Source organism: Ochlerotatus camptorhynchus, unplaced genomic scaffold (genome assembly GCF_037179485.1).
Source record: "Ochlerotatus camptorhynchus isolate MF236.1 unplaced genomic scaffold, CSIRO-AGI_Acam_v1.1 ptg000012l, whole genome shotgun sequence".
NCBI lineage: Eukaryota > Metazoa > Arthropoda > Insecta > Diptera > Culicidae > Ochlerotatus > Ochlerotatus camptorhynchus.
Genome location: NW_027040504.1, coordinates 201,465 through 273,553, shown reverse-complemented (window position 1 = coordinate 273,553; position 72,089 = coordinate 201,465).

Below are 72,089 nucleotides of genomic sequence, written 5' to 3'. Positions count from 1 at the left end.
AAGACCAATTGCAACCAAATCATCCAAGCCAGGATGGTGGATCTCAGAAATATCGATTTTGCAAACAAGATTCGCTCTCTCCCAGATTGTGCTAAGCCATTCTGGAAAATGGCAAAGATTTTGAAAAATAAATAGGCCGAGGCCCATTCCTCCCCTTTCCTCTCCTAACCAAAATTCGGACCCATCTTTACTAATAACCCCATTTGAAAAGGCCAATGCTCTTGGACAACACTTTGTAAATTCACATAACCTTGGCCACGCCATGGTGAGTCCCCACGAGCCTGCAGTATCACAGGCAATGGCTAGAGTCGCTGCCACCCCCGTAGTTGTCCCTCACGAAAGTAGAATATCGGCTGATGAGGTGATAGCAGCGATTAAATCAACAAAGAACATGAAGGCCGCTGGTGTCGATGGAGTGGTCAACCTCGAGCTGAAAAACTTGAGTGTTGACTTCTTCAAGCACCTTGCAGTGATCTTCAACAAGTGTTTAATGCTTGGCTACTTCCCTGCATGCTGGAAGTTAGCCAAAGTTATTCCAATTCACAAACCTGGCAAAGACCCTACCAGTGCCAAAAGCTATCGCCCCATCAGCCTATTGTCCTCCATCTCGAAGCTATTCGAAAAATTGATACTCAGCCGTCTGCTGGTGTTTTCAAATGATAATAACATCTTTCTCAAAGAGCAATTCGGGTTTAGGAAAGGCCACTCTATCATCAACCAACTCGCACGGGTTACTAACATCATCAAGCGGAACAAGTCCGTTTCCAATACATCTGCCATGGCATTGTTGGACGTCGAGAAGGCGTTCGACAATGTCTGGCATGATGGTCTAGTGTACAAGCTGCATCGATACAACTTTCCGATTTACCTCGTGAAGATCATCAAAAACTACTTGTCGGGCAGATCATTCCAGGTCTACTTGAACAATGTCTCCTCTGATACGTTCAACGTTGATGCAGGAGTCCCTCAGGGTAGCCTGCTTGGGCCTATCCTATTCAAAATTTTCACGTCAGACGTTCCTCCCCTGCCGGGTGGTGGTATCCTGTCAATGTTCGCAGATGACACCTCTATCATCTATAAGGGTCGAGTGATCCGTGCTCTGGCGAGTAAACTACAATCAGGCCTGGATGTTTTGTCCGACTATTTTAAGAGCTGGAAGATTTGTATCAATGCAGCTAAAACACAAACCATTCTATTTCCACATTCGTATTCACCTCGGCTTGTTCCGCCTGCTAACGTCAAGATCCATCTTGATAGCACTCCCATTGAATGGTCGAGTGAAGTAGTATACCTTGGTCTCACCCTCGATAGCAAATTGCTATTCCGATCCCATGTGGACAAGACATCCACCAAGTGTAACATCTTGATCAGGTCGCTCTACCCTCTGATAAACAGGAAGTCCACCCTGTCCCTCAAAAACAAGCTTGCTGTCCACAAGCAAATCATTCTGCCGGCTATTGAGTATGGTATGCCAATCTGGGAAAGTTGTGCTAAGTGCCACCACTTAAAGCTTCAGAGGCTCCAAAACAAGATCCTCAGAATAATCCTTAATTCCAACCGCGAACTCGTAATTCTGAGATTCACCACCTGGCCGGTCTTCAAACACTCGAGGAGCGAAAGACTTCCACGCTGGAAAGGTTCAGAGTCGCCTGTCTGCGATCAAACCACCAGATCATTCGTGATTTGGCAACCTAGTTTAAGTAGTTAGGTGCTCAAGTAGGTAGGTTATCAAATTTTTAAATTCAAACCAAAACAATCCCACAAAGGGTATCCTGTAAATTAGCGCTAAACGCAATCATCACATTAGAATAACCAATTAACTAGAACAAAGATGAAGAGCCAAAGGCTAACCAATTGAAATGTTAAATCAAATGTTGAAACATAAAAACCCAGAAAATAAACGTAAATTTTACTACTACTACTTTTACTTGTTGAAGACATTTTGTAACGAACTTTGAAGGGACGGATAGCAGCAGCAGCAGCAGCAGTAACAACAACAGCAGAAGCAGCAGTAACAACAGCAGCAGCAGTAACAACAATAGTAGCAGCAGCAGTAATGGAAGCGGAGCGGCCGTAGCAGCCGAGATTCGTGTAGCCGTGACCGAGGCTGGATACCTCGATCCGGTCACGACAAATTGCAGAGCAGATGTTCCGAGGTTTCACGTTTCAAATTACAGAAACAACAGATATCACTCTGAACCCGATTATTTCAGTCATAAACAAGTTGCTGTAACTTATTTTGATGAAAGCGTGCTACTCGAGTTTTTGGTGTATGTTATATTAGGAGTTATAAATATATTCTACTGGTTGCAGTTTGTGACAGCCATCCAATTAGCCATCACCCTTTGCTCTTCCCAGCATTTGAGTACCATTTTTACCATACAGTATGATATTCCACAGTATGGTTCTGGGCCAAAAAACTGTAAATTGAAACCTAACTTTGCTAGGTCGTCTGCCGTTTCATTCCCTTCAATGCCACAGTGTCCTGGTACCCAATATAAGTTTACTGAGTTCCGTTGCCACAGTTGCCGAAGCGAGATAATACATTCCCAGGAGAGATCTTTGATGTACATTTGTAAGCACTCTGTGCTTTCAGCGCAGAAAAAATACAAATATTTGCACATCTGTTTTTACTCCTCAGACAAACATGTACACTAGGATGATGCAAAATTTGACTTTTTCGCTCCACAGTGCTTAAATGGTTTCAAATCGGGTCCTGATTAGCCTCCCAAAGTTTCAACTCATTTGGTTAGAAACATACTTCGCACAAATCATTTGAAGTTTACATGTAAATAACTATGGGAAATCTCAACTTTTTGTTCATTGCCTTCCAGTATTTTTCCATATTGAGCTGAGAAACAGTTTGATAGCCATTCTTATAGAAAATTTTCTCAGCTACAACTTTGCTCAGATCGTTTCTATGTAAAATTAGAAAGGAAAAAGTTATTAATTATTTAAGAGATTGGTAAACTTATGACAAGATCAAGCAGCTGCTCTGTTGGCAACACTGTATTTTGCAGTGTAACATAATAGACATGATTTTTGTGTCCTATTCAACGCCCCAGAAACACCAATGTTGCCTGCTGAGCAGTTGATTGAGCATAATCATAAGACAATAGTGACACATCCAAGAATGGATACAATTTCCGCTTGAAACACTGTTGGTAAATGTCCCATCGCAACTGAAATATTTGTCCCGGGGCCAAAGATTCCTGCACCTGTTCGTATTCCAATTTTTGAGCCATCTGTGAAAAATATGACTGAGCCTTGACGAACGTTAGGACCACTAGTTTCTCAATCCAAACGTGCCGTTTCACATACGTTGAAGGGAATTTCCTCTTTGGAAGTATTGTAAGATGCTTAGATGACCAACAAGATCACTTGGCATGACTTTTTTTTTTTAGATCTTTTGAGCCTTAGAGAATTTTTTTCCGCTTCTAGTTGCACATTTTCATGCAAGGGCAGCAGATTGAGGATTGCTTATAATGCTTTTGATGGGGTGCTACGCACCGCACCCGTTATTGCAATGCATGCTAGACGTTGAAGTTTTGCTATTTTCGTCTGTTAAGTAGCCTCTTTTGATGTTGGCCACCACACTAACGAAGCATACACATTGTCATTCTTGGTTTCAAACCCCACTTTCTTCCAATAGTTTTGTAGCACATGGGGCACTGGTTGCTTTGTTAATCACAGAGCTGAGCATTCCAATTCAACTTGGCGTCCAAAATAACTCCTTGGTTTTTGACCTGTTCACTAAGAAGGATCTGCTCTCCTCCAAGATTGAATTCTTTTAGGTTAATCTTCCTCTTTCTTCAAAAGGGGATGATTACGACTTTTGATGGATTAATTCTTAGGCCCTCTTTAATGCACCAAAACTGGGTAAACTTTAGGGTCTCTGACATTTTTTCAGAAATGATAACGTCAAACTTTCCTCTTACTATAATGACTATGTCATCCGCAAAACCCAGAACTTCGGAACCTTTTGCTTCCAGGCTTCTTACAAAGATGATCTACAACTAAAGACCACGAAGTTGTGAGAGAACTCCTCTTTGAGGACAACCTTTCGTTGCCTTTACTGTTATAGATGAGCTACCCAGCCCAGAAGTGATTTCCCTTTTTGCAAGCTCCTTGCATTCATGGCGTAAACCATAGAGGAATAGGATGCGTTATCAGTGCAATTTCTTTAACGGAAAGAGATTTTTATTTTTTTGTTATTAAGGTATGGAAAGCAGTAATTGTTGACGTTCCGGATTGATACGCAAACTGAAAATTAGATAATGGATGCGTGAACATGTAAGTTGAATTGATGAAATCATTCAACACCTTTTTTATAGTCTTTAACAAAGTTGATGAAAGACTGATGGGCCTGAATGATTTTGGATGCGTTTTGTCGCGCCTCCCATTTTTTGGTATGAATATAACTCTTACCAATCTCCATTTTGATGGAATATTGCAACCTTAAACTTGCCTTAAAAATCTTAGTTAGAGGCAGAATTAGCACTGCTTCACCTTTTTGAAGTAGCGGCGGGAATATTCCATCTACACCTCCAGATTGAAAGGGCTGAAAAGATCTCACTGCATTTTCTACTCTGACCTCAGTGAAGATTTCATCTGCTATATCTTGTGTGATGTCTCCTGTTCTTTGAGACTCCGAAGAGGTCTCCGTAGAACATCTTTCATCAACAAAATAAGAGTTAACCGATTCCTCACACAAGACTGATCCTGGAAAATGTGTTTCCATCATTAGATCTAAAGTTTCAGAAGGAGATCTGGTGAAACCTCCATCAAGACATTTAAGATAATCAAGTTCTGTCGTATGATCTTTCGAAAGAGTTTTTTTTTTAACCTTGCCACTTCCGGCGTACTGTTTATGCTTTCACACATTCGGATCCAAGACCGCCTCTAAAATTTCGTTATTTCGTTATTATATTCAGATAGAGATTTATTGTACTGTGTTCAATCAGAAGTGATTTTCGCCTCATCTTACGAGAAGTTTTCCGACGGCGTTCCAAATTCGAATTCCACCACGGTACATCCTTGCTAGAGGAAGACTGCTTGGTAGAACAACTATTTTTGAAAGAACTGGTAATCCTTTCGTTTACCTTTTGGGAAAATGATTCCAACTGTTGAATCGATTCAATGTTAATATCATTTGTAAATATGTCAGAATTCAAGCACTGTGCATAATGATCCCACTCAAGTAACAATTTAACAGCTACTTGGCATCCACTCTGATTTATGATGGTTTTATAAAGGAAATTAACGGTGCATTTAGTTTAAATACAGCATTTCAAAGTGAAAAACATTCCTGGTTTATAATTCAGCTTATTGCTGTTTTAAAAACCTTATATAGTCTTTCGAAAAAGTCAAAATATTTCTTGTTTTAAAAATAAACTTAAAGCAGCTCTCAATCCCTCCATAAAACTGTTCTGTAAATCAATCATTAACTTCATTAGTAATTGTTTATTAATGCCTTGATAAAATACTCTTTAAAGTTTTTATGTCATTATAATAGCAAACGTAAAACCATCCGATTTTAAATGAGAGTAAAAGCATATATTGTTGATGTTTAGACTTGTTAAAGTGTATCATAAAATCCTCAGTTACTCTGACTTTCCAAACTGAACTTAAAAGTTAGATTATCATAGTGAATAAAAGCAAAATTTATGACAAGGAAATCTCGAAGAGTAGACGAAGTAGGATGGAAAATTCATGCGATGTTAACTACCCAAGGGAAGTCAATTTCAGCAATGACTGAGCTGCTGGCGTTTGCATCACATTCTGACCGGTGTTGATCCTTTATAAAAAAGGGTAAAAACAGAACAGCATTCTCCTGATCGGACGAACGAAATAATTTGCATTTGTACCTACAGCAAACCACTGAAACTGTCAGTGAGTGGACATTGGTTGGTTTCCAATTCATAGCAGTAATTTTACTCAGCGAATGGTTCGAAATTTCATTCAAGCGTACTTAATTTAAACTGCATCGTTTGATAGTGCAATTCGGGAACCATCCAGAAGAAGGGGATCTTTTACGGGAACAGTTGAGCTTCCAGCTATTCTTTTATATATGCGAAATATTTCGAAATGCTCGAAACAGTTCCGCACACTTCCTTAGTAACTGCTTCCATCCATCCATCCATTGATGGCAATCGAATGTGCAGGAAGGCAGCTTTCACATCTGCGTAGGATATCGCACCCATTCAACAACACTCATGGGCCAAGACCAACGGCTTTACTTCCTTTCCGAAGGAAGACCCCAAGTAACATTGCGGGATTTATCGCAGTTTTATAGCATTCTACAAGGCTAAATCATGGTCTACAGAACCCTCATAAAACCAAAATTGTTACTTGGGACGTGACCAGAGATTGTTGTGCCTCAGAAAATTCCCACCGACCTCGGCTGGGATTGAACCCAGACCCATTGGGGTGAGAAAGCAGTCACACTTACTACTACGTCACCGGCGCCGGCTGGAAAGCAAAGCAAATTGACGCTCAGCATCAAATAAGGTTGATTCAATAGCGGTACTAAATCTGATGGAAGGTGTGAAACGTAAAGTCCATCAGTTCGCATTTGGAAAATCGGAAGCCTAATCAAATAATTTTTCCGTATTTTTTTATTTATTGAACTAATAAAGTTTGATCATTTATACAATAATATGATCAGTGTGCACTTAATCATGATTGACCAATTTTTGACCGTTCCATTCTTTAGCAGGCTTGTTTTTTTTTTTTTTTTTCTTCTTGATTTTTTTTCCGTCGATCTTGTTTTCCGTGCTGAGCACCAATGCTACCGACGCCAGGGAGGCAGCTCCAACACCTGGACCCTACCTATCGACCCATCAACTCATGAACCGGGGACCAACGGCTTTACTTCCCTTCCGAAGGAAGGCGTGATCAGAGATGTTATGCCTCAGAACATCCCGGCGGCGCCGACTGGGATTGAACCCAGGCCTGCTGGGGTGAGAGGTAATCACGCTTACCACTACACCACCGGCGCCACTATTTAGCAGGCTTGTTGAAACTCGTCAAACTCACTGGAGGTTTTAAAACACTCTTGTCCTGCGAGTTTAGCTAGTTTGAATTCAACTGACTTGATCAATTGACTTCCCTGTCTAAACCCAGCTTAAAGCTTTGTTTAGACAGGGCAAGTCAATTGATCAAGTCAGTTGAATTCAACTGACTTGAAAGCGAATTGAACGTGTAAACCATGCCATTCAACTGACTTGATCATCTCACTTGAATTGAAAAAAGTTGAACCAGGCTCAACTTTTCAAGTCAATTGAATTCAACTGAGTTGATCATTTGACTTGCCTAGTCTAAACCCAGCTTAAGAGCGTGTGATAGAAAACATGAACAAACCTCACTCTCATTTTATCCCCCTTCGGTCACAAGCTCTGAAACTCAGTGGAATGCTTTGGCAGTAGACATTCTACTCCTCAGAAAAATGCTACGCTAGACTCATATCAAACTCGCGAGTGAGGCTCCATCAAGCCTGCCCTTTAGTAACAAAATGATTTTGATACCGAAAAATATTTGCGTGCAGGATTCAAATTTGAAAATGTCCACAAAACCACACATTCCCGGATTGCATGAGAAGTGACCATCAATGCCGTTTGCACAAATCGTACTCTTCAGCGCTGTCGTCCATTCTCTGTCCTTCACAGCCATATGCTGTTCCTCTCGCTAATGCTACTGCTCCGTGGGTCTCGCCATGTCCCGATGATGTTTTTAGACTGATTGGACGTAATATAAATTTTAACAAATCAATTGTCGTTTGTTTTAATTTATTGTCAAATTGCACAAACCGGAGTGGAAATAGACACGCACGCTTGGCACATGTGGACAATTCGGTGAATGCAGCAGTACCGATACCAGGCGACGACGACGGCGACAAGGACGACCGCTGATAGATAAAGGCATTTGTTTTAATTTTAGGTTATGGATTCGTGACACTTTTTCCCGGTTTACAACATGCCATCGGCCAACAGCAGCGCTGCGAAGGGGTATTGTAGTGTGGTATAGTTGTTGGACATGCCATCAACTGGGCTGAAGTCTCATATCCGCCTATCAGTTAGTGCTTATTCGCGCGAAAATGTTAATTTATTGGCCTGGTGGCGACCCGGACTGTATGTTATCTAACCGGTCACATAGAAATGTGCGGTGTGTGATCACGTTGCTGATGGCCTGTTCACTTTTGTTACGGGACGGAGAGACGTGTGCGCATACATTTGTGAGTCGGATCAAATTGGAAATAGTAAATTTTGGGCAATCGGTTGCTGTGGATTTTTTTTTTTGCGTCAATTCGATTCAAGTGGACACGTTTTGATGTGTCAAATGTAAACTGCAATTTCGGTTGATTGAAGCCATTTGCGTTCAAATTTCCGGCTGGATTAATGAAATCGATAGAACTCATTTCCATATCGGTCCAAAGTGGTCTTTGGAGTAATTTTACGATTGTTCCGAGTTGAAAACATCTATGAGAAACCAAATGTTCTATTCAAGCTCTCCAGAACCCTCCAGCGTCATTGGAAAAGCTCGAGAAACTCAGAGCTGGCACTGGCTGTCCATTTATGGTGCATGGGAATTTTTCATTTTTCCTTCAACTGTCCTTCTGGCTGTCTTCTCATCAGGAACAATCCTTTTGTCTCTCCGGCGATGGAATGCCCTTGTTTTTACTGTCCACACCCAGTCCCACCTCGGCCGGGCCGGCATCTCCTTGAATGATCTATTAGCAAACACGTCTTCTTTCTGATTTCCTTTTCAGTCGAGGTTTTTTCCCCACCGCTGCTTCTTATCTCTGTGCATGAAATACTGTTCCTTTACCCTGGCTTGGATGCAGAAAATGAGAGAAAGAGTGAGAGAGATAGAGAGTGAAGGGGACTTTTCCAACATCCGTCCACATGCATTAGACTCACCCAGGTTCGGACAGCTGTGGAAGAGATCCGGAGCAACCAGTGATTGTGTGTACCGACCACCTCCCCCCCCACACTCTCTATTTATTTCCTTTTGTTTTGAGTTCGAAAAGTAGGATGAGATGGCAGGATGCGCTCTTCTTGGTCTTGGCCGGCTGATGGATGCTAATGAAACTCAGGATGGCCCCAGGGTACTATAGCCTGTCTTAAATAGTCTTGACAGTTGTAGAAATACACAGAGAGCCTGGGAAGCGCATCCACGTCTACGTCCGGTTTCCTGAGAGGCGGCCTCCCCCCGAGGGTGTACGGGAGAGATTTGTGTGTACTACTACCCTTTCAGCATCGAGAGTCCTTGGGAAAACTGTCCTTCCTTTTCTGAATGTCTCCTCCGTTGTGGCAGGCCCGGAATGCGTCCTTTCATGCATGCAGTTGATTTTCAGAAAACTAACATATTCCTCCGGCTCTAGCTGTCCGTCTTGTGTCGCTTTCATTTCTCATCTCTTGCTGCGATGCGTCAGTTCGCTGGAGTGGCAGAAGGCATAAAAAACAAACTTAAAAGGAGTGCTTAAAATAAAATGCGATATAATATCAACTACCGGTATGAAATGCGAAATTGAATGCAGAGTTCCTGAGTCATGAAATATACTAGCTGCTGATTATTGTTCTTATCCACAAGTATTGGAACTTTTTCAAATGTTAGATTTATTTGAAATAGTGTTGATTTCAATAACGATAATGATTAATATGTTTTGGTTCTTTTCTATTTGAATGAAATTTGAAATGAATATCTTCTGACTTATTTAAATGTTCTATATTAACCTATTACATCGTAGGTGATTAACAATAAGGATGTATCTGCGATTAAGATATGATTTTAGTTGAAGCAAAAGAAATTAAATTTCGAGAATATTTTGATATCGTTTTTTCTGACTGAACTCTGCAAGTGCTCTTATTTTTTTTCATAAACTGTGCCTTCAACATTTACAATTTTTTTATTGCTGTATATAATTTATTGGTTATTATTGTGTGAGATAATCTCAATAATGTTCTGAGACAATCACGAAATCAATTATTTTTGCTAGCCTTAAATCACGTATTTAAGAAGCCTTCTTCCTCTATCCTGATTTTAGCGTTAGTCCACAGTAAAATTGAATCACCCTTCTTTTGATATTACACGCTTACTGTTATAACACATTAGCGAACAACCATAAATGACGTAGCATATGTTTGACCAATTTTATAGCCCACCTTCCCCCTTCGTAGCGCAATTTGTTAAACCTTATACATGGCTGGTCACAACTTCTGAAATAACGGCACCGGTGCTGTAGTGGTAAGCGTGATTGCTTTTCATCCCAAAAGGCCTGTGTTCAATCCCAGTCGGGATTTTCTGAGGCATAAAATCTCTGATCACGCCTTCTTTTGGAAAAGAAGTAAAGCCGTTGGTCCCCGGTTCATGAGTTGATGGGTCGATACCCGAGCAAAGTCGGTTAACAAAATGAAAGCAAATCGATATTAAAGTGTGCAGTTCCTATCATAATGAAAACTCATTTTGATTTCAAATGTTGCGACATAAGTCTGATATCATATTGTGCTTTCATTATGCAGTCAAGACGTTTTAAATGAAAGCAACTTAACTTGAAGTTCTGCTGTTTACGTCTTGTTTAAAATTTAATTGAAATTCATCTGCCGTTGAACTAATGATTATCGTTTATCTGATTTGTTTAACACATTTTAAGTCATTCGTGACTTGCCCGCGGTGAGATTGGAGCCTAAGTCTTTCAGCTTGAGAAACATAAATGGTAACCATTTACTCTAGGCCCGTATTCAGTTAAATATTATGAATGCAAAATCAGTAATCAAATTGATTTCATTGAAAGCAGTATTAGTTTTCCATTTGCTTCAACAGTGTAAAATTTTGCTCTCATTTTTGCTGTGTTAACCGTTAATTCAACCAAAATGAGATCAACTGGAGTATTCAAAATAAGTTACATCATAACAGCAAATTTTGATTTCAATTTGATCTTCAGCTTTGCTCGGGTAGGTAGGGTCCAGGTATGGGAGCTGCCTTCCTGGCATCGGTAGCATTGGCGCTCAGCACAGAAAACAAGATCGACGAAAAACAAATCATGAAAAAAAAAGATGGAAGATGGGCAGGAAAGTTAGTGTGACCATTATTGTTATGGGGACCATGTTTACCTCTGCGTCCCCACAAAGGTTAAAGGAGGGAGGTTTTGTTAGTAAGATGGGGTTTGCTGGATCAGGATTCACCTTGATAACGAATCCTTAGCTATGAGAAAACGAACTTATCGACAAAATCGGTTGGACTAGACAATCAAACCCTTTACCGACAATCGTTTTTGAATAAGAATGACATGAAATAACAAAAACGGGAGAAGTCAACTGCTTTTCGAGAGCTCAGGAATAGATCCAATGCGATAGACATTTAAACATATGCATAGCTGCATTGCATATAGAATGGCACAGCCCAGTAACGTTTTATGTTTTATGAAATACAAAAAGGCTGTTATAAAACAACATTCATAAAACCCTGGTCAAGACAGTTTTGCCTTTATTACATCCACCATAACCTCATTAAGGCAAGAATACGCCTAGTTGACCCACCCCGAAGAAGGTTTTGAAGGGCGTATTTTCGTCTATTGATTTTCTGCAAAAAAAGTTGTACTACGAAAGGATTGGGAACCATTTGAACTCCTTATTAAAACTAAAATAAAAGCAATTTGGCATCATTACATGTTCCATTTTCCTTTGATACTTGCGCACCAAAAATAAAACATCAATCAAGATAACAAGGGATACATAAATATCATCCGACCTTGCTAAATTAATTTTTCATAAATTCCTCATAATCAAAGTGAAGAATTTCCAAAATTATCAACACAGTTCTCATTTTGTGGCATATTTTTAGGTGAACGATTAAATCTAATGTGAAATGTGCTTAAGAAGATCGAAAAAAATGAGTCCGCCTTCGGAAATCGTTGATTTTACTTATTATTTTTAGTTTAGGAAACATAGTATAGCTATGTTTTATATTCATCATTGCGTCCAGTAGAGATATTTTGATAATTTTTGTAATCTCCATTACTGCTCATTGATTAATTGATGAGATTGAAGTTATTTTCAAGGAAAACCAACTTGAATCACGAAGATAGTAAAGAAAAACAAATGGAATAAAAGCAATATGGCAGCGGCATAAAAATTAATTTTCCATTGACTAATTGTGAAAAGGCTATTTTGCTTCCATGAAATCGCTTACAAATACAAAACGTTTTAATTGGGCTTTAGTGAAGATAAAGTGCAGACTGAATTGTTTTTATCTGAGCCCATTTTGCTTGATCCTTTTAAGTTTTATGATGGTTTTAATGGTGGCAAAGTAGCCTGGAAAATGTTAATCGTCAAAATTTGTTTATCTTTCGATAGTTTTGTTGTGTGATCATTTCACCGAGCTTCTACTCAAGCGATGGATCAACAAGTTGCGTGGCATCCTTGATAAGGGCGATTATCATCCATTGTAAGCAGTTAATCAGGAAGTGTATCTACATAACTTGGAACAGGTGGAAGCTCAATCGTTCCCAAAACGTTTTCCTTCTCCCGGATGATGCGAGGAAGTTAATGTGCGCTTGCTTGGATTTTTTGGAACAGTTGACCCTTTCGCCAAATGAAACCGCTGCTATGGTTCGGAAGGCAGCCAATGTTCAGCTGACTGACAACTTCTGAAGTTTCCTGTCGACAGTTTTTCGCAGTCCCAGTCTAACATTTATGCATTTTATTCAGAACGCAAATGCCATAGACCATATTTTGGGTATTTCCAGCAATTTTAAGCGTCTAATTTGATGGTTTCCAGTGCTTCGTGAACCAAATTCACTTCACTCTTCTCAGTCGGCAGCTCAGTTGCTGGGTCTCCCAAGAAGTTCTGGAATTGCATTACTTTTTCCCTCCGTCGACAGCATCACTGGAATCATTCTTCCTACTATCGCTATAGCTATAGTATTATTACTACCCGAAGGATAGGCTTTTGCTTGCTCTAGGCGGATCCATATTTTAAGATTAATTTGTAAACAGTAGGGAATTTTGTGATACATTTTATTGACACCAAAAAACAGCGATATATGCTTTTTGTTCCTGTTTGAAACCGAACGGGTTTATATTTACTTTTATAATGATAAAACACCTTTATGGAGTATTTTGTCGTGACATCAATAAAAAAATGCCGAGCAGGTTTATGATTGACTAACTGAACAATTTTATACAGGGATAGAGTGCTACATTAAATTCATTTTTAAGACCAGACCCGTTTTGACTTTATATTTAAACTTTAAAATGTTTTTTAAACAGCCAAATGCTGAACTATTAATGTGTTGCCCTATTAAATGCTGTATTTAAACTAAAAGAATTGTTTATTGTCGTTATAAAACGACAATAAATTAGCGTGAAAGCCAAAAGGCTGAAAAATTGTTACTTGGGAGTAATACCAGCAAAACTGATTTTGGTAAAACCGGCCTTACAAGTTTAGTTTTGGGCACTCATTGTAGCTTTGATTTCATGTATTGCATGATGGGTTTTAGCCAATGTCAGAAATTTGCTATTTTGCAGGATGTGTTAAATGTGCTTCTGGACTCTTAATATGACCATCGTTTTTGTTTGACGTAGAACTACGTATTTGTGGACTATACTGGGTTGTGTTAGGTTTTGAACGCTTGTAACTTTGTCATTTATGGATGAAATTTTAATAAAATTATACAATTCGATACGAAATAACTCTACGAATCTGCTGAAATAAATTCTTTTCCAATCTTCCATAAAATAAACTTTTGAAAAATGTGCGAATCATAATTTAATCACTGTTTCCATGAAACAAAACCCGTATTGATCCACCGGCAGGTGAATAGAACCTTCGTTACACAGTATAATCTCGTTTTTGATATTATCCATAGTTAGACGAGGCCTTAATGGATATTTTTATTTTTATTGGTCTCAGTTTCTGCACTGCTCAATTGAACGGCAATTGCTAGTTTGAATTGGAGTCCAAATCATAATTCAATAATCAATTGATTTATGTCTTCACTTTTATTTCCTAACATGACAATAATTTTAATATATAATTGTGACCAGGGTTGCTTCCACTCACTTGCTTGCAATGTTTTTTTTTTAATTATGAAATCATTAGATAATATAATAAAATGTTGAACGTGTGAGTAACAAGAAGAGGGTGTAAAGTATGTGTTTGACTCATAAAATTTGTCAATTTTGCTTTCAGAGCGTCATAATCATCGATCTTATGATTCGTGAGCGTTCACTCAGAGTGAGCGCTAACGAATCGTAAAATCGCTGATTGGGACGCACTGAAAGCAATATTGACAGATTTTATGAGTCAAACACATGCTTCACAATCTCTTCTTGTAACTTACAAGTAATAATTATCATTATAACATCTAATGATTTAATAATTCTGAAGAACATTTTTTTATAGCAAGTGAGTGGAAGTAGCCCTGGTGACTTATCTATGCGGAGCTGATATAAAATTTACGTAGTGCGAAGTGTATATAAATCACTTTCTTCTTCTTGGCTAACAACTGGAGCTTTATGAATTTATACTTAATCTGCTTTATTGTGCTCTATATACTTTAAGCACAATCTTATTGTATACAATCTTATTATATTGCAATAATATTTGCCGAAATAGTGATGTTAAATAATCAATCAGCCCGATTCTGTTCATCGATTTTCTCTTTCGCGAATAACCCGACTGCAAATGAATTTCATCAACATCTGACTGGTCTTATAGAGCTTTTTGACGTCTAATCGGTGCACACTACTGTACAATTTAAATCCAGCGTGTGCGAGCAAAATTTGATTCTACGATGTCGTCATCAAACTGATTGGGAATGTTTTATACAGGTGAGATAGCTTGTGTAGATGGCTATCGGTCACAGACGGCAAGACGTGTGAAAATCGATTCTAATACCTATGTTACGCTAGTAGCAAAGGTAAAACGTTTCCCCAAACCCAGTCGCCACATTCGAGTACCACTTGCTTGCACATCATTTGGCTTGAACCTGAAAAATTATAAAACAGCGCTGATGTCGTGCCTCTGCTCATTTTCGCTTCGGACGACGTGGCAACTCAAAACTACGTTTGAAAAGCTCGAGGAAAGCATATTAACAAGACAAGAAGTCTTGCTTTTGCAATGTCGTGGATGTCGAACAATCGGTCTTTCTCAGGACCACACCTTTCTACATAATGAGCTATATTCCTGGGATGAATCGGCGGTATTGAGTGAGACTGCATTATTATTTTTACTCATGGGTTATTGGGGAAATTTTTACAAACCACGTGGTTTGTACGTGCACGTGCTCGCTTCCTATGACTATCGATACTCAATGTCATTTTAAATTTGCTTTTTTTCTATTCATTGACCTACATCATCAAAATTCAGATAAAAAGTTGAGCTTAGAATGCTAATCTAACTGCTTAAGTAAGGGAAAGGTAGAAAATTTGACTGCAGTCATCGTTTGACTGCCGAGTGCTGTAAAGAGATGTTCGTTGCATTGTACTCTGAAATCGAAACTTACCCAAAGAGTGAATAACCTACGCTTTTAGAAATTTCTCCATACGAATGAGTAAAAGTGACTCACTCTCAGAGTAAGATTAGTTTTCAGTGTAGTTTGGCATCTTAGCTAGTGTTTCAGAATGCATCGATCATATTGGATGATTAAGCTCAGTGTGCAATACGCTTAAAATTCTATGTTTTAACATTTGACAGCACGACCAGAAAGCAGGTTTCTGTATTCAGTGAAATTATCCAGATGGACAAGACCTATTACATGATTGGCCTCTTAGTTATGATTTCACTCACCACGCAGTGGTAGTGTTATTTGATTCAAAAGGCTTGTTTAAGCAGTCTACATTCACTGAAAACGAATTTTTTTCAAAGAGTGCGTCACTTTTACTCATTAGTATGGAGAAATTTCTGAAAGCTTAGGTTACGCATGAGCTGAGTGACCTACGATTTTAGAAATTTCTCCATATGAATCAGTAAAAGTGACTCACCCTCTGAGTTAGTTTCGTTTTCAGTGTTTCAACTAGGTAGGAGGTTGCTGTTTTTAGTAAAGTTATTCAAATGGTCTTCAACTTCCATTTTATTTGCCGTGACTTGGGAAATGGTGACTACACAAAGCACAATTATTATTTTTTTTTGTTAATCACCCATATTCTTCTGTTGGTTTGAACAGTAACAAACAAATTTCATTACTTCATTATGATGGCTACCAAGCCTTTGGGAATTTTCCTTATTAATGATTTGTATAGATTTTTCTTCTTTAGTTTACTTAAACCTTTGATTTTTTTTGGTTAGGTAGGTTCTTGGGACGAGTACTTAAGCCCGATCAGAAGGGCATTACAAAAATATAACACAATGTTATTAAAGGTTGATATTTATATCAACATGTGTTATATTTTGATATATTAGTGAAAAGTGGTCTGTGCGAAGTTTTTCCGCATATCAGAATTATAACAAAGCCAGTTATAATTACTATCAATACATACAATATGTATTAATTATTCCAAAATACAAGTTTATCTACTAATTTTCTGTGTCTGAGTGACGATCATTGAAATAATAAGATTTTCGAATGATTGTAAAAGTATAAAATAAACGAATCGTCATACGAAAATCCGGCACATGTCAACTTTGTGCAAATTTTAATACCGTTACAATACCATTTTCCGATATCGTTGAATTCTTTTCGGGTTACGTCCTCATCGCAGCCTACGTCATGTGTTGATATTAAGGGTTTTGTCGTGACGATGACCAAAGTCTTTCAATCCATATTTTCGTAGGATTGTTGTTTGTTATGTTTGTATGATGACAAATGCGGTTCAAAATAAACTACTAATAAGCTACTTGTAGAACTGGGTTGTTGTTTGATGTGTGGAGCTCAATTAGCATGCCATTTCTATTTTCATAGGGGAAGAGAGAAGAATTCAACAGAGCCCCAAGATTCTTTACCGATTCTACCAAATGCGTAGCAAGATGAATGTTATAAACAACATTTTCTGCTCCAAATGTTTTCTGAAATTCTTTGACGAATTTAATCAGACTTTTCTAGCAACTGTTGACGTGCGCTAAGAAATTTGGAATTGTAGGGGTTCATGAATACTTGTTGAAAATAGCATAATCATATCAAGGTGTTGTTTTGAAATATTTAAGGTCGTGAAAGCATGGGTAAATGTAATGAAACAGTAATGTTTCCCATTCGCTAGCTTTAAACTTTAGAAACTCATCGATCTCTCTAATATTCTGTGGGAAGCAGCCTGTTCTGTATGAATTGTTTTAGATTTCCTACATAAAAGATCCGCTCTTTATTCGATCCTTCACTTGTCATAAGAAACTCCCATATGATTCTTGTAACACCTATAAGGGCCATGTGCATATAGTCAGGCTGTAAACCGATGATTATATCCAAATCTGGCACTTCAGCCATCTCTTTGGAGTATTTCATAAAAGATTCTCTGATCTGCTGCTCTAAGGGAAAAGTAACAAAAAAGTCCTTTTTAACTGTCCCACAATTTTCCACAGGGCATACAACTTCAGGTTGTGGAATAGTTTCATATCTTAAAATAAAATAAGTTGTTAGTGTGTTGTCATTATTGAACAAGAAGGCGACATACCCATACTGACAATTCACACAAAAATAAGCCCTTTTGGTGTCATAAGGAGCTGGGAAAGCATTAGTAAAAGTGGTAAAACTTTCGGGAAAAGTTTTGCCTATGGTCAAAACATTCAACATTCTCATAAAGCCTTCCAACCCTCCTTGGGTAGGCTTGTGCTAGGCTAGGCAGTGCCATAAACATTATATCTTTGACGCGAATGTTGTCATGAAATTTTGCCGAAAGATCGTAGCTACCCGGAGGCTCCTGAAAAAAGACAGGATGTTCTCAGTATTGTCTACCTTGAATAAATAAAAAAATAAATGCTGATCCGGAACATCGTTCAGCGTTTCCTTCTGCATGTATAAAATCTTCCGATTTTATTGATTCGTCATCGGACAACTCTACCGACCGCGATGAACTATCCAAAATAGATTGGCTACCTACTACTTCTGAACCAGATGAGGAATGAAATTCCATCGCCATAGGAATCTCATGATTTGTATTTAAGTTCTGAGAATGACTCTGAATGTTTATATCCGGATGTAGTTCAACGTCACTATCATTTTGTAGGCTCCCACTGGAGTTTTGAAGGTCATCTGATGAATCTGAATCACTCATTTCATTTTGAAACTCTGTAGGAGACCTACAATGTCTTGGCTTAATAAAATAAAGCTAATTGAAATCAACCAACATGAATTCATAATATAGCTTACTTTTTTGATATATTTACGATTGTACCACGGTGTTTTTAAATGATAATGTCGTGGTCTACGATTCATTTTTTACACAAATTACTGAAGCAACTTAAGTAATCGAAAATAGAATATAAAATTCGATTATATCAAGATGCGGAGACAGGTTAATGGTTATTTTTTTACGAGAAGCTTTAAGACCCACGCAGAATGGATACGTTTGCGTTCCGTTGACATTCGTTTGACAAAAAGTTCAAAGGGTTTCTGTCAAAGTTACGTCAACGGAACGCAATCGTATCCATTGTGCGTGGCTCTCTAGAATGTGACGCGCGGAAGCGGTTATTTAAGTCGAGGCGCCCACCATATAATGTCACCATACGGCATGTTTAAACATCATCTCGAAATCGGGTGGTGTGTAGCGAACGTCGACCTGATGTTTTGACATGATAGAAGATGCCACACCTCCGCCACCTCAGTGGGTGTTCGCCCTAATGATCCACGGTCAATGAAATCAATCCAAATTTGAGTTCAGTTTACTCATAAATCGCAAAAAGTGCACGGCCAATGAGATCAACCCAAATTTGAGTTCAGTTTCAGTGCAAAAAAGATGAGTATACACTCAGGTCTTTTTTTACACGGGGGATACGTACCGTGTTTAAAAAATCCGTGAAAAAAAAAACTTCGGATTTTGATTTTTCACATGCTTAAATGTTTTTAAAAAATAGGGTTTTGATGCCATTTGTAATTAAAGCATGCTATGGTCCATATAGACATATTTTAAAAATTTCTGTATTTACACCAAAAACTGTGATTTTTTCTGCCTTTTTTCGCATCTGAGAGGTATTAGTAATTTAGTAAATTAGTTGCTGCAAAATCTTTGGCTGATGAAGCACCACACCTTATGAGGCGAATCCTTACATATCATAGGAAAAGAAGCCAGGAAAATGACCCACAGTTGATGAATTCCGGAAATGAATATGATAAAAACCGAAGAGAAAGTAAAATAAAATAATAAGCTTTCTTTGCAATTAGTTATTTAACTTTTCGAAAAATGTAGCCAGAAATAAAACAATTTTCATATCTATATTTATAACAACGGTTGTTACAGATGTATATTTTTGAACGCGATAGATTACATATAATTTTGAAATAATTTTGATATAATCATAACAACGTCTGCTATAATTTTGTTATCACTAGACCAATTTGTGTTATGATTTTTGTTTTTTTAACAACAAACCAGCCAATGTTTATAACATGTTCTGTTACAATTTGTTTTTTTTTAAAATAAATAACTCCAGTTGTTACAATTTTGTTATGCCCTTCTGATCGGAAGGGGGTTTGATTTTGAAAGTTCTTTTGTGGGAATGACGCTGATGAAGACTGCACATTGTAGATGAAATACGTATCTGTCATGGATACCTAATTGAATTAAGAGGAATTCAATGGAAGATAACCTTTTTTGCTACTTTATTTAAAGCAGTGTTTTGAAAAATATCAAAACATCAAATCTCATCAATGCCCAAGATGACGCTTGATTTTCGTAGACAAAAAATCAACAAGCAAACAAGCTGTGATATCGCAGCTCGGAATATCAAGCTAACAAAACTCACCAACTGCAAATCTCACCAAACTGTGGTGAGATTGAGTTTAATGTTTTTGGATTTACACCCGAATACAAAAGAAACTTGAAGAGTAAAAAGAGATAACAAACTATGCTTTCTCTTTCCAACATAACGATGTGGAACGGAATCATTTTTGTGCCGAGTCAGCGCTCAGCTTGATTTTTGCACGTTGTGAATAGTCTCGCAATATCAAATGAGCTTGTAAAATCAATATCAAACTTTTATGATCACCGACACTGGGTGAAACCAAACTGCATAGAGGTATAACGGTAGAATGACGGTGACACAGGGAGATAAAATGTTAGTTCAACTGCTCTATTTCAGGTCTCGAATTCGACTCACTCGATCCGTTTATTCGTATGTGGCTTGAAGCCTATCGTGTAGAAAACATCGTACAAAGAGATGACAGATCTCATTTACTCATCGAATGCGCACGCTTACAATTTCATTTCGTATATCAAATGCGCCGGTTACTAATACACATCAATTCTTCCCCTTTTGAAAAGAAAGTTCTGATCTTGACCTTGTCAATGTAACTATAAAAATTCACAAATATACAATATCTTCAATTCAAAACATCAACCTCAAAAACGATAAATATCAATCCGAAATGATTTAGCTATCCAAACCTAATCGTAGTAGAATTCGGCAAGTCTATTCATCTTCTTAACACGTTTCAATCTTCTTGGTTCGAAAACCGAGTCTTCTTTGTCCCCTTGGACATCGTTATGTCTTCTTTTTCTACTTGTTGTAACAAATTCACTTGATGGATCCTCGATTGCTATCATCTCTGCGCGATCATTCGACCTATTCGAAGTTCCTTGGATCGCAGTTGCGATCTATGCGCCATCGCGCTTGCGTTTCCAATCAGTACCTGGAAAACATTTTTAGAAAACCTTTTTAAGTAGGTAGCTCTTAACCAGCGTGCTTGGAGGTGAGGGTTATGGTTCCTATACCACACTTCATCACCAGCCATCAGATTATCTAGCGTTTCAATTTCCTGCTTGCTAGGGGTTTTCTCCACTGCACCCAGTGCTTTCTGGTCTTCATTAGCTGGTAATTCCATCAATTGATGTTTGTAATTTTTTTGGGTTGATCAAATCTAGTAAAGTTTTTGGTTCGTAGGAAAATATCCTTTCTGACGGAAAATGGCCGTCTACTGTCATATTATTATTTCTAAAATTAAATAAGAACAAATTTATTTGGTCTTCCAGATCCAACTCTGCCATGTCTGGTTCCATTAGGAAACTCTTCAAAACTTCCTCGACTGTTCTGACTAATCTTTCAGCTTGTCCATTGCTAGATGGATTGTATGGTGGACTTTTAAGTACCTTAATACCTTGCCTCTCAAGAAAGTTTACAACTGGTAAGAGTTGAAAGGAGGACCATTGTCCGACACTAAAACATCTGGTAAACCAAAACGTGCAAAAAATTCTACCAACTTTTTGAGAACCTTAGTTGCGTCCGTTGCTTGTTTCATCCATTCCACTTCAATCCATTTGGAGAAACTGTCCACTATTATCAAAAAGGTGCGATGCTCAAAGAAGAAAAAATCGATGTGGATTCTACTAAACGGTCTAACTGTTGGCGTCCATTTGGATGACTCTTTTGGTTTATGAGGAATCATCATACTATTACAAGCTTGACAAAAAGTCACATATTTTTCTATATCCGTGTTTATCCCAAACCAGTATACCGTGTGTCTAGCAAATTGTTTAATTTTTACTATTCCTGCATGATTACCATGCAAAAGCTTCAAAACCTCCTTTTTTAATGAACTTGGGATCACCACTCTATTTTTATATAATAGACAATCGTCTACAATTTCTAGGTCCTGCTGGTTTGCGTAAACATCAACAAAGTCTTTACTCACTCTTTCCGGCCAACCACTGCGCATGAAAGCTATGATTTTCTGCAAAAAATCATCAACCTTCGTATCTTTAGCAATTCTATTCGAGTCGATTGGTAAATCTTTGCTAAAATTTATACTCTTTATGGATTCATCGCCTAAATCTTCAGGCACCTCCTGTTGCAGTGGAAATCTTGAACAAAAATCCGCATTCGCGAGTTTAGTTGACGGTCTATAAATGATATCAAACTCATAAATAGTTAAATCTAAAATAAACCGTTGCAGTCTCGTCACAAATATTGAGTTTTTGCCCACTAAAGGCTTATGATCCGTATAAATTGTAAAATGTTGCCCATAAAGGTATTTATGAATTTTCTTGATTGTACACACCAGTGCTAAAGCTTCTAAATGTAAAATTGGATACTTCCTCTGTGCTGAATTCAATGAAAAAGATGTAAAACTTATCGGTTTCTCCACATTATCTACCACATGCGCTATTAAACCACCAAGACCATAACTTGAAGCGTCTGAAATAACAACTATCGGCTTCTTTGGATCATAAAATTCTAAAAAATTTGTGTTTATTAGCAAACGTTTGCTCTCTTCAAATGCTCTTTGGCAATTATTGTCCCAAACATATTTCACATTGTTCTTGAGCAAATTATTCAAATGAAATAATTTTGAGGATAAACGTGGTATAAATTTATGATAATAATTTATCAACCCTAAAAATGATTTCAATTCCGACTCATTTTTCGGAGCATTTGCTCTCTCAATAGTCGAAATTTTATCTGGGCAAGGCATCAGCCCCTTCTCATTAATTATATGCCCCAAATAAGTCAGCTCTGTTACTTGCATTTCTCGAAATTAACTTTAATGTTAGCGTTGGCTAACCTTTCTAATACCAATAAAAGCTTATTCTTGCACTCTTCTAGGGTTTTCCCAGCAATCAAAACATCATCCAAATAACATGAAACATTAGCAATTCCCTCCAACACCTTATCCATTACCTGCTGAAAAATAGCAGCACTTGAGGAAGCACCTTGCGGAAGTCTGTTGTAAGTGTATAACCCTTTCATGGTATTAATAACCACAAACTCTTTAGACCTTTCTGTTAGTTCTAACTGAGTGTACGCGCCTTCCAAATCAAGGACGCAGAAAACCTTACAATCCGCTAAATTTGCAAAAATGTCATTTGCCGTAGGTAAAGGGTAAGTATTGGGTATGATTGATTTGTTTATCGAAACTTTGCAATCAATAACAAGCCTTATTTCATTGTTTTTCTTTATCACAATTATTATTGGTGATGCCCATTCACTCGTGTCAATTGGTGTTATAACCTTTTCCTTTTCCAATTTATCTAAATAGTTAAAAACTTTATCCTTTAACCTATACGGAACATCATAAGCCTTTTTAAATATTGGCGTCTCATCTTTCAGAACTAATTCTGCTTTAAAACCATAAATTGGTTGGCTGAAATCTTTTTTAAAAACATTGCTGTAGCATTTTTTTTTAATTTTCCACAGCATTTTCGCTGGACTCATTTTTCAAATTGTTCACTATTAAGGAATTTGTAAAAAATTGTCTCCAATCAGGATAAAATACGTCTAGCCAAGTACGGCCCACTAAAGGATAAAATTCATTATCACAGTCAAGCACTAAAAGTTGCATCAGTTCCGTCTTGCCATTAAATTTTACTAGGACCGTTGCCTCACCTTCAATTTTTAATTTTGCCCCATTTACCACAATCAATTGTTTACTGTATTTTCGCAAAGGGTTGTCAAAATTAGACAAATATTTATTTTTACTAATGACAGAGACGGACGAACCACAGTCTATCTCTATTTCCAACATTTTTTTTTTTTTCGATATTTACGTGAATCAAACAGGGATTACTTATATTATTAATGGACGCAACTAACATACATTCCAAATCACCTGAGTCACTATCTTCCTCCTCCGAATCATTGGTACGCATCCTTTCCATCAACTCATTTATGTGTCTGTCGGCCGAAGGACCTGGTCTGTAAGAATCAACCAAGTTTACTGTATCCCGATGCATATTTTTAAGCTTAAAGCATTTCTTTTTAATATGTCCCTTCATACCACAGAAGTTGCAGAACATGCGCGAGTAATCTGGTTTATGACGCTCCATCCTGCCACCATTTTCTTGTCTAAAGTTGACCGATCTTGTTCCGTAGCTCCTTTGTCCGTCCCTGCTAGCATACTCTCTATCGTAGGGCCTAAAACCTAGCCTGGTCTTGACCGGACCGCGACTGCTTCCTGCTTCCGTGTTGACCTCATCCGCTCGAGCATCCGCTTGGTAACGCGCAGCTAGTTTATATGTGTTGATCAACTTCCCCAATGCTGAACCCGGGCCATTTCCAATTGCGGCTACTAGTCCTGAATTACTATTTTGTTGCTCATTTGTTGTACCTGCATTTGCCCTTGCTACTTCCCAGGTTGCAATTATTCTCTCGGCATTGGCCAAGGAAAGTTTTTCCTCGCTAAGAAGCCGTTGTCTTAGATTTTTATCTCGTAAACCCGCAATAATGCGGTCCAAAATAGCAACATCTTTAAAGTTTGCAAAAGCACAAAACTCTGCCTGCAGCTTTAAAGCCAAAATGAAATCCTCCGTCGTTTCATCGGGGTTTTGAACTCTTGTGCTGAATTTATATCGTTGGACTAAGTCCGGGTCAATCTTGTCTAATCTATTTTTCAGTTTCGCAATTAAATCGCCAAAAGACGCTTCTTCAAAATTTCCCGCAGGGTACAATAGTTTGATCTCCTCAAACATGACAGGCCCACTGAGGGTAACGAAATAAGCCATTTTGTCCTCGTCCTTTACTTTATTAACTAAGAAAAATAATTTAACCGGGTGTACCAGTCATTGAAACTGGTACCTCTACGGTATGGATCCATGGTGCACGCAATGCTGGACGTACTCATGCTTATTTCGTCTCAGATTTTGATCACCAGTAGCTTTGTTTTTACAAAATACAGCTTTAGCAGATATTGATCCCAGAATTAAATTATGTAATTGTGTTGCAAACGTATAAAAAACCAATATTTCAATAGGCAGTTCAAATTTTTTTCAACAAAGCAAGATGGATTCCACAATTGAATAAGTAAAAAATAGAACAAAGCAAGGCAAAAAGGACACAATCAATTGTTTAATTATAAAAGGTTCACTTTTTGTTTGAGAAAATAAAGGGAAAAATGAAATAGTTCACTCACCAGTACTCCTTTTGACCTTTGCCAACGATTTTGTAAGGGATCACTCCAATGTGCTTACGAATTATTATTTCAACTATAGATGGTATTAGCCACGCGGTGACGTAGTCTTATGAGAAATCGACCTCCAAGCCGAAAATCGCCACCACAGCGTGATAAAATCACTCCAAAATTCCTCAGGTATAATCGACCGATCTGCTTTTTACGTTGGAAGAAAAGAAAACTCTCTTAATAATTTGATAAAAGAACGCAAAAGAAAATCCAAAACTTCGGTACAAATTTCAAGTTTTTTTTTTTTAACTGGTCACCCTATTTCAATCTTCTGTAACAAAGCGAAGAAAGGGAACCACTATCACAGCAATGGCTGCCCTTTTCGTTTTCAATAGAAAACGAGATGAAAAAAAAAATGACGCCGTCGGTTAAAATGGTTATTGGAGTTAGTTAAATGTAGTTAACCGCTAACACTAGTTTTCGAGCCACACTTTAGCACCACCCTACTTACAACTCACTAATTACTGAGCAGAAACTCCAACAAGTACCTTGCAAAGCGAGCCGCCGCCAGTTCCTTGCAAGGCGATGCTACTGTAGGTTAGTCCGAGAGGGAGATTTACTTCACTTTTTACACGCGATAACTTTTCCACGCCGTCACTTTTATGATCACCGACACTGGGTGAAACCAAACTGCATAGAGGTATAACGGTAGAATGACGGTGACACAGGGAGATAAAATGTTAGTTCAACTGCTCTATTTCAGGTCTCGAATTCGACTCACTCGATCCGTTTATTCGTATGTGGCTTGAAGCCTATCGTGTAGAAAACATCGTACAAAGAGATGACAGATCTCATTTACTCATCGAATGCGCACGCTTACAATTTCATTTCGTATATCAAATGCGCCGGTTACTAATACACATCACAAACATGATATTTTGTTCCAATATCACGCGGGATATTGCGAGCGGAAAAACAGATGATTTTGCAGATGATACTTCAAAGCAATCGATGATCATTTTTTTTTTCAAGCTTTTTGTAATGAAAGCACATAGGGTTTTGTTTTCGCTGGCGCTGATTTCATCTGTTTTTCGCATATTTTTTAATTGTACCAAATCAAACAAATATTAGTTTTCACGTGTGGATAAGTGTAAATTAAGATCTATTACGTCTTAAGAAGTTTTTTTTAGTGATATTGTAATTAACGTGAAAATCTGGGACAAGAATTTGTTTCGAGTAGCTGTGTTGTTGTGGTGTCGCGTAGGTCGGTTTTTCATTTCGCTTGTTTTTGGTGCTTTGCCTCCCTCCCAAGAAGAGTTTTACCGGGTATTTTTTTTTTCTTTTCTTGGTGCTGGCGTTCTGCCTTCCGGAGGATGCACGCGAATGAGGTGTCAAGCAAAAATTCGGTGCAAATGAAAAACTTCGAATGTGATTCAAAATGTCGTGTTGGGTTGTAAAAACAACGCGGGAGATTTTTTTCGATTACCGCGAGTGAACAAACCGGTCCTTTTTTGGAGGCAGAATTTGGTGGGATCCATCTGATTTATAATCAATCATAAATGCATATTTCCATATATTACTAAATACGCGCCAGATTTCGAAACATCACATTTCGAAATCTGGAAGTGTGTTTGCAGTACCATTATTCATATGATAACGGTAGTGTTTACATGCGGGGCTTATTGTATGTGAAAGTAACCTCGGAATGGACGTGAATTACCAGGCATTCTGAAATGGGTTGCTGAATCTGCAATAGAGCTATCGCTTTCTAACTCCCGGACTAAACTTGCTTTAAATTATTACATCAAGTATTGTTGTAAGCAAATTTCTTCCATAATACCACTGCCGGCCAGTGGGAGTTAGATTGAATACACATACACACACACATACACAATACATTTTGTAATGAAAGCACATAGCATCCGAATCTTTTATATTTAAGCATCTCAGTCTTTAGAAAATTCTCAGTAATTCCATGAACTTTGTAACTAGCAACTTTTTTTTCAATATTTCATCGTCAGTTAAATGTCAGAGATAGGAACCAAAACTTGATTCCGGGAGTTTGAATTTTATAAATTTTCTAAAATTCTGGTTATGAAACATGGTATAGAGCACACAACATCAATTTCATACATTTAGGACTAAGGAAAATGTTCAAGATGAACAATTCGTAACATTTTGAATGTTAAAATGAAAATAGTAAGGATCTCAAATCCATATGTTATTTTATAGACCAATATGTTTTCAAGATTTTGTAATTTATAAAAAGGATATCTCTAAAACAGATTGTTAGTATTAATTCTTCGAATACAAATTTAATTAAAAGTCGATGAAATTAGATCAATTGTCAAAATTCGAAGACTAAGATAAAATTGCAAGATCCTTCCTAGACAGTTCCCAAGTAGCACCTGTAAAATCTTTTTAAAAGAGAGAAAGAGACACATATTACACAATTACTACATGTTAGTAATCATGAAATATATGCAGTTACATATTAAGTTAACATGAAGCTACGGCATGACTTTCTAAGTAACAGGACCCATTAATGTGACACAACGGTCATTGGTAACTTCATAGTCAGATTATCACGATGATGAGATAAAATGCGACTTATCTGGTCTCAAAGATGACTTTTTGTGTGTATCTAATGTTATTAATTGGTTAAATCCATTGTATTTCATTGATATTTTGTTGTAATTTAACGGTTATTTTTATCCAGTTTTAAATGTATGTTAAAATTTGTAAAATATGAGTTGTTACACATAGACCTTCTATCAATCTATGGATGCGTTTCGCGAACCGAGTTGCAAAATTTGGAATGCAAAACAGAAATTTGGTGATCCGTTGCAAAATAAACTGAATCACAATTTCAGAATAACAGAATTACAAATTCGTCCAAAAATACCTGACAACAAAACTAAATCTATCGGTTTTTTGAAAATAGTCCCAAATGGACCGAAACGTAGAACGAAGATATAGTAAAAAGTGTTCGATCCATCCCAATAGTGAGGAGCCAATACCTTACCTCGAAGCAATATCTGTCGGCAGGAGCATATCAACAGTTAAATGTACAGGATAATACAGCCTCACTTCCCTTCCAGATTTTTTCCACCTCAGAGTGGAGCTTGAACCCAAACCCACTGGGGTGAGTCACAATTACCACTCAGCTCCGAAGCCATCGATTTTCCGGTTTTACATAGAACCAATTCAATTTCAGCACAAACCCCCACAACCATTGGGTATTATGCAAAATACCAACTTTCTTTGCTACATCCTTGAGATTTGATATGTCGCACATCTTCAGTTTGAGAAGCAAATCATCCAGCAAGTTCCAAATATTCGGACCAAAATCCACCCACTCACTTCCACATCGCTAGCACAGCCGTCACTCGACAAGGACGTGAAACGAGTCAGGCGGTGACAGGATTCCAATAATGATGCAACCAAGAGTCCAGCCAGTCATTCTGATGTCCCATGGTAGCCTCCAGCATCACAGTCGCACACCCACACCCACACGAACTAGAAGAATAGAAACTAAACTGACCTCATTCCCGTGCCCACCGTCGGTCGTCGTTTCCTCAGCCTGGCTCACTCACTCACTCACATGCATTATATTATGCTAAAGTTAGAAAATTTATTACTTTTTACCAGTTTTTGGCCAGATGGGAATTTTACAGCGCTTTCACCGCACACACACGTTTGACGCTTGGGAAAAGTGAGAAATTCACATTGGCTGGGGTGGGGTGGAGGTGAGAGGTGTACCATTTTTGGTACCAAATGTTTAAGGAATAGACGAACGAACGAACGAACGAACGAGCGAACGGGCGCACTCTGGCTGTGTGTGAGAGTGGGAATTTCGCTCGTCCAAGCAAACATATTAAATGGACAACTGCAGCTGACAGGATGTCAAGTAGGAAAAATCAAACTTTTCCACTGAGTACAACAAGGCGTCTCAGGACATCATCGTCACTGGACTGTAGTAGTAGAGTAGGTGGTAGAAGCGATGCCAGCAGTTTGGAGCAGCAGAATTGGAATTTTTGAGAATGTCAACTTTGTGACGATGACGACGATGACGGTGTTGGTTGGTCTTGGGATGATTTGCTGTGCTGAATCGATAAAGTTTTCTGGTTTCTGGTATCAGCTGACACGTGATGTTTGTGACATGAATTAGAGCTACATTGTAGCTTACGGTTTTCTGCATTTGCGAACTTGGTTTGGACTATTCGGACAGAAGATTAATCTTAAGAACCAGCCTGTGGTTGTTCCAAGAGATCGCAAATTCTACCGTCTTCTGTAATGCACCCGAAAAGCTGACATTACTCAGCCATGCACATCAAATGACATCAATTTGGTTCATCATTCACTGGAAATAGTATTTTGTACGTGTTTCTCCATCGTACCTTCGCTAAACTAGGCAAAAACTTATTCTCATTCCGGTCCGCCTATCCAATTCATCCATCCATCCAAACACAAGACATTCGTTTATGCCACCCATCCATCCATCCATCCACCGTACATCACAGCCCAACGCGTCATCTCGCCACGGAGCAACGGTGGAGAACTGAAGGAGCTAAATACATAAGATGATTCGTGCCATAAGACGTTCACACTGCCGCTGCCTCGAAACGAACGAACTAAGCTCGGTCGCCAAGAGGGGGTGGTGCTGGCAAGGGTGGGCGGCAAGAAATTGAATGATTGGCATGATATTTTTCTTTCTCATATCCCTGAGACAGTAGTTGATGCCTGTGACCTACCACCACCATCGAGACTAGTCACAAGCGATCGCAGCAGCAGGCAGGAGCAAGCGGCAAAGGTGTGGAGCGGGAGTGATGCAGAAACTTCGAACATGAAGGATGTATGTTTGCACAGTACACACCAGAAAACTGGCCAGACCCGGTCTCCCGGGTCGTAACAAAATGGAAGGGGTGGGCCTGCTGCGGGTTCGGACAACGAGATGAATGCCACCGTAATTTTTCATCAAATTCTCCGGACGTGTATAAACCCTTTCGATGGTGACGACACGGCTCCTGATCTGAGATGAGGGTGGTGGTCAGCGACGGTGTCTTGGAGAAGAAGCTGCAACCGGGAATCGAGGAGAAAAATAACTCGAGACAATTTAATTGAATAGAATAGATTGCGAAACTTCCTTGATTTTTTCCCCGCTCCTGCTTTCGAGTCATTTTTCGTCAAACGTCCGAAACGACTCTGGCTAATCCATTAGATCGCTCTTTTCTGCACTTCGGCACTGGAAAGGTTTTTCCTTTTATTTTCTTCCTGCACCGAAGACCGGGTTTATTTTCTTCGCTCGCTTCGGACATCTTCATCTGAAGCTGTCCGATTGCATATTTGTTCCTTCTTGACGTGTGCGCTGCCCCCCCTCCCGAGGAAATTTTCCAGTCTGGGAGGAGAAAATTTCAACCCGAGAGCACAGGAAAATGAAGAAAAGAAAATGCATCACATGTCGCCATGAATTCTCGAACGGACGTCTGATACTGATTGACCAAATCAAACATATTGATCCATTTCCCTTCCCGGTGCCACCCAAAGCCTCTCCCCGACGCTCTTGGAAGCGTGTGCCAATTTTCCACACACAGATCCAATCTGTTTCCTTCCGAAGAGGAACAGCACCAGCAGCAGCATAAGGCGGATAAGAAAAATACGAACGAGTGAACGAGCCAAGGAGTCTATCTGGATGCTGCTTCTCACCGTTCGTCCGTCCGTCGTCCCGAGATAGTTGACGAATGGGATTGCACTGCATCCCGCTTGCCATTCCTTGTGGTCGTCACCACAGGTCTAACGGTTCAAGTGAAGAGATACGGACGGAAGGTAGCCTTCGGTCCTTCCTTGGAAGAAAATCGCTACCCGAGAGAAGGATGTCCATCTTTTGCCGGCTGCGGATTGATGGAATGGTGAAACGTTGGAAATCGGTCCCTATCGGTGTATGTGTGCTTGAACTTGGACGTGTATGCAAGGCAATGAAGTTCCCCTGTCGATAGAGCAAATAAGAACAATCAGGAAGAATGTTGTGACCTAGGTTGAGCTCTTGCTGCTGCAAGAAAGCTCAATCCTACAAATCTACCGAGCCACACACGGATAGCATAAAACCAGAAGAATGCATCAGCTCAACCTAAAAAAGACGAAAATGCTATCTGGAAGAAGTTGGGGAAAATCAATCACTGAAGACAAACGTCGTCAAATGTTGAGGAATCATCACACTTTGTTTGCTGGATGGGAGAATGCGGCAAAGAGAAGGTCAAGAAACAGGAAACTTGGAATGCCACCAACCACCCACCCGGGGCGCCTAGATGGTGGCCTAACGACTGTGAGCGAGTGAGTGAGCGAGAGAAAATGGTAGAGAGCCAACTTCCGGCAGCAGCAGCAGCAGGCGGAACTCGAGGGAGAGCTCGGATCGGAGATGAAATATAACGATGGATGTGGAGTGATGGGTTATTTTATGTTTGACATATTACTAATAAAATATTTTGATTTATAGGGCACATTATTCTTCGGTGCCAAGGAGTGTTGATTTTATTGGGAGAAAACCGGAGCAGCCGATTGCTTCTGACGCTTGGTGCTTCCGACGATCGATAAAATGAATTCATTTCGGGGACTTTTGGCAGCAGTTTGCAGCACGTGGATATGAAAGAGCTTGAGGATTTTGCTCTGGTTACGGCATCTACATTGAGATAACATAATTTGAGTTTTATAACTGATTAGCTATGAATTGCATTTATGACCGTAATTCAGTCAATGCTCTTTATTTTGGTTTTCAAATCGTGCTTCGTGTAAAACCTCGTGGTCCACCAATCTACAATGTGGAATGAAGATGGCAGCCAATAAGCCTGTTGAGGCCTTGGTCCAACCGACCCACAACATCGAAGTGGAGTAAAAGCCTGCGGTTGAACAGTTACCGTGAGTGAGGTGGTGTCCGATGGTGTCCTTCTTAGACCGTTTCGTTCATCAGTGGTAACATAAAACACACGTTTACTTTGCAACGACACTTGGCAGTAAAACTACTTTATCAACACACAACACATTTTCATTTATACAGAAACATTTTATATTGGCTCAAGTTGCCCTGTTTGGCATTCGTTTGCCTTCCTATCACTACCCGATCACCTCGCAATCGTGAATCCTTGACATCACCGATCTCTCAAAACTGATGCCGATGATATTTGTCTCAGAGAGTAGTTATTTGCTCTACCAAGGGTTGAGTGGATGATGGTCGCACTGTCTTCGAACAAAGCCATTATCAGATTCTTTAGCTCAGTCGGTAAAGGTGCAGCTACAAAGGAAAACCATGCTTGGACTGGGTTCGATTCCCAGTCAAGGAATTTTTCGGGTTGGAAAATTTCTCGACCTCCCTGGGCATAATAGAGTATGTTTGCACTTGCCACACAATTATACTAATGCTAATGGTACAGGCATCGAAAGTTCTCAATCAATCATTTTGTTCGACCATTTTCCACAGAGATGGCGCGGTTCCGCTGGTAGGAAGTTTTAAAAATCCCCATATAAAATCGTTTTCGGTGCATATTCAGGTCAGAAAAAGTAAACGACAACCTAAAAAAATGAATCAGGGACTTTGTAGTTCAGTTTTTCTCGGAAATTGTTAAACAAGCTACAATCAAATAAAAATATGCATTTGCACGACCCCGGCGTAGTGGTTAACATCCATTCCTCTCACGCCAAAGTCACGAGTTCAAATCTCACCTCCGGACAAGTCACGAATGACCCAAGAGTGTTAAAGCGACTATAATAAAAAAAAAAAAAAAATATGCATTTGCTTTAACATTTGAAGTCCCTTCTTTTTTACATATTGTGCGCAAAAGATACTTTATGCCCCACCCCATACATAAAATTTGGCGGGAAATTCTGTGAGGGGTGAGCTATTTTGTGTGCAGAATGTGTAAAAAAGGAGGGACTTAGAATAATAATCTAAATGCATATATAGAGGTACCAGACATGTTTTGCACTGCAGTGTTCTCTGTGAACAATTAACGGAAAACATATTGTGCGTAGTTTTTGATAGATGTCACCACAAACAACAGCAGTGACATCTGATGGAACGTGAATGCAGAAGCATGACAAAGTTATTAATTAATAACTGTGGAAGTGCATCTAAAACACTAAGTTGAGAACACGCAATAAGCTTATGTGCGATATGCAAATAAGTTTGATATTCTAGGAAGAAGACGAAGAAGAAGAAGAAGAAGAAGAAGAAGAGTCAATACTGATTGATATTAGTAGAGATTCGAGGGTTTTTACTTACTTACTTACTTACTTTTCCTGGTCGGACATCCCTAAGGATTGCACCTGCATCACAATGTTACACCAAATCACTCGGGCTGTGGCTGCTTGTCTCCAATTTCTTGACCGTCCCATACTTCCAAGATCCTGCTCCACTTGGTTTTACCACCTTACTCGCTGTGCTCCTCTTCGTCTGGTACTGGCCGAATTGGAGGCTAACACCATTTTTGCGGGTGTTGCGAACGCCCCTCGTCTGTGAGCCTACCTCCAATTCAACACTTCGGTACCAACTGAACAAGCGAAAGCAGACAAAACGAGATCATGGAGAAGAACAAAGAGTGCTTATAACAAAGCTGAATTGGTGTGACACGATGTCGAAAAAGATTATCTAAATTTATTTGCCTAATTTTCGCGTATATATTTACATTTAAACCTTAATTTGTTTGCATTTAAACCTAAATTTGTTATTCTACATATGCAGTGAGTTGAACAAATAACAGTTTTGTTTATTGAAGTGCTAATTAAAATGAAATTTATTATCCTAGAAATTGTTATAGCTTAAGTTGATTTGCACTCTGCCTTGAGCCGCCTCTAGACAGAAAAGAAAACTCTAGTTATTCTGCACAAACCGGTAAATTTGTTAACTAAAAGTTTAATTAGAATATTTCCTAAATTTGATTAATTGTATTCAGGATTCCCTAAGCCTAGCGTTACATAGATCTCATTCCGGGTTAAAAAATGAAAGAAGATTACAAAACGTAAGTTATAAGATCATAGTAAACATTGTATTCTAAAACGCATATTTTTTTTTAGGAAACTTTAACGCAACACTTAATAAATACGGTTAAAATTTCGGAGCTGACTTCTCTATTAGTTGCATAAGCAACATCTTAAAGTTTCGTTTTTCCCGGATCAAGTATCTATGGCGATGCCACATCGGCCGCAACCACTGGAAGAAGACAGCCTGGAACAGAATTGTCCTCTCTGTGGGTTGCCTGATTCTAGCCAGATGGTCAGCTGCGAAGAGTGCCAACGGTGGTTTCACTTTGTATGCGCTGATGTGAGTGACGCCCTTGCTGATTACGATTGGAGCTGTCAGAGATGCCGTAGCGCCAGATTCCCTGCTCCAGTACCAACTGCGTCATTCTCAATGCCGCCAGTACATAAATTATGTCTCCTAAGGACTTCGGGGTGTTTTTAAAAAGAACTAATGCTCACGTCTACGACTAAAACTGGAATGATTTTTATTGCGTCAATTTGAATTTACTTTGAAATACAAAAGAGCTTCAATTCCTGCAAAAATGCTTACATCTAATTATTATCTATGTACTGTCTACTCCTGCTACCATGCGGTGTCTTGTTGCATCGATGTTGCTGTTGCCATGTGGTGATCGTCGTCGTCACTGTAGCTGCTGCTGAGTTGGCGTTCTTGGTGATATGCTGGTGCATGCTTTCGTGGTCATCGGGGTGCCGATGGGCTGAAGCATGTTACTGATGATGTTGCTATTGCTGTTGTTGTTGTTGTTGTTGTTGTCGACGTCCCCATTCGTACTACGCTGAGACGTTGAGTTTGCCTGGAGATGATAACCGCGCAATTGAATTCAATGCTAAGGCCACTTGCTGTTGGTTTCGTTGAATTGAGTCCAACCGATGGGTGATGTCTTCTGATGTTGGGATGGTTGCTGATGGGTGGTCCATAACTACACCCTCCTTAGAAAAAGAATCGTCCCGATTCGTATTTGGATGTAATCTGGTGGGGTCTTGGGTAGTTTTTGACTTATTTTTCCAAATCAGGTAGATCGAAACTGCTATTCCAATTAGTATGCTGAAACTAGATAATGTTATAGAGGTGGATGTGTGGAATCTTTGCGTTTTAGTGAACGATTCTAAACGATGCCTGTTTACGATGTTGAGCTTTTCGAAATCTGGTTCTGACTCTATGGTGTCTACTTGAATATTCAGGCCATCCAAGGGAATTATGTCGGGTAATTCGGTTTTTACGATCTCATCGTTTGAAAATTGTAGGCTGTTGATTTTCACTGTACAGTTATGATATTCAATTAGAAATGTGCCTGTCAGTGTTCGGTTTGTGATACCGCAGGTGGACCAGATGGTTCCATTGCTAATTTGTTTCAAAATTACGTAGTTGCTCATGATCGATTTGATTTCATGTGGTTGGCTTATTTCTTTAAATACGCAATTTCCTGATGAGCCTCTTAACAATCTAGAAAAACAGCCATCTTGGGTAGAATTTGACAAATTTTCAAGTCCGCAGACGTAGTACTTATGGATTTGTTGACAATTTCTGGTTATGAAGTACGTTTCCTCTTTGCTCAATATGATTTTGGTTGCGGGCAGCTTGATGATTCTATTTCCTACGATTAGTGGTTCCAAAAACAATATTTCGTATTTATGGGCTTTGAATAATGGTATCGTTACAACAAAAATAACCCTGCTCTGATTATAAAATGCTTCAAGTCCTAAAAATTGATAGGCTTGTTCTGGGTGAGTAATAGAGATGCCCTGATCTTCTAAGTGTTTTATTGCGAAGTGCAACTCGTCTGGTGAGAGGATGTTTTTTGAGATAATGTCAAGTCTTGCTAGTTGAATGGCTTCTGAAATTGTTTCTAAATGTGAATTAAGGATATCGATATAAAGATTGATTTTTATAATTTCTTCAATTATTTGAATGCTTTTGTTTCGTCCTAGCTCCGATCGTTGAACAATTATGTTTTTTCTTATAAGGTTGTGTTGACGTTCTAAATCATTTAGGACTCTGTTTATCCAATTTTGTAGTTGGATATTAATTTTTGCCTGTTCGTTGTTTTCATTGACTAATATTTCATTATCGAGCTCTAGTTTTCTAATAGTGTCTGAAATTTGAATGAGGTCATTATTATCTAAATTTCCTGTGATTAGTTTGATAGCTGATCCTAAAATGTTAACAAGACCTCGTTTGCGTCTAACTGTGGGAAATAGATCATGATACAAATTTTTCATGGTATTGTACTTAGATTCGAGCAAGTGAATGGTATCTGTGAAGTTTCCAATAGTTTTCAAACCATTCAAGGTAGCAGGTAGTTTTGCAAACATTAATTCGTAATTCTTAAAGTCTATTATGTGAAATATTTTATGATTTCCTATCTTTATGAAGCCTTCTCCCAATCTTAAGGTTAGGAGCCCTGGATTTTTATCTAGGCTTTTTATCTCTATGGATTGAGGTGTGGTGTTGGAAAGGGTGATAATTAGCAAAAATGTTATTATGGGGTTCATTTTCCAACACCTAAGGATAGTGGTTAATGATTAAGGAGTTGAAGGAGCATCTTAGCTAGGTTAGCTTAAGTTCCCAGGGTATGTTCCAACCTAAAATTCAAAGAAAGGATTAGTGGGGTATAATTTGATGGAGAATGAGGTGTTGATGAGGCGTCTTGGTAAGGCTATTTTGAAGTCTTCCGATGCATCCCAAACCTAAAAAGATGAGAAGGTAATTAGTAACGTTCATTTTTCTTGTCTTAATTACGGGCATTCCATTCGAGGCGATCCCGGATATTTTCTACTAGTTCGACTAGCGCCCTAGTAGATCCCCTTTTCATTTCTCGCTTAATTGCGGCTCCTGCGGCTAATTCGAATAGACTATCGACTATTTTTAGTCGAGCGATTGTCTCTTCTTTCGAAGGGTTGAACGGGTTCCGGTTGTAGAGCCGATCTTTTATTTCTTGTAGCTGAATGAAGCAGAGCGTGAAGAGAATGTCTTCGCTCAATGCCTTACTCATATTGACAACGATCTGTAAAGGCATAGATGGTATGTAAACTATCACTTCCTAATTCTGTGTAATTTTGACTTATGCAATTTTCGATTATTGTTGTCAATGTATGTTCGATTGTTGTCAGTTACTACTTGTACTGGTTCAAATTGGATCCTAGTCTTTGATTTTACGCCTTGTACTTTGTTCAGGACGTTATCGCCAGGTTCCAATGCTGGAGGTTCCTCTCTATTTGCGTTGTGATAGAGATTTTGTTGATTTTGAGTCTTTGTAATTTGTAGAACAGTTTCATCATATAATTTGTTTCTGGATGCGATAATGGCGTCCATATTTAGAGGTCTTTCAGATCCTTCCTTCATTCCATAGAATACTTCACGAGGTCTTAATTTAGTGGCTGAATGTATGGCATTATTATACAGGGTGCATGCTATGAGAAATCTTTCTTTATTTGACAGAGATTCATATTTATGTCTGTTGGTTCTGAAAATTTCACTGATAGTGGAATGAAAGCGTTCCACAATCCCGTTCATTTGACTATGATTGGAGGGTGTGAAGTATTGTTCTACGTTAAGGTCATGCAGTAGTCCTCTAACTTCAATAGATTTTATCGCAGGTTCATTGTCCGAAACCATTAATTTTGGGGTTCCATATAATGCAAAATATTTAAGAAGCGCTTTACGAACATCGGAGATACAGCGTGATTTGATTGGGATAAGAGTCCCAAATCTAGACAGTTTATCCACTACTGAAAGAAATAAGTTTGGTTGATTGATGAATATGTCGACATGGATGATGTCTAATGGCTGTCTCGGGATTGGTGTTTCTGCAAATTTAGTTTTATAAGGATGTCTCTCGTACTTCTGTCTATTACATACTTTACATAGAATGACATATTTACGAATCTTTTGCTTCATCTTCGGGAAGTAGAACCGTCTATATATCTCTTCTTTGTTCTCGCGGATGCCTCTATGAGAAGTTTCATGAGTATCCTCGATTATCAAATCTTGTTCGTTCTCGTCAGGGACATCAATAAGTATTTTCTGGGATATTTTTACTCGAAAAGTTCTACACCTACTAAAATAATTCTTATAGACCATTTGTATGGATTGCATCATGCTCTCAGGGCACATTATGCAATTCTGCCTCTTGAGATCCATACATTCTCTGAAAATTCTAATTAATGCGGGGACCCCGAAGTGGAATTTGGTAAAAGTCCTACGATGCATTTTTGGAAAGATTGTTTCAAAAGTTTCCGAATCATTTTCTCCAATTTTCAAGATAATTTGATTATGAAAGAAATTAATTGGTTCTTCGGTGAATTCTATAAGATCTGAAGAGTCTGAATCTGCGGAATGTACAGAGTCTTCATCCGTAGGGTCATCTTCGTTAATATTCATTTCATGAGTGATTCTAGAGAGAGCATCTGCCACCACGTTTTGTTTCCCTGGTCGATGTTTGATTTCAAAATCAAACTCTAGAAGTTTTAATCTCCACTTCACTAGTCTGGTGTTTGGTGACCTTAGGTTTAGTGCATAGGTAAGTGGTTGATGGTCTGTAAATAGGGTAAATTTCCTTCCGAACAAATATGGTCGAAAGTATTGTGTCGCCCATACTATAGCCAAAAGTTCTTTCTCTATGGCGGAGTAACCTTCTTCAGTCTTTGTCAATGTTCGAGATGCAAACGCGACTGGTCTGTCCCTTCCTATACAGCCTTGCGATAAGACAGCTCCGAGAGCAAAATTGCTTGCATCAGTAGTGAGGACGAATGGTTGATTGAAGTCAGGGTATTGCAATACATCACTTTGTGTAAGCAATTCCTTGCATTTTTCGAAGGTTTCCACAAATAAAGGCGTGTGTTCAATTACTTCACCTTTACGTAATTGAGCTGTAAGTGGCTTGGTAATTTTCGCAAAGTCGCGAATAAACCGCCGATAGTACCCGAGAATTCCAAGAAATCCTTTAAGTTGTTTTTGGTTTCTTGGTAAAGGCCAATTTTTGATACCTTCGATTTTATTGGGGTTTGGTTTGACTCCCTGATCGGTGACAATATGACCTAGGAAAGCTACTTCTTTTCTAAGGAATTCACATTTGTCTAACTGTAATTTTAAATTTACTTTTTCAAGGGCTTTTAATATTTTTTCCAAATTTTCTAAATGTTCCTGCAGAGAGGTAGAGAAAACGATAATATCATCCATATAAATGAGACAACATTTTCCAATATATTCTCTGAGTACATGATCCATAACGCGCTGGAAAGTAGCCGGTGCGTTTTTTAGACCAAATGGCATACGCAAATACTCGTATAAGCCATGATCTACTTGAAATGCAGTTTTTGGTACATCACTGGGATCCACCTCGATTTGATGGAAACCTGAGGCCAAATCGAGCGTGCTAAAATATTGGCATTTGCCCAGTTTATCCAGTATCTCTGTGATATTGGGTAAAGGGTATTTGTCGTCTATAGTTTTAGCATTGAGTTTCCTATAGTCAACTACTAAACGCCATTTCCGTTCGCCAGATGCATCTGCCTTTTTTGGTACGATCCATATGGGTGATACCCAAGGGGATGTGCTAGGTCTAATGATACCTTGGTCGAGCATTTTTGAAATCTGTTTTTGTACCTCATCTTTATGGACAAACGGATACCTGTAATTTTTAGTATAAGCAGGTAATTCGTCGCATGTTTTTATAGAATGTTTAACTACGTTGGTAAATGACAAATTATCACCGTCCGTGTAGAAAACATTGGGATACTTCCGAAGCAGTTTAAGTAATTTCAAGCGTTCCTCTGAGTTAAGGTGATCAGTTCGCACCTCTTTTCCGATATCTTGTGTTATTTTGGTAATTGTAGGGGGAACTTTTGATGGGAAATCTATTACTTCAAAATTATTTATTTCAGTGGTAATTTTTTCATAGTCTATAGTTTCTACAGAGGGTTCTTGATGTATATTGACAAAGAGTAGATTGGTTTTGTTTTGGTGAACGCTGTATAATCCAGACGGGACATACACTTTGGAAGTAATTTCTAAATCGTTTTCAAGAAAGAAGTCTCCTGAGTTAACAGACATTGGGATTTCTTGAATCATATGCATTGATTCATGAAAATTTAATTCAATTGTATCAGGAATTTTTTTTTTAGTTGTATAGTTGTATTGTTCAGAACAAGCGTATTTGCTGATGCATCTATAATGCACCCTAATTTATTAAGAGTTTGAAATCCTATCAATCCATCGAAGAAATCATGGAACTTGAATAGGTGAAATTTCTGGCAAGGAATATTTTTAAAATATTTCGAAAACGGGTTGAAGAATGTATATTGCTCTATCTTGTGTGATCCATTTATGTTCTTCACTTTGTGTTGTGAGCCTAAACGTATAGATTGCAAGGGGACGAATTCAGGAGAAATATAATTTTGATTAGCTCCTGTATCGATAAGTAGTTTAAGGGGAGGTTTTGATTTAGAAAGGATTTCCAAATAAGGAAGGAAACTCAATCCATTTCTTGTTGCCCCACATCTGAAGGAAAATTTATTTCTTCCTCCTGATATTGGTTTTCATTTTCGGTGAATTCCTCAGTGCCGACATCAACAGAATCAAGATATTCGTCATGCATATTAATTTGATTGCCTCTAACTTGTTTGAAATTTGAAGATGATGGTTTTTCCTGCTTTATAGCGGGGAACCGTGTTCCTGGTTGTAAGGTGTTTTGCATGTGTGGTGGGATTTCCCTGTTTTGATTAAACGGTGGTTTTAATGTAGGGAAAGAATTTGTCAAAAATTGGGGTCGATGCGTATAGAACGCATTTTTCATTGGCTGAGGTCTAGATAATACAGGTGGATTTTGTGGTCCAGCTGGTTGCAGATTATTGTGATACCATGCTCAATTTTGATTAGGAGGTGGTTGGAATCGAGGGAATCTAGAAGGTTCTGAATTTGATTTTTGACTAGCTTTTGTCCTTTTAGCAGCATTGTCTTGATCTAGGGCATGTTGGTATGCCGAAAATAAACCATCAGGTCTACTGGTTCTGGTAAGTGCAGATATCGGATCATGTAACCCGTCAATGAAAGCATTTGTCATCATACTTTCGTATGTTGCCATAACAGTTGTGGAACAGGGCCTGAGGTTATCGTCCAACATAACCTTAGCTCGAATATCTGCTAATAATCCATCGCAGTTGTAGTAAAAATCTTCCACGCTAAGATAACCTTGCTTCAAGTAAGGTATCCTGCTCAAAATTGTTGATAAATCTCGCTTATCGCCAAATCTTTCTTTTAATGTGTGCTTTATGGCTTCCCATTTGCACTCAGTATTGTTGCTAATTAAGGCTTCATTGGCCTTACCAGTGATTTTGTCTCTGATAATTGATGTCCAGATAGGTAGCACGGTGCGCGTATCACTATCTGGTACAAATTTCTTCGCACACTCTAATTTTTGGTCGACCGAGGCAATCCAAGATGGCAAAGCCTTGATTTCACCATCGTATCCTGGGATCATTTTAATCACGTCAGGAATACGCGTTGCATCAAAAATTTGTTGTGGGCGCTGCTCAACACTTCGCGGGGTGTTTTGCAACGATTCGATTTGCCTTCTTTGTTGAAGCAGCATTTGCTCCAATTCTTCAATTTTGTCCATTAGTGTCTCGGACATTTTTCTTGTTAACATGCACTAATAAAATAATTCACTTCACTGCTTATAAATAATTCACTTTGCTACTAATTTAATTAATTCACTAATTTATTTATGTTGCTGATTTTATTATTTATTTGTTGAGTTTTTAAAGTTAGTTCGCGGCCTATCTGTGATATTTTAGTCCATTGGTTACCACGGGTGGGGCCGCCAGACTGTGTTATTAGTAAGGTTTAGAGGATGTTCAGAAGTAGTAAACCTATGCCGGATTTCTATTTCTGAATTAGTTTTGAAGGATAAAAAAAAGGTGGGTACTTACGATTTATTTTTGATCGATGTTCCTTCGATCTGGTTCTTTGTCCGATTTTCCCTCGGACTCCTGGTCAGGTGAATTGTAGTTAAAGTTGACTCTCAGCCGGTAAACCGCCGGTGTTCGTCAGTTCCAAAGTGCTGCTCGGTTCAATCCTTGCTCTCCGGTAATCCCCCGATGATTTCGGATTGATCACTTGCACTGCACTTCACTAAACTTTAACTAAATCACTCCAGGACTACCGACTGCGCCAATTATGTCTCCTAAGGACTTCGGGGTGTTTTTAAAAAGAACTACTGCTCACGTCTACGACTAAAACTGGAATGATTTTTATTGCGTCAATTTGAATTTACTTTGAAATACAAAAGAGCTTCAATTCCTGCAAAAATGCTTACATCTAATTATTATCTATGTACTGTCTACTCCTGCTACCATGCGGTGTCTTGTTGCATCGATGTTGCTGTTGCCATGTGGTGATCGTCGTCGTCACTGTAGCTGCTGCTGAGTTGGCGTTCTTGGTGATATGCTGGTGCATGCTTTCGTGGTCATCGGGGTGCCGATGGGCTGAAGCATGTTACTGATGATGTTGCTATTGTTGTTGTTGTTGTTGTTGTTGTTGTTGTTGTCGACGTCCCCATTCGTACTACGCTGAGACGTTGAGTTTGCCTGGAGATGATGGCCGCGCAATTGAATTCAATGCTAAGGCCACTTGCTGTTGGTTTCGTTGAATTGAGTCCAACCGATGGGTGATGTCTTCTGATGTTGGGATGGTTGCTGATGGGTGGTCCATAACTCATATACTAGCCGTCTAGTCTCGCTTCCACCAGGAGGACCAAGTACGTCCTATGAAGCTCCCGTTTGTGAATGCCCAACAAGTCAAGCATACATTCCATGAGTCAGCCAGACGACATCGACCTATAATAGGGCGTACGATCCTAGGTAAAGGGTGATACGGTCAAAATTTGGTCAAGGGAAAACGCGTGTAAATCGGTGAAATCGTTTATTTAAAAAATCAAATTAAATTTCTTTTTCAAGTTCAATGAGTATAAAATTCAGGAAAAATATTCAGTTAGGCTTCCGCTTTTCCAAATCCGAATTTCCGGGCCTTACGCTTGACCCCTGCCATCAGATTTTGTACAGCCACCTTGTCCACCTTCTTCGCCGCAGAAAGCCAGTTTGCCTTGAACTGCTGCTCGCCCTTTGCAGTTTTTTTGGTCTTCTTTAGGTTCCGCTTGACAATAGCCCAGTATTTCTCAATTGGGCGGAGCTCTGGCGTGTTGGGAGGGTTCTTGTCCTTGGGAACCACCTGCACGTTGTTGGCGGCGTACCACTCCATGGCCTTTTTACCGTAATGGCAAGATGCCAAATCCGGCCAAAACAGTACGGAACAACCGTGTTTCTTCAGGAAAGGCAGCAGACGTTTATTCAAACACTCTTTCACGTAAATTTCTTGGTTGACAGTCTCGGAAGCTATGAAAATGCTGCTTTTCAAGCCACAGGTACAGATGGCTTGCCAAACCAGATATTTCTTTGCGAACTTTGACAGTTTCATGTGCTTGAAAACATCTGCTACCTTTCCCCTTCCTTTTGCCGTATAAAACTCCTGTCCCGGAAGCTGCTTGTAGTCGGCTTTGACGTAGGTTTCGTCGTCCATTACCACGCAGTCAAACTTCGTCAGCATCGTCGTATACAGCCTCCGGGATCGCGCTTTGGCCGTCGTATTTTGTTTATCATCACGATTTGGAGTCACTACCTTCTTGTAAGTCGATAGTCCGGCTCGTTTTTTTGGCTCGATGCACGGTTGTAGACGATACACCCAGCTTATTTGCGGCATCTCGGAGAGAGAGGTTAGGGTTTCGCTTGAAACTACCGGCAACTCTCTTTGTCGTCTCAGCGGCTTCCGGTTTTCGATTTCCCCCCGATCCAGACTTCCTGGCTGTCGACAAACGTTCACCAAACACTTTAATTACATTTGTAACGGTTGATTTGGCAACTTTTAGCGATTTTGCCAACTTTGCGTGCGAGTAGCTCGGGTTTTCGCGATGCGCGAGCAAAATTTTGATACGCTGCTTTTCTTGCTTGGACGGCATTTTGACAACTGAAGAGTGAATTCCAAAATCAAAATAGGAGCAACATTCTACACACACACACCTTCAAAATGAGGGGTGTTCAGGTTTTTTAAATGCAAAATTGAAAGAAATACGTCAAGTTGATATTGACCAAATTTTGACCGTATCACCCTTACCTGTGGTAGTCACATTACAGCCGAATCCTGTTTCTCAGATGCCTATGGATTTGAGGCTCCGTTACCTGGAAGAAGAACAGGCTCTCGAAAGGAGACATCTGCTACAACGGTACCGTTTATTGATGGACGCACCACAAGTTGAGCCGCCGATTACAACAATTCCACTGGTTGGTTTACACAGCAGTGATTCAGCACACCCAACCAGTCAGCATCAGTCATTCCCGGATTTTCCACGAGTGCATATTGTGCCATCACCTCCCGCTCCAGTTTTTCCAAACCCACAGTATCATTCTTCCCCGGTTCAAAACCCACGAAGGGCTAGCAGGCCGCTTCGTCAGAGCATTCCAGGATTCCGTAATGAAGATCATCTGCAAGCAACTGGATTCGGGAACGAATCGGCTTTACTCAACAGAAGTCAAATTGCTGCGCGCCAAGCCGTATCTAAGGACCTCCCGGAGTACAACATTTGACAGTACAACACGTATTTGTGGCTACACCCCGGAAGAAAATATGATACGGTTACATAAATGTCTCAAGAGCAAGGCACTCGAAGCAGTGAGGTGTCAGCTGTTACACCCGAGGAACCTAGAAAACGTTTTGGCAACCCTCAAAATGTTGTTTGGCCGTCCCGAGATTATAGTTCATTCCCTCATACAGAAGATTCAGCTCCTGCCAGCACCGAAAGCTGAGAAACTTGGCACACTGGTCGACTTTGCTATCGCCGTGAGGAACATGGTAGCGACAGTGCAAAACTGTGGTTTGGAAGAGCATCTCTGCAACATCTCTCTTCTACAAAGTCTTGTGGATCGTCTACCACCAATGATCCGCCTCAACTGGGCAACTCTCCGCCAGAATCTGTACCGAGTTACACTCTCACAGTTCAGCGACTGGCTGTATAATCTCGCTGAGGTGGCTAGTAGTGTAACGATCCCACAAATTCAGAGTGTTCCTGAAAAGCCCCGGCATGCACGAAAGGATGACGGTTTTTTGAATGCTCACATGAAACTGCTCCGAAACCAGAGGTGGATTCAAATGGTTTAATCAATTCAAGCACTTGTGCCGTTTGTCAAGGAAAGTGTGAAGCGGTAGAATACTGCAAACAGTTTTTGATTCTCGACCATCCTTCGCGGTGGAATATGATACGTGAGTATAAGCTATGCCGGTGTTGTTTAGAAAAGCACAAGGGTCCGTTTAAGTTCACTAAAATGTGTGGGAAAAACGGATGCATGTTCAAACACCACCGGTTGCTGCATAATGATGCCAAGGATAAGCACTATTCCCCTACTTCTACTGCAGAGTCGAAAAGCGGTCCAAGCCATCAAAACGCCGCCGAGCATACCTGCAACACTCATCGAGGAAACAGCAATTCCGTACTTTTTCAGTACATTCCCGTCACGCTTCACAATAAAGGAGCACGAATCAACACCTTTGCCTTCCTCGATTGTGGGTCTTCGTTAACGTTGCTAGAAGAGGAGCTAGCGTCGGAGTTACAGCTGCAAGGTGAGAAGCATCCGCTATGTCCCCGGTGGACCGCTGATACATGCCGATACGAGGACGCGCCCATGAGGGTATCACTCGAAATTTCTGGGACACGTAATGAAAAAGTCAAACATCGACTCGCTGACGTTTACATCGTGAAGGAATTGAAGCTACCTTCTCAGTCCCTACCATTTGAGGAGCTTTCCACGAAGCATGCGTACTTGCAAGGGATACCCGTGGCCTCGTACACAAACATGCAGGCTCGTATCCTAATTGGTATGAACAACATACGAGTAGTTCATCCGTTGGAAAGCCGTGAGGGTGTAGAACACGAACCCATAGCAGCCAAGACCAGATTGGGGTGGATGGTGTACGGAACGTGCCCTGCTGGAGACAGAGCGTGCTCAAATACCGCACCGCATAGTTTCCATATGTGTCATCACTCTTCAGAAGCTGACGTCGAACTAAATTCAGCAGTCAAAGATCATTTTGCACTCGAAAACCTGGCCATTGTTAAGCTGGAAAAGCTGCTTTTGTCAACGGAAGATGAACGCTCTGCAAAGATGATGCGTTCAGTGACGAAGTTCGAGAATGGAAGATTTCGAACAGGACTGCTGTGGAAATTCGACGACATTCGGCTACGTGACAGCAGGCCGATGGCATTGAGACGTCACCATTGCCTGATGAAAAGAATGGAACGTGATTCGAGCTTGGCTGAAACACTTAGAGCCAAGATGGACGATTACATGCAGAAGGGTTACGTTCGCAAATTGTCTCCAGAGGAATTACGAGAACCCAGGGATCGCATATGGTACTTGCCAATATTCCCTGTATTCAACCCAAACAAGCCAAACAAAGTTCGGATCGTTTGGGATGCAGCAGCGACTGTGAGTGGAGTCTCCCTCAACTCTGTCCTCATGAAAGGACCAGATCTTCTGACAGCGTTGCCGTTTGTGCTGTACAGATTTCGGGAGCGGCCGATTGCAGTTTCTGGGGACATCGCTGAGATGTTCCTCCGTATGCTGATGAACCCGCTTGACCAGCACTGTCAACGGATTTTCTGGTGCAACCGGGATGGTATGACTGGCGAATACATCGTGACGGTGATGACGTTTGGCGCTAAGTGCTCACCGAGCTGCGCCCAGTTCATTATCAACGAAAACGCAGCACGATTCGCAGTACAGTTTCCAGAGGCTGTTGAAATCATCAAGAAAGGCCACTACGTCGACGACATGTAGGTAAACGTCGACACCGAAGAAGAAGCAATAAAGCTAGCGAAGGATATCCATTACATCCATCTACAGGGCGGGTTCACCATGAGGAACTGGATTTCAAAATCTCCATCAGTTGTGCAAGCGCTAGGTGAAACTGGAACAGCTGAGAAAAGTTTGGACGTGAACAACGAAGCAGTATTGGAGAAGGTCCTCGGAATGTGGTGGGACACCAAGACGGATACCTTTCGGTACAAACTTTCCACTGAACGGAAGCAAGAGCTTATTTCTGGCCTCAAACATCCCACGAAACGAGACGTACTACGCGTAATGATGTCGGTGTACGACCCTCTCGGCTTGATATCCCACTACATGGTATACTTGAAATTGCTGTTCCAAGAGATTTGGAGAGAGGGATCTTCATGGGATGACGAAATCGGCGTGAGGCAGTTGATGAAGTGGAAGAACTGGCTGCAATTTCTACCGGAGGCGGAATCGGTGCGAATTCCCTGATGTTACCATCTATCTTATTCGCGTTTGTGGATGCCAGTGAACTTAGATACGCTGCAGTTTGCTATTTTCGGTTCATTGAAGGAGATAAAATCTCTTGTTCGTTAGTCGGATCGAAAAGTAGAGTTGCCCCGATCAAATTTCTATCAATTCCACGGCTTGAACTCCAGACAGCGGTGATAGGCACCCGTTTAGCACGAAGCGTTGAGGATGGACATTCGATCAAGATTGAGAAACGGATTTTTTGGACGGACGCCCGTGATGTAATGTGTTGGCTCAAGTCGGATCACCGAAAATACTCCCAGTTCGTCGCCTTTCGTGTCGGGGAAATCTTAGAAGCTACAGATATCGGAGAGTGGAGGTGGATATGAGGAAAAATCAATGTTGCCGATGAAGGTACGAAATGGGATCGTTTACCGAGTTTCGACATCAGCTGCCGCTGGTTTGCAGGTCCACCATTCTTGTCGAAGCCGAGATCGGAATGGCCGGAAGCATCAATCAACGAAGAAACTGCAGAAGAACTCCGGCCGTGATTGCTACATCACAACACCCAGATAGCCGGAGATTTTCTGTGTCCGGAAAACTTTTCCAATTTGAGCCACCTAGAGCGACTTACCGCTCTCGTGCAGCGATTTCCGGTCAATCTTAAGCGGAAACTGAAGGGTGAGAAACTTCTTCGAGGACCACTGACCAGCTAAGAACTGCTAGCGGCGGACAATTATCTGTATAAGCGCACTCAATAGGCATGTTACCAGGATGAGATGGCGACATTGTCCGCAGGTAAGCCAAATTTACCCAAAACTAGTTCTTTGTTCAAGGTCAGCCCGTTTATTGATGGTGCGGGCGTGATGCGCATACGTAGACGTTTGCGATTTTGCTGACGAAAAGACGCAGTTCCCGATTGCACTACCACATCGCAACCCGCTCACAAATTTAGTGCTTCAGAACGTCCACGAAAAGTACCACCCCCAGTGCAACGAAACCTTCGTTAACGAAGCTCGGAAGAAGTTCAACATTCCAAGAGTACGTGTGGAGTGTGACAGAGTCCGTAGAGAGTGTTCCCGTTGTAAAATCCGACGGGCTGAACCTGATCCTCATATGATGGCGAACCTCCCAAAAGAGCGACTAGCAGCCTTTGTTCGGCCCTTTTCTTACGTAGGGGTTGACTATTTCGGCCCGTACCAGGTCACCGTTGGGCGGCGGTCCGAGAAACGTCATGGAGTGTTAGTTACTTGCTTGACTACACGGGCGATCCATATCGAGATAGCCCACTCTCTCTCAACGGACTCGTGCATAATGGCCCTACGGAATTGCTTCTCCAGACGGGGAACTCCACTGCAAATACCCGTCTCGAATGAACTAAATTCTCCTCTTGTAGGGGAACAGTTTAAAGAGACGATAATAGACTTATCCACTGCAAATAATAAGCGACCGAGCGACCAACTTCATGGGCGCATCAAAGGAACTCATGGAGGCATTAGCGAACGTCGACAACAACAAAATTATGGCTGAGTTCACTACGGCGTCTACTTCGTGGAGCTTCAACCCACCTGCGTCGCCACATATGGGTGGCATATAGGAGAGGATGATACAGACGGTCAAAAAGGTTCTAGCCGAAATCAAACCGAAACGTTTACCAACCGACGAAGTCCTAAAGAACCTGATGGCTGAAATAGAAAACGTTGTAAACAGCAGACCATTGACTCATGTTGCTGTCGACGATGAATCGTCTCCCGCATTGACACCGAACCACTTTTTTAGTTGGATCATCAAATGGTTCTAAACCTTTAGTGCCATATGATGATAGTGCTTTGGCTATGCGGCAGTCCTGGAAAACATCACAGATTCTGGTCAACTATTTTTGGAAATGCTGGGTTCTTGAATACACTCCTGTAATCACCCGCCGGGCAAGGTGATTCAACCCTGTAAAACCGATTGCTGCTGGAAACATTGTAATTGTCGTCGATCCCAGCTTCCCAAGGAACTGCTGGCTGAAAGGCAGAGTAGTCGCAGTCAAGACTTCGAAAGATGGGCAGGTACGTTCAGCAACGGTTCAGACCGCTTCCGGCATCTACGACAGACCAGCGGTGAAATTGGCGGTACTGGACATCGGGACAAATGAGGGTATGCTGAACCAGGGTCCAACTACTGGGGGGGGGGGACTGTTGCGAACGCCCCTCATCTGTGAGCCTACCTCCAAATCAACACTTCGGTACCAACTGAACAAGCGAAAGCTGACAAAACGAGATCATGGAGAAGAACAAAGAGTGCTTATAACAAAGCTGAATTGATGTGACACGATGTCGAAAAAGATTATCTAAATTTATTTGCCTAATTTTTGCGTATATATTTACATTTAAACCTAAATTTGTTTGCATTTAAACCTAAATTGGTTATTCTACACATGCAGTGAGTTGAACAAATAACAGTTTTGTTTATTGAAGTGCTAATTAAAATGAAATTTATTATCCTAGAAATTGTTATAGCTTAAGTTGATTTGCACTCTGCCTTGAGCCGCCTCTAGACAGAAAAGAAAACTATAGTTATTCTGCACAAACCGGTAAATTTGTTAACTAAAAGTTTAATTAGAATATTTCCTAAATTTGATTAATTGTATTCAGGATTCCCTAAGCCTAGCGTTACATAGATCTCATTCCGGGTTAAAAAATGAAAGAAGATTACAAAACGTAAGTTATAAGATCATAGTAAACATTGTATTCTAAAACGCATAATTTTTTTTTAGGAAAATTTAACGCAACACTCAATAAATACGTTTAAAATTTCGGAGCTGACTTCTCTATTAGTTGCATAAGCAACAGCGGGATGTAGTCCGGCATTCTTAAAACGTGTCCCGCCCATCGTACCCGTCCAGCTTTCGCAACTTTCTGGATACAGGGTTCGCCATAGAGTTGCGCCAGCTCGTGGTTCATCCTTCGCCTCCATACACCGTTCTCACATACCCCGTCAAATATGGTCCTAAGCACTCGTCGTTCGAAAACACCCAGTGCTTGCAGCTCCTCCACGAGCATCGTCCACGTCTCTGCTCGTAGAGAACTACCGGTCTTATCAGCGTCTTGTACATGGTACATTTAGTACGGAGGTGAAGTTTACCCGACCTCAGGGTGTTGTGGAGTCCGTAAGAACGACTCTGCTGCTCTGCGATTCTGGGTTCTACCAGGAAAATTCAATGATAGTTATGGACTTTCACTATCTGAGGTGTTTTCGAATTTAAGTAAGGTAGAACAGGGGAAAAATGCACCACGGGAAAAACGAATTTTCATAGCTATTTCACTCTTAATTCTGGGATTGTTTGTGCCAAAATGCTAGTTTAAGCACCGACAAACAGACATGAATGACCACAGGGGAAATGGCTCCGATGTTGGCCTGTGGATCTAAGATTGGGCCCATCGCTAAAATTCTGCTCTTTATCAATTTTATCTAGATGAACGCGTCATCGGGACGTTACTACTGAATATTTTCGGTCGCTGAATTTATGTATGGGCCCAAATTAGGATCATTTAGGCTAACATTACATCCATTTCCCCTAGCAAAAACAATAACATTTCTGACCAAAGCACACTACTGACATCTAGCTCCGTGTTCGCGGGAAATATTTAGCTAAGCCATAAATCCGCATGCAAAAGTTATGAATTGGTTTGTGTCTGATCTATTCTAGACAAATTATTTTTATGACATAAAAAAAAATCCTATGGTTTTGGCAGTTCAGATCACTGCACATTTGAATCGGATGTTTATAGTTAACGATGCTTAACGCGATGAGCGAGCAATCAGCGATCATAAAATCATGACCTTCTGAAAGCAAAATTGACAAATTAAATACGTCACATACAAACTTTACCACCTCTTCTTGCATCTTACAAATAAAAATTATCACTATAGTATCCTATTGTTTCATAATACCGAAAAATAGCATTTTAGCTGTAATGAGCAATTGCAAGCCTGCTTGAAGTCAGTTTGGAATCTCTACTGTGTAGCTCAACATTTCACTGTCTTCGATCATTGAAGCCGTCCTGGTTCGGTGGTCAGAAGTGAAAAGAGGATTCATCAAGGTTCCTTCTCTGGTGAAGCGTACACAGATTCCTGCACTATTGCTAGCTGTAATCACAATGTCAATATTCATTATCAAAACGCAGGCGGGATGAGCTTAAGGTTCAATTTACTTTGATGCTTTTTGGAAAATTTCAAACGCAGTTTTTTTCCGACGCCTTATTTCAGATTGCAAAAAGCTCGCACTATTCGATTCCTTTTGATATTTTACACAAAAATGACGCGAGCTTTTTGCAATCTAAAATAAGGCGTCGAAAAAAACTGCTTTTTATTTTTGAAAAAATGCATCAAAGTAAAGAGAACCTTAAAAGTCTATCACATATCGTTTTCGAACCGTTGTTGCTATGTTATTATTGCAAGAGATTTGGCTCGACTTTCACTTGCCCTCAAATAAATTGGTCAGATCTGATATAGAGGGAAGACTTTGTATTCTCTACTTAATACAGTGCTTTCCCGATCTTGTCTACCCCGGATCTTGTCAGCTTTTTCTTCCGAATTTGTCAGCATGCAGATTTTACTAAACTTTTCAGGTTCAAACATTTTTAAACTTTTTGCTCTGAACGATTTTTATTCTTATCCTTAGTTGAAATATTGTTGTTAGGGGTAGTGGTGTAAAATGGGCATACGAGATGAAGTGAACAATTTACGATTTTAAGTGCTTATTCATTCAAATAACAATCAATGCAACGCACAGGTCTTCCAGCCATTATATATAATTTGAATTATTCCGTTTAAAAGGTCAATTGTTCATTTAATTCCCTGTTCCTCTGCTAGGAATGATTAGTTTTGAATTGCTGTTCACTGGAAAAATAATTATTACAACGGAAAACATATATTTCTTTTCTTTGTAATTGTAATAAAAAAACATTGCTTCATTGTTAACAACATTTACTGGCGCCGGAGGTGTAGTGGTAAGCTTGATTGCCTCTCACCCTAGCAGGCCTGGGTTCAATCCCAGTCGGCGCCGCCGGGATTTTCTGAGGCATAACATCTCTGATCACGCCTTCCTTCGGGAAGTAAAGCCGTTGGTCCCCGGTTCATGAGTTGATGGGTCGATAGGTAGGGTTCAGGTGTGGGAGCTGCCTTCTTGGCACGTCGGTAGCATTGGTGCTCAGCACGGAAAACAAATCAATGACAAATAGTACACAAAATCTTAATAGCGACAATAATCAGTTCTATTTTCGACGACTTTCTTCTTCTCCGCATTTCAAGCTTATTGCATATTGCATATAAGCTTATTGCATGCTCTCAACTTAGTGTTCTAGATGCACTTCCACAAGCAATCTCTGTGAATGTGGACAAGGTTACCAGGACGCAGATCACATCCTTTGGTCTTGTGTGGAGTATCGTGGAGTCAGATCACATTTTTATGATTCCCTTCGTGCTCGAGGTAGACAACCTAATGTTCCAGTTCGGGATATTTTGGCTAGACGCGATCTGGAGTTTATGAAACTCATATATGTTTACTTTAAGAATATTAACATTAGATTGTAAGTTTTATTAACCTTGTGTTTAGTTTGTATTTTGTACGTGTGGGTTTTTTTATGTTTGTTTTCAAGATGAATAGAAATTAGTTCATGTTTTAGGATTAATTAAATATTTGTATCGTAAACCACATTTCAAACCTCCCTTCCCCTTTTCCCATCCAAAAAAAATTGATAATCCCCACTAACCTCGAGACAACCGCGAGTATCCGGTCCAGCTCCTTTAACTTTAAATATAAGAAATCAATAATGTATAACAAAAATGATAACTCGGCTCTGTAAAGTTTATTCGATTGAGCCTGTACAAATAAAGTAATTAATTAAAATAAAAAATGCACTTCCACAGTTATTAATTGAGAGCTTTCGATGCCTGTACCATTTTTGCATTGGTATAATTGTGTGGCAAGTCCAATCATACTGCTATGCCCAGGGAAGTCGAGAAATTTTCCAACCCGAAAAATTCCTAGCCTGGACCGGGAATTGAACCCAGCCACCTCCAGCATGGTCTTGCTTTGTAGCTGCGCCTTTACCGACTGAGCTAAGGGAGGCACCAGTTTCCAAAAAAAAAAATGGAACCATCCAGAGAACCAATAAAACGACACCCATCACCTTTGGTCACCAATCAGAAAGCATGATTGGCAAAAACACCTCTCGCCCGCAAGAGTTGTGTAACACGGTCAATTCACAAAGACCATTGTCTATTTAGCACTGCGCTCGGTATTGTTGTAAGTGTAATAAAATTTCATGGCTGCAGCAATTACATCCCTTTTTATGCGGGACGGCAATTCGAATCCTCCCCCAAAGTTGGCTGCTATGCCATGTTATCAGCGCACCCCCTGACAAAATATGTTTTTCGATTTTTGTTAGAATCTAAGTATGGGTGGGTGGCAGAAAAGCAGAAACCGAGAGGGGGACGTGATGGACCTAAACGAGCGGCAATTAACCATAAATTGTGATGAAAAAGAATTTGTTTTTCCACCTTTGTTCTGCATTTTCCGTTCTTGCAAGTTAATAGTGGAGGGTCGGTGATTTCCAAGGGGAGGCAGGTTAGGTTTTTGAGACACTGTTGATGATTATTGACGGGCAAGGAAATTCTAATGAAAGAGATTGAACAGGCAAGACAGTAAGCACGTGCGGTCGTTTAGATGAAAGTCAACTGCCAGACAAAGGTCCTCTAACGTAGATTCTTCTCCCACCGGTGCAATATTTCACAACTTGAGTCAGTTTTCATCCACTCAATTTAGGCATTTAGTTTCATCGTTTTATTCCAGTTCGTCTCTTCAATAACTCACCTCACCGCGTCCTGCCATCACCCCGCGTAAAATTCTTCATCTCTCACCAGTTCAATCGAGGGACTTCTCTTCACCTTAGTCATCATCATCATGATCCGATTGGCGGCAGTGGCGGCGACGGAGTTGGCCCACACAATAATCTGTTGTTCTCCCATTCGTCGTATAGTCCCCAAGACGTCGCGGGCGCGCACTAATTTGAAAACGTAATAAATTACGGTTAGAATTCAAAATTATTCCCAAAGAGATACCCTGCCCGTTGCGGTCCTCGGAATGATAAACGTCAAAGCGAATCAAATAATTTAGAATTATAATGCTAATATCTTTTTCCCCGGGCCAGAGCATGAAATATCGTTCTGGGTTCGAAGAAAACGATTGACTTGCTCTGATGAATCGTTGGAAGTGTGTTCATTTTCACTATTAAAATTCAAAATTTATTCCGGTTGGGTTTATGGATAGAAATTTGAATCAACTCTCAGAAAATTATCAGATTTATCGATCATTGACCAGGTCAATTTTGATTTACAACAACGAAAAAAAAAAAAATCCCCTCAATTCAAACAGCAATTATGACCCCTCTCTACATTGTAATGCCTTTAACCATCTAATTAAGTCTGATGTAAATTGACCGGTTCGGTTCACTTTTTCCTGGTTGTTTTTCCCCGCCACCGGGCAGCCATAAATAGACAGAACCTAATCAACCTCAACTACAGCAGTAATCGAACAACAAACATTCGATTAAAAACACTCCAACCGAACTCGGATCGAGCCTATCCTGCCCCGTTCTCCTCTTTCGCTCTTCCGAGGAAATGGCTTGTAATAAAATGCAAACACAAATACTAATCCCCACTCTAACGCACACAAACGCGTTCACTAGTTCCACGCATCGATTGAATATTTTATGAAGTTTCCCGGCCCACGTCCTAACCAGTCCTACTACATACCCACACACACACATGCACATACTGAACATGATTACAGCGATTTCGATATACCGGAAAAACATCAGCTAATCAGTTGAAAATCACAAATTAAATACCTGCCCGTGTTCAAGCGGCTGGTTGTCCGGACGCGCATAGGATACTGCATACGAGTGGTAGGGCGACGTGCGGTGACAGAATCGGATCCAGTCCACTAAATGACATGGCCACAGTTAAAGTACCTACCCCACAACGAGAATCCGGTCTCGAGGAGGAAATATTGACAACAATTGTCATAAACTAAGCGGCATTAAAATGAGGTTTGGCTGATGTTGATGGCGTGTTCTGCCAGGACGGATCGGGGTGAGGTGGAGGAGTAGGAGAAGGAGGATCATTTGCGCCAGAAGAGAGAGAGAGAGAGCAGGTACTTTTCGCATTGCGCATAGTTTTATTATGTTTATGGTATCAGGCTGTGACGTGATTAATAAGGCAGTGTACAAAAGCGGACAATGCACGGTGATTAGCTCCAAAATGTTGAGATCATAAATTGCGGAATTGTTCTGATTTTGTCGATGTGCAAATGCAGAAAATGTTGACTGGCGATTGTTATCCCTTTTGGAATCTGCAGCAGAATTTGGTTAACGACCTGATTTTTGGTTTGTTTAAATAATCATAATAGGTGCAATCATAAATGTCTTCCAGTTCACTTAAAAACAAGTTCAAAGGATTTTAAGGGATATAATTCGATCCAGGTTAGAACATTTGGGAGGAACACAATTACATGTCAACAGTCGGCTCATTTCATATTTGATGCTACACACTTAAAAAACTTCATCTTAATTTAGGTGTTTGAGCGAAAACCCAAAACATAATAACTTTAAAAAAACATCACTCAAAAACGAAAAATACAACGCATCGCTGATTTTCAATACAAAATCTCAATTTTTAATATGCTTAAATGGATTCTGAACATGTTTGAAAATCCACGCTTCATTTACAACAAGTTTAGTGTTGTAATTGAAGTCGATGTCGATACTTATAAATGTTTGTTATGTGCGAAGAAAGTAAATGTAGGGTTTGATCGGTGCTCGATACACTCAAAAAAATGTACACGTCTGATTCAAATGTTTGAACTCTTGATTTTTCAAATGCACATCCACATTGATTTTCAGGGATTTCCACATTGGATCAAAGTGTTGTTGTAGTGCTTTACACTTTGGATTGATGAAAAATCCCACTCCATCAATTCAAGTGTATTTCCCGTTGAATCCAATTGAATAACTTATGAAACCACACCAAACAAATCGCTTTCAAGTGATTAACATTTCAATACGATGCGAATTACTTGTTTCTCTAAGGTAAACAAGTATATATTTTTTTCCACCTGTCAACTTCATCCTAAATTAAGTGAAAATGGCGTTGCCATGGGAAACAGCTGCACCGTATGCTAATTATACAATTCCCGAAGATTATGCTCGAAGAACATTTACGTGGATAGAAGGGCCAAGAGTGATTTTCTTGCTAGATAAAATTTCCGAAGGACATTACCAACCGAAAAAACCAGTGATAAAGGAAGATGATTATGCATTGTGGCCCGGTGTTTCGAGTTGATAGGTTCAGTGAAGTGTTGATTGACAAGGAGAGGTAATCATACGCACAAAGAACAAATACTGTTTTAATAAAAATAATGCATTCTTAAATTGAAAGTTTCCCAAAATTCATAATTTCAACTACGAAAATATTAAAAACCAAAGTAATGCTTTTGATTTAAAAGTGTTTCTTTCACCTTCAAGTTGTTAATGTTAAAAGCACACTTTTTAAAAGAAAAGTTGTTAAACTGTCAAAAATACCTCTTCGTAGCGGCTTACTGGCAGCACTGAACTGAGCCGGCTCATTTGCAGTCTTTATGCCAATCTGACCGCTAGTGGAAATTAAATAATAAACCCCAAAAATCTCGCAATTTTGTTACCATTTCCAATGTTGGTCATGTTTCAATACAATACAGATTATTATTGTTCCTGTTTACATTTAGGCAGGTAAGTAACATTTTAATGAGACGTTTGTTATCCAAATCAATAAATTTTATTATATTCTACCCGATTTCATAAGTTCCATTCGCCAACCGTTAATCCGGATCTACTATCTAAATGTCGAGTCGGTCGTCAGGTTGAAGGGAGTTCTCCGGCCAGGATCGCGATCTACATAGTCCGCATAGCTGCTATTTGGTGGTTCGGATGACTACACCGCAACGGAATTTGTTTTCTCCCTATGCTACTTCTAGCCACCATCGGAGTTAAGCAAACAATTCGAATGACAGAGAAAATGTAAAACCACGAAGGCATCAACAATATCGAGTATTAAATCAGCTATGAAAGGTTAGTATTTATGACTAGCAAATCCCGTACCAAATAGCTAAACGATGTTTTTCCTCCAGGTGAAATTATCCCTATAGACGAGATGAAAATCGCATCCGCGGTCGCGTCTTCAGTGTCCGGATCAAAGGACGGAGCTGTTTTAACAAGCGAACAGCCCGGGTATGCCTATAGCTGAACCACAGATAAACAGACGTAACACTTCATTGTTTATCTTCGTTCACGCATTTAACGGTTGATTTGAATATTATCAGTTCCGCGAACTACTCGTCGCAGCGCTGGCATCGGATCACTTTGACGTTTCTATACATTCTTTAAAACTTTTATGCAATATTGTTTGCGAGTTAGCGAGCAAGCTTGTTTTCCACGAGAAGCCCGAGAGATGTCGTTACTGAAGTCCAATGTTTTGAGATACTATGTTTTCAAGAAAAACTTTTTCAAAGAGCTACGTCTGTTTGTCTGTGGCTGAACGTAATGTGGAAGCCGAACGGAAACCTTTCGCTATGTTCCAATAAAAATAAAAATAATATTGTTATGTTGAAATTGATTTTATTTGGATCGATAATATTTGATTTTTTTTTAATTAAAATCAGCTCATTTCATTTTAACTATACTAAAGTTTCTTGACAAAAGCTTGTTTCGAAACAACAATAATCCACTTTTATTTCAACACTGTCATGCTTTTCATTTGACAGTAGTACAATTCATTTTGAAAGTTTAAACTTTTAAAAGTAGTGAGGTTAGTACTTTTGATTTGACAGCTTGCTGACTTTTGGATTGAAAGCTAACCGCTTTCTACCAAAAAGAACCAACGCAAACTTTTAATTGTACCAACGGATTTTTTAATTTTAGCAACGATTATTTTTTGTGTGTATGATATGAATGAAATTATTTTATCTGATTTATTTTCGGATTATTTGTAGTGATGGAGTTATACATGAATTCTCTTCAGAGAAATTGATTCTGGAGGATATTCTGGGAGCCATGTCTATCGAATTAGAAACTTAATCGAAAAGGTGAGTAACTTCTATTGTACTGCCAATAGCATTAAAATCTTATCAGCATTCTCTTTTCAGAACTATCCTTACAGTAAACCTCTTTACTTAAATTGGGTCACGAATGGCTCCTGTACGGATGACTGACATCGAGATTGAGCTGGGGAAAGCAGCAATAGAATATTAATGTGTAAATTTTTTAAATAAAATTGAAATTTGTTTAACAAATTTGTGTTAAACAAAATAGTTAAAACCCAACACATACTAATCCGATATGATTGACATCACACTTACAAGTGTACAGCGTTTGATAATTATGTGTCAGATTTTTTAATTCAACAAACGGGACATATGGAATCCGCGTGTGCGCAAGCGTTTTTATAGTGATAAGAAATAGTTTATATCAAAACATTCACACTTGAAATGGATGTGTTTGCCAAATTGCGCAAATTTAGATGTGAAACACATGTGAGTGACGTGTTATTTTTTATGAGTGTAGTTCCCGCGATTAATGTGTTGGGATGCTTCAAATGTAGAGAATTTGGGCAAAAGAGTATGGATTGCAAAAATTGTGAGAGCAGCCACACGCAAAAAAAACCGTTCCGGTATTCATGAACAACAATTCACGAAAGCATGGACTGTAAGTTAATTTGAATTCATGACTTAGCTCCCGTAAACGTGATCGAGTAAATAACATTTTTATGAAATAAATCTCAAATCCATGAACTTAAGTCACGCCTGTTCAGCGTGACAATCGATTTCATAAAGCTACAGAAAACAAAAAATAAAATCATGATTTCGTGATCCATGAACCCATAAGTGTGATTTTCGTTCCTGAAATCGTGAACTTGGATCACATGCAATGCTGCAGCTGTCATTTTCAGTTGTTGTTGATTTTATCCTTGTAGAATGCTCTATAAAAGACTTTTTGATCAGAAAAAAGCAGCTTGCGTTTCAATAAATAGCAGCCAAGTTCCAGGAATGTGTATTAATTCGATTTTTTTTTGTATTTGAATTTTGCGGGGTTGTCAACAAACTACGTAGCATTACGTCAGATTGTTGAGGAAAAACGCCCTATTTTAGTTTTATTAGCTGAGACTCATATTGTAGAATCTGAAGCTTTTGATCAATTTAGTTAGCGCAATCATGCGTCACCCTGATGACACAAAATAAAATAAAAATATTTTGCGATGAGGAATAAAATTACAATTTTTTACCAAATTCTAAAAACCACTTTATCGTTTTGCAATGTAATGGCTGAATAATAGTCAATTTATAGACTGCACAATTGTTTAATTATTTTATTAATTTAAACATTATGATATCATGACAAAGCTACGATATCTTACGGTACCGAAAAGGGAATCTTACTTTACAAGTATTTTGACAACTTTAGTTCCATTTTGAATCATTTTCAGCTGAATTTGTTTCGATCTGTAACAGTTTTGTATCATCAATAGTTCGTATACGCCTTTGTAAACGACTTTCTCTAAAAACCCAAGATGAAATATTTTTCAAAACCATCACAGATTTGATTTTTAGAATCAAAACTAACATCCTGTGAAGAAAAATCTGAGGTACATGAATGTTGCTTGCCTTCAGACATAGCGTGTGCCGTTTTACACTTGAATGAAGATTTGCTTTCTCTAAGTAGATGGTTGAAGTATAAGCAGTTGAAATTGAATACAAGTAAAACTAAATTCATGGTAATTTCGCGGAAAAGAGTAAATGAGAACGTCTCTGTTGCAATTGATGATGAGACTATTGATCGCGTTCGGGAGATTAAATACGATATACGGCTGTTTTAATGTAAAGATTGAATTCTCCTAAATAATTATGTTCATTCAGTATTGTAACTTTATGCATCCGCAGGGAAAAAAATCAGTAAAAAAAAAAAACATTTTTAAAATTCAGAGGCTTGCATGCTTTTTTTATCTAGTTTCGGAATATGCATATTTTTCACAAATTTTGAAGAATCTTTGAAATTCTGGGCATAAAGTTAAATTCTTCGAGAAATTTTCAAGAACCTGGAATTACCCTGGAACACAGTTTCAAAAGCTCTTGGTAGTTGATTATAATTCCTAAGGGTCATCAGGAGTTGGAAAACAATCTTTGAAAAAAAAAAACGCCAAGTGAAATTGCTTTTTAGATAATTCTGAGAAATTTCATAATTCATGCAAAACCTGAGATCGTTTTGAGTAGAATTTCAAGAAAATGTTTAAATGGTTTCAAATTGTATTTTGAACTCCTGGGAACCAATGGAACAATCCAAGGGCAATCTCAGAATAATTTCAAAAAATTTTGGGGGAAGAATAATCCGGTGCATAATTTATTGGAAATGTAAGGAGAATATTTAGGGGGTGGAGAACCTCCTAAGGGACATTCAGAAATGACGTACCATTTTAGGCAGGAGTGAGGAGTTTCAGAACTTGTTACTGACCTTGTATTAGGTATAGCTAGCTACGCTACGAGGAGTCAAAAATTGGTGAAACATATTCTATGTAATGTATGGATGGTCCCTAAGTTTAATCCCAAAAATTTCCAAAGAATTATGTTCCGGATTCAGTTTACTCACAAATTTCTTGAAATTATCCTTAGATTGCCCTTGGATTGTTCCATTAGGGTTCTCAGGAGTTTTGCTCAGAATTATCAAAGAAAAATTCTTAAAAATTTCAATGAAATTTCAGCAAAAATACACTTTGAATTCACTTCACAACTTTGATGAAATTCTACTCAAATTGATATCTTAAAAGCAGATTGCACTTGGTGTTTTTCTCAAAGATTGCAATGATCTGTAGAAATTATAGTATGTTTTATGCTAAATGGAGGATTACAATTAAATCTGAGAATAACTGTAGGAGAACTTCCTGGGAATTCTAAAAATAATTCCAGGAGCGTTTGCCATACAGATCCGAAAGGAATTCTTATTTGAGTAGAAATACAAGGTAAGGAGTGAATTTTAAAATAGAATTCTGAAAGGAGGTCCATAAAAAATCTGAGAATTATCCCAAAGGGTTTCGTACTCAGAGGAATTTCATTAAAATTCCAAGGAAAATTTGTAGAAAATTTAATTAGGAAGATAGTTTCAAAGTTTTGGGGAATATTTTAAAGGAATTAGGAGAAGTATTCCGAGCATATTCCAGTGATATTTTTAGAGAATTGAAAAAGGAAATTTAATGAATTTCTAGAATATTTCCATGGGAACATTCTGAGGTTTTCAGAACTTCTAGAAAGTTTCCAAAATTTCCCACAGTGTTCACTCGGCTGTCAACAGAAGCAGACCACTCTCGATGTGTTAAACGTGATCGTTTGTTAACTCGGCAGCAACCATTGTGTGGTTCTCCTCATTGTTCTTCATCAGTAGTTCTTTCGGTCGATGCGTCGCCGACTTTGGAAAGCAACCGTTTCGTGATGAGTGTGTGAGTGCTGACCACGTTTTGCGTCCATTGCTGCAATGAAAGCACTCACACCCCGTTGGCAATACTGTCATACAATGAAACCACTGGAAGCGGCTCCCGTTCTGATGGAGGAGGCTTTTGGGATAGCGAGCGATACCGAATTGTAACAAGTGAACCCTGCAAATTTCCTTAATTAAATGGAATTGCTCTGAAGCTAACTGAATGTCCTCGGTGTGCTAGAGACTTCGCTGAATATCATAAAACAATCTGCAAGTTTCTGAACATCTTTGAAAATGTCTGATTTTTTATTGATGGAGTGAACTGCCTTTAAGTCATCAAAATACTCTCACATTTTCCTTATTACTCCCGATCATAAGTTTGAGGTAACCCTGTAAAACACATGTAAATGTTTTTATAGTTGAAGATGATTAACGTCAAACATCAGACTGAAACTGGGCATTTTATACAATAGATGAGGAGATGAAATTATACAGTTGAAAGATCCGTTAGAGTACGGCAGTGTGAACATTGTATATAGAAAGTAGAAAGCGAGCAAAGAACAATTTTGAGGAAGGTACGAATCGGGTTGATCATTCCCTTTACTAAACTCCCCCGTTGAGGAGGGATGGTGAGGGGTGAGTGTCCCCGCCACCACTGACTGATTTGCTCATGTACCTTCGATGTGTGGAAACAATTCTATCGATTGTTTCACACTCAAGTCTTATCTGCCAGTGGTGCCAGGGGTGGGAGAGAGGTGGACTCAATACAGTTTCAATATTCAGCGGATATTCTTTTTGCCGCCGTGTTTTCTCCTTTCTCAATGAGACCAAAAAAAAAAACTCGGCATAACTGTCAATATTTGCAAGTGAGGAAAGGAGATGGGAGATATAAGTTAGGTTTTGCGTAGTGATCTAAAAGAAATTTGACTTCAATCGAGTTGTTTGCAGATGAAAGAAGTTTCAGTCCTGAGTGTGAAATGTGTTCAGTTCGGTTCAGTGACGCAAATTCTGAATGTGAAAACATCATTTCCCCGGGAGTATCGGAACATTTCTGGGGGCACTGGAACATACCCGAGATACCCAATATGACTGTGGACTCTCAATAAGGCCATTACTGGCCAAGTTTTGGTTCTTGTCAAAAATTGGGCACTGCCCTCGGGGGCATCGGAACATGCCTGGGAGAGCTATTGTGATAAATTTCGGGAACTTTAGTGAAGATAAAAAGCTTCCGGGATGTTTTATTAAATTCAGGGAAATTGCAGGAGTTTGACAGAACTTGGCAAAAGTTCATTTGAATTAAATGGTCCTAAAAGTTGATGGGAAAATTATCAATATTCTGAGAGCTTCAGGTTAATTTAACGAAATTATTTTTTTTAAGGCTTTATTTTTGAGATTTTTGGCCGTAGGCTAGTTCATCTCGTAAAGAAATTAAAGGCATTTCCATTAAATTCAGTAAAATAGCGAAAATCTTCAAGATGTCCCAAATGTTACAGATATTTCAGAGATCATTAGGGAATTTTAATTGCCAAAAAACAAAAATTCGGAACTTCTCAGAAACAAATATACATTCACGGACCAGCACGGAGATCTTTATGGCAATTTTAAAAATTTCAGGGCAATTTCAGGAACATCATCAGAAGAGCAATGAGAATTTCAGCGATGTTTCAAGAACTTCAGGGGGCTCCTCAACATTTTTAGTAAGTATAAAGAAGTTCCGAAGAATGAAAGGAAATGTCGAGGTTTTTGGGAAAAATAAATTCAGGAAAGTCCAGACTTTCACGAAATTCAAAGTTAAAGTTCAGTAAGTTTCAGGAAAATCCAGAGGTTATTAGATCAATTTAATTTTTTCTGGGCAGTTCAAATAACTTCAGCAGAATCAGGGAAGATCGGAGATTCTCAGGGCTATTCAATTAACTTCAATGAAATTGCAAGAATTTTACAAACGTTTTCAGAAACTCACCGAATATCCGAAAACTTCTGCAAAGTTCCTAGATCTTTAAGGATGTCCAAAGAACTTTAGAAAAATGTTGATATGTTTAGGCAGTTTCATATTTTCAGTGATGTTTCTAGTACTGCAAGGACGATCATAGAGCTTCAGAGCCAAGATACAAGATGATGTAATTGTCACTGGCTCTTTTCCTTTTGCGTACACGGCGAATGAGAACGACCCAAATTTGAGTTTAGTTCACTTATAATCGCCAAAAGTGCAGGAACTCAGCTATGAGTAAATTTGTCTCATGGTTTCCTGTGGAAAAACTAAAAAATCTGCCAAAAAATGTGGAAATTGACGAAAATTTTATTCAGTCTCGGAGTAGTACCAATAGACTGAGTGAATCCAATCTTTACTTTTCTCAAATTTGGGAATTTTTCCCTGGAAAATCCTGGAAAAACCTGTGAAAACATGAGGCAAATTTACTCATCGCTGAGTTCCTGCACTTTATTTCTTATTTTTGAGATAACTAAACTCAAATTTGGGTCGACCTCATTCGCCGTGATATCACCGAAAGATATCGGTGCCGGTGGTTATCGTGATTACCTCTCATCCCAGCAGGCCTGGGTGCAATCTCAGTCGGCGCCACCGGCATGTTCTAAGGCATAACATCTCTGATCACGCCTTCCTTCGGGAAGTAAAGCCGTTGGTCCCCGGTTGAGTTGATGGGTCGATTGGTAGGGTCCAGGTGTGGGAGCTGCCTCCCTGGCGTCAGTAGCATTAGCTCAGTACGGAAAACAAATCTCGCGTCACTTTTCAATAGGTCCTATCTACATTGATCGATTCTCTTCATCGACACTCTCTTTCGTAAATAACTCGGTTTCACAAATGTTTCCTGCCGTCTTCGTCGAATTAGATGCTAGATTGTTGCTTCTTCCATCGAAAATATCCGGCCGTGGCGATTCAAAGTTGATCAAGGTTGATCAAAATAATTTGTACCATTGCTTCGAGTTTGATTACATGAGCATTTTGTGTGGTCGTTGGTTCTGAATATGGACAAACAGGCAGATGAATTCTATTCCTACTCTTTACTGTAATAAGCTTGGTGGCCCTGAAAAAGGCCGTCTTGTTGCCAAGGTTGGTGATGATATAACCTCCGAAACCAAACAGAGTGCGTCTCTGTAACTTCAAAACGCAGATGACATCCATGGCTGCTTACGCTTGGCGTGTTTAGTGTAGGTGACAGCATCACGGATCTCATTTTTCAGGAACACCTTCAGCACACCTCGTAAATCAGACCGGAGATACGTCAGACACCGCCACGGCGAGCCAGATGACGGATGGTGGTTATCTCGAAGAATTTGCGTTTGGTTCTGAATATGGCGATGAGTGTGCAAAATATTATACAATTCCATCCTTCCTATTCGCACGCACCCGAGGATCGGAGGCGAATGCCACTTCGACTTGTTTCGTCTACTTACTACTCTCTGACGACTGTGCTGGGGAAGCAGCATATGCATGTAGGTAATTGGTGGATTTGTTAGTTAATTTGACGCTTTTGGACAATGCTGGACATTTACCAGTTTTTCAATCAACATTCGGAAGCATTGTTATCGATGCGTAGCCATATTTCTAATCGATTGGTGATAAAATTATTGAAATTGGACCAGGGGCAGCTGAGTTATTAACGTTCAAAATCTTTCCTAATTTGTTACATGTTCCATTTTCGGTTTTCACAAAGTGTACCCCCATATAGAAATCAAAGACGTAGTCCTACGTCAAAATTGAGAAACTATGTTTTAGAGCTACTTGATTTTAGAAATCTATGCAAATTTAGATGTTAGGCACGCAAAGGTTAATCAAGATCAAAACAAGATATCTTAAACAATACTTTTTAGTTCGGAAGGAAATTACTTTGATTTAGAAGAAACTAAAGGTTTTCCAAAAAAGGGGCATACAAATCCAGGCCAAACTCAAAGCAACAACCGGGAAATGTAAGATTCAATTACAGATTTGCACGAAAAGTATGCAGAATTTGCATTTTTCCACGACATATTGTACAAGTACGCTTTTCCATTTATTTAGTTAGTTATTTATTTGCACAGAATTCCTTATTATACAATTTTCACATTTAAGTATATTGCATGAACGTTCGTTTTTAACAATTAAATTCATAAATATATTCATCGACAATACGCCATACGTCTACTTCTATATATAGTTACACTTGTCATACAAAAACCAACAAGTTCCCGATACGTTCAGCTAATTCACTTCATTTGACCCAAATACGCTACCTGTTCGTTAAAGTCCGGGGTTCTCTCGTATAAAAGAGTAACCGATAATAGATTTGAGCAAGATAGTAGATTGAAATTGCATGATAAGGAAAGAGATGTAGCATTGAATGGTTACAGAGAAAGATGATGAAAATTGTCGTTTGAAAGGTCGCTTAATTACTTCGGTAATTTGACGTATTTCCGGCCACGATGATCGTTGAATTCACACCTATCTGAGGGTTCTGGAACTTCTACTCGTTCACTTTGACTTGAACCGTGGAAGAGGCGGGAGTGCGAGTAGTTTGTACTTAAGTGTACTTAGTGTCGCGGTGTGTTTTTCGTGGTATGTGTAGTTAAAAATGTGACGAGTCTAAAAGACCGAATCTAATGTTACATTTCTCGTTCCTTACCGTTAGCCTGTAGAGTGCAAACTGTATGTTAGAAGTTCCGTGCGGTCCACTTATTGTGTGTGCAAAGTTTATAGAAAGGTAAGGTGAATAATGTCTTTTGTGTGGAGATGTATCTGAAATGTGTCGAACAGCCGTTCGACGGCTTTTTGTGCAGGATCGTTTTGGAGTTTGCACCGCATCGCTTCTAGCGATAGACGGATTTGCTCGGCACACCGCAATCGAGGAAATAAATCACGCTCTCTAGACCCCACGCTTCCACGTCAAGGGTCCCGGTTCGGAGAAGAATTCGGAAGGTAGACACCGTTTAACTGTTCTCCGGCAGAGCTTTGGAAAAATCCACCTATGTCAACCACGTGAACCCACGTACATTATTCGTCTTCGACGATCCCCTCGTTGACATTTGCGCCACCGGCAGTCGACGCTAGTTTCAGTACCAATTCGAGGGTTCGATTGGGAATTTCCGCACCATATCAGTCCGGGGTGCAATGTGCAACACCACCACCGTTTGAATAGGCTGCTACTTTGCCGACCTCACTCCGACAAAGGGATGCTTCTGCGCCGACACGGATGAAGCAGCGACGACAATAATTACTGTGAGTAAATGAAACGCATGCGAATCTCCACACACACAAACACATGACCTAGAAGAAAATTAACAAGTTAGGCTAGCAATCACTAGCATCAGATCAGGAAACCGCACACACGATTAGGGAGAGCTAGCAAACAAATGAACAAATGGGAAAGGAACAAGTGCCATGAATAAACCTAGGTTAGGAACACGAATAAATCATATAATGATTTCCGTTATTTAGATCTGAAATAAATGTTGTTTTCGTAAAGTAAAAGCTTTCCCCGTAATGTTAATTTTTGTTGGCTAGATTCTTCACGTTTTGGTCGTTCTATTTTGCGTTATTTTTTGGAAGTATTCTTTTGTTGTAGTTGAATTTACTCCAGGTTGGACTGCCTGGGAAAACAGTCTTCGCACTCACGTGTCAGGATCGGGGGGAGGAAATCTGAAAGGGAAAGTTCCTCCAGTGGTGATAAATGTGAGTGGGGTTGTTGTGTTACGGTAGAACGACGGTTAGGATCAACTTTCGCTTAGTACCGTTTGTAAGGATCCCTCATTGGATTTTAGTCTGCTGAATTTTGGTCTCTTCCATTCATAAACCCACCTGAGGTTGGGTTTCTTGCAGGGAAAATCAAACCTTGACGAGTGGTCCTCTCCAGAGGTGGCGCTTAAGCCACTCGTTTTAGAGACAGAAAGCGTATTCGGTGGTCAAGATCTCGCAAGCTGCGAGTCGTGCGTTACAATATACGGAAGCATTTTCAAATAACTTTGCAATTTTTATGTTGGTTTAATTTTTGAACAAAGTTTGTTTTCCCAAATGCATTACATCTAGAAAATCAACTCGTGAAGGTTTTTAACGAAAATATGCATTCTGGAAAACTTTCTTGTACGTTGCAGAGCGTTTTAAGAACTGCCATTACATTGTTTGTATGAAACATATGCATTGGATGTAATATATCCAACCGTACATTGGATGTAAGAAAAATTTGTTTTACGTGTATGCAAATTCGTACCTTTTGAGTACGGAGCCGACGACTTGTACCCACTACATGTGAAGTCTAGACGCAAGGCAACTTAAAAACCTATTTGTTATCTGTTTCCCTGTTTAAATCACAACATTCCATCTTTGAAGCGGGCAAAGAAATTTGAAACCTAGCAGCTCCAACGAACCAATCCTTCTACAGACTAATTGACCCACCTGTGGCGATAAATCAGCTTTCGCCAGGAAGCTCAAGATTAATGCCACGGGCAATTAGTATCAGCGCTCTTAAAGCGCTAATAATTGACTGTTGTGCCGCGCCAATTGCTCGCACTCCCCAGGCAGGATCGGTTGCGACGAGGAACCGACGGAGGATGTAAACCGAGAAATAGCAACAACCATTTCCACGCTGTTAATCTCAATCGCGATAGCTCAGTGCTCCACTTTGCTGCCGCTCACGTCCGACTCGGACGCAGTCCACACTCACGCTACTTGCGCAAGTGAATATTATCTTCCTGATTCACGGTCATAATAAACTGCTAATCGGTGCGAAGCTGTGCTCATTAGCATTTTGATCTATCATCCTGCGAGAAGTTGAGAAATGTTTGAAGAAATTTTGCTCGCAAGATTGGATTACTCATACAAATCGATTCTTGGGCTGGCTCCATTCAGCCACTCTCATTCGCAAGCTAATGACACTACTGCTAATTTTCTAAATAATGCTAAACAGCACATCAACTGTGGCTTATCCCACTCTGTACCATCTCTCAATGTCGTAAGTTCAAAAACATAGAAAAGCTTTTGTCATCCTTTCACCACATACACCAAGCAAGACAAAACACGTACATCGTGTTTCATCCTTCCGAGCAGCAGTTTATGTAGTGTGACTTCACAAAAGACCGAGCGTTAAATTATCCACCCCCCACCTGCCAGCCCACTTTTCCTCCTGGAAACAACGGATACGTGTGATCCTGTCCAACCGCTCTCGAAATTATATGTGACGTGCAAAAGTTTTTAAAACTGAATATATTAAAACATCATATAAAATTTTAATATAGCACTTCCTTTGAAGATTACTTTTCGTCACACTCGTACTCGCCTACAACAGCAGCGGGGAACGACGACGCCGACGTCTGCTGACGGAGAGGCGAAAACCGCCATCGAGCAGACCAAGTTTAGACAAAATTCATCCTGTCACTGGCACACTCACACACACACATACACCTCCTTCCCCCCAACGATGACGAGCGGGAGACTCGACAAGGACTTGATTCTCGGGCAGAATTTTGATGAGACCACCACCCCCACCCGGCGTCCGTCCGTCCGTCCATCTACTGCGGCACACAATGAGAACGAGGAGGATGCGATGACGAACCAGACTGGAGTAGATCTTTTGTTATCCAAATCATCACACATATCGGTTAATTCTGACAGCAACTATAAAGTCCTTCCCGGAGCACGAGGAGCAAGATCAGCTCATCAACGGTCGACCAGAATGAGAGAATTAAACATGAACATGATGTTGTAATAAACATGACATATTATATTCGTCCGTGTGTCAGCTCAATTCATGTCCTGTCTTGGGCTGGAGCTTTTATAACTATTATACAATGACACATCCTCACCATATGCAAGGAGAGAACGAGTACATCTTTCTCTTCATTATCGTCATCGTCCTCGTCAACCGGCTCCATGTGTACAACATGCTGCTGGAGGAGTTAGTTGCGAGTTTATCTCTACATTTTAATTGTAGTTCCAGCCAGCAGGATGACGGCATCCTGAGCGCAAGAGTGAACCATTCATATGCTCGCTTTGACGACGACTTGGTACAAGGCAGTGGCCGTCAACAACTTTGGATGATGCGGTTTGCAGCTTACATTGGAATCCTTTTCTCCCCAACGACCATACATAGATATCCTCTGGCCTAGGTCGCCGCCATCAGCAGCGCTGTTCATTGTCGTCGTCGTCGTAGTCGGCGTACGTCGCTCTGTCTCCGGCAGGCAGGTTGTGCGCTCATCAGGATAGTTCTCCATTTTATTGTCAACTCGTGGGATCATCCCGGCCCGGCACAGTCAGCGCTGACTGGTGGAAAGAGTGAACAGTAGGTCCTGCTGCTGATTGACCGGTGTGTGAAGAAGAGGGACAGCGGCAGGGAGGAGGAGAGCTTTCATAGTTACATGAGTTGTTCACTTGATCATGATTCCCGTACAATGGCACCTGTCCATCGGAGCTGGCCGGATGGCCGGAAGTGATAAACGGCCCCGGTTGGAAGTGTGCTGCTGTCGGAGTCAATTATTCATTGACATTCGTTAGGAACCGATATAAAAGTGAGCAATATGCTTTTGATTTTTTTGTGTGCTTGGGGGTGGCAGTTTAATATGGGCTGTTGGTAACTTTAAATGACAATTCAGTTTTAAATAGTTAAGCATGTTGAATTTATGTATTTTGCGAAAATTCATCTAAAATTTCATAATCGGTGGATTTTACGTACACAAAAATTGAGAAATATCTTACGATTAACATGAGCACCTGAGTTATACAGCTAAATTATGGAGCAGGTGAAAATACACTTATCTGACGAAAAAAATCCTTATAAAAAAATGAGATTGAGCTCTCGATAGGGAGGATAGGGGAAACTTGACACACTTGATCCGCCCTGTTTTCTAGAAATCCAGAACAGTTTTTTTTCTCTTGAAAGTTTCCACAAAGTTTCCTCTAAATGGAAGGCATAGTTGTGTTGATGTTTGCCTCAGATTGTGGAACGTATATATTTTTGGGAGCAGCTCATATGTTTCCACTTCCACTTATTGTAAGCCAGCATGAACATCAGTGTGTTTCAAAATAGGTCAATCCTTGGATTTCAAACGCTACCTCCTAGAATTGAAGTTTGGTAGGCAGAAACACCCTTCCAAAATTTGTAGTCGTTTGGTTTACGGAAACTCCTCACCCAAAGGGCTTGAAGTTTGTAAGGGGAAAATCTACAAAATGGATAGAAGAACGAGCCACTTTCACATTCGCGGCTCTTGATGGCGCTGTAGTTGGTCGATTTTCTTCATGTACAAAATGTAGAACCTTTGGAGTATTGGGAACATCTTGGCTCAAGACCTAATGTGAATCCGAGTTAACATCGAAAAGTTATTACACAACAAAAAATAAATTTTAATATTACATCCAAGAGGATGCACTTCAATCATGTCGAAAATCTCATGTCATTTTTAAGGCCACAAAAATAAACAATTGCAGTAAAATCAGTGTAATTTCAATTTATGCACTGTATTAATGATAAATTTGTCCTTTTTGGCAAGTAATTTTAGACCATATTTTTGACACGATTGAAGTGTATCCAGTAGGGTGGGTCGCCGTTATATGAAATAAAGCATACTTTATTTCATCAAGCGGGAACAACCTTTTATTGGTTCCATTTCGGGTCCCAAACAACTGTGCAAAATTTGGGGACGATTGGTTACTACCCGGCTTTCCGCATTGCGTTTGAAATTTGTATGGGGAAACCTACTTTTTTTGCATTTGCATCCCTAGAGACCACAAGTTTTGCTTGAACCATGCAACTAATCATGTGTAAATATATAAGTAGGGTTAACTACCCCATTTTCGGCCACTTAAGCACAACCCGCACTTAGTCTTTCTTAATCTAATGTAGTTTAGCACCAAACGGAATGTTATTATTACTGATGGCTTCCAAATTTATTTACCTTCCGTACGTACCGTAAGATTTGATAAAGAAAAACCAATTGTTGAGATATTGTTAAAAGTCTAACATTGCTTCTTGACGCCAAACTCGGCCTACGGATTCTAAACTCGGCCTAACGCATTGAAACGCCTTTGAAACACCAATGAATTCACTTCGGACTATCGGATGAAGATAAACATTGATTAGGTCGGAGCGCTTCTTTTGTTTTTGGGAATAATGGATGCAAACCTTCATATCACGCGTTCTCATTGACTTCGTTCGGCAGCTTATTAACTAAAGTATCGTACCAAATGCATAATTGACTTGTTCACTCTGAAATCA